This window comes from Salmo salar, chromosome 13, assembly GCF_965601325.2.
Source record: "Salmo salar chromosome 13, fSalSal1, whole genome shotgun sequence".
NCBI lineage: Eukaryota > Metazoa > Chordata > Actinopteri > Salmoniformes > Salmonidae > Salmo > Salmo salar.
Genome location: NC_138303.1, coordinates 22,780,469 through 22,852,557, shown reverse-complemented (window position 1 = coordinate 22,852,557; position 72,089 = coordinate 22,780,469). Strand labels below are relative to the sequence as shown.

At 44.5% G+C, this 72,089-nt stretch overlaps 2 protein-coding genes and 1 long non-coding RNA gene across 7 annotated transcripts; 2 read left to right on the top strand and 1 right to left on the bottom strand.

Moving 5' to 3' along the window:
* Positions 1-27,603: 27,603 nt before the first annotated feature.
* On the bottom strand, positions 27,604-32,246 carry LOC106566665 (intermediate filament protein ON3). Its single transcript, XM_014134906.3, has 9 exons — positions 31,897-32,246; positions 31,167-31,375; positions 30,911-30,971; positions 30,444-30,539; positions 30,153-30,317; positions 29,911-30,036; positions 29,127-29,347; positions 28,930-28,976; positions 27,604-28,685 (listed from the first exon to the last, which is right to left on the bottom strand). The coding sequence occupies exons 1-9, from the start codon at positions 32,158-32,160 to the stop codon at positions 28,588-28,590; spliced, it is 1,287 nt and encodes a 428-aa protein (XP_013990381.3). The 5' UTR covers positions 32,161-32,246; the 3' UTR covers positions 27,604-28,587.
* A 1,417-nt stretch (positions 32,247-33,663) lies between these two features.
* Positions 33,664-37,066, top strand: LOC106566681 (uncharacterized). Of its 2 annotated transcripts, XR_006758454.2 has the most exons (5): positions 33,664-33,796; positions 34,114-34,191; positions 34,521-34,583; positions 34,693-34,801; positions 34,918-37,066. It is a non-coding gene; the product is annotated as an uncharacterized LOC106566681 (long non-coding RNA). The 2 variants fall into 2 exon arrangements; XR_001319924.3 differs by having other exon boundaries at positions 34,693-37,066.
* A 14,322-nt stretch (positions 37,067-51,388) lies between these two features.
* Positions 51,389-63,160, top strand: abtb1 (ankyrin repeat and BTB domain containing 1). Of its 4 annotated transcripts, XR_014379993.1 has the most exons (13): positions 51,389-51,496; positions 53,858-53,920; positions 54,023-54,078; positions 57,470-57,614; positions 57,818-57,977; positions 58,353-58,398; positions 58,827-58,943; positions 59,042-59,154; positions 59,397-59,495; positions 59,636-59,803; positions 59,899-60,099; positions 60,179-62,662; positions 62,745-63,160. XR_014379993.1 is itself a non-coding variant. In XM_014134909.3 (12 exons), exons 1-12 carry the CDS (start codon positions 51,486-51,488, stop codon positions 60,383-60,385), a joined length of 1,386 nt encoding a protein of 461 aa, XP_013990384.3. In that variant the 5' UTR covers positions 51,389-51,485; the 3' UTR covers positions 60,386-63,160. The 4 variants fall into 4 exon arrangements, 3 of the variants coding, with proteins under 3 accessions (XP_013990384.3, XP_013990383.1, XP_013990385.1); XM_014134909.3 differs by having other exon boundaries at positions 60,179-63,160; XM_014134908.3 differs by lacking the exon at positions 51,389-51,496 and adding an exon at positions 52,954-53,216 and having other exon boundaries at positions 60,179-63,160.
* The last annotated feature ends 8,929 nt before the right edge of the window (positions 63,161-72,089 follow it).

Genomic DNA, 72,089 nt, shown 5'->3' with positions numbered 1-72,089 from the left:
TTCTCATGATCATTGCAACTCCACGAGGTGAGATCTTGCATGGAGCCCCAGGCCGAGGGATATTGACAGTTCTTTTGTGTTTCTTCCATTTGCGAATAGTTGCACAAAATGTTGTCACCTTCTCACCAAGCTGCTTGGCGATGGTCTTGTAGCCCATTCCAGCCTTGTGTAGGTCTACAATCTTGTCCCTGACATCCTTGGAGAGCTCTTTGGTCTTGGCCATGGTGGAGAGTTTGGAATCTGATTGATTGATTGCTTCTGTGGACAGGTGTCTTTTTTACAGGTAACAAATCAAATTTATTTATATTGCCCTTCTTACATCAGCTGATATCTCAAAGTGCTGTACAGAAACCCAGCCTAAAACCCCAAACAGCAAGCAATGCAGGTGTAGAAGCACGGTGGCTAGGAAAAACTCCCTAGAAAGGCCAAAACCTAGAGAGGAACCAGGCTATGAGGGGTGGCCAGTCCTCTTCTGGCTTTGCCGGGTGGAGATAACAGCACATGGCCAAGATGTTCAAATGTTCGTAAATGACCAGCATGGTCAAATAATAATAATCATAGTAGTTGTCGAGGGTGCAACAAGTCAGTAACACAAGAGTAAGTGTCAGTTGGCTTTTTCATAGCCGATCTTTGAGAGTATCTCTACCGCGCCTGCTGTCTCTAGAGAGTTGAAAACAACAGGTCTGGGACAGGTAGCACATCCGGTGAACAGGTCAGGGTTCCATAACCGCAGGCAGAACAGTTGGAACTGGAGCAGCAGCACGGCCAGGTGGACTGGGGACAGCAAGGAGTAATCAAGCCAGGTAGTCCTGAGGAATGGTCCTAGGGCTCAGGTCCTCCGAGAGAAAGAAAGAGAGAATTAGAGAGAGCATATTTAAATTCACACAGGACGCCGGAAAAGACAAGAGAAATACTCCAGATGTGACAGACTGACACTAGCCCCCTGACACATAAACTACTGCAGCATAAATACTGGAGGCTGAGACAGGAGGGGTCAGGATAAACTGTGGCCCCATCCGATGAAACCCCCGGACAGGGCCAAACAGGTAGGATATAACCCCACCCACTTTGCCAAAGCACAGCCCCCACACCATTGGAGGGATATCTCCAACCACCAACTTACCATCCCGAGACAAGGCCGAGTATAGCCAACAAAGATCTCCGCCACGGCACAACCCAAGGGGGGGCGCCAACCCAGACAGGAAGACCACGTCAGTGACTCAACCCACTCAAGTGATACACCCCTCCCAGGGACGGCATGGAAGAACACCAGTAAGCCAGTGACTCAGCCCCTGTAATAGGGGTAGAGGCAGAGAATCCCAGTGGAGAGAGGGGGAACCGGCCAGGCAGAGACAGCAAGGGCGGTTCGTTGCTCCAACCTTTCCGTTCACCTTCACACCCCTGGGCCAGACTACACTTAATCATAGGACCTACTGAAGAGATGTGTCTTCAGTAAAGACTTAAAGGTTGAGACTGAGTCTGCGTCTCTCACATGGGTAGGCAGACTATTCCATAAAAATTGAGCTCTATAGGAGAAAGCCCTGCCTCCAGCCGTTTGCTTAGAAATTCTAAGGACAATTAGGAGGCCCGCGTCTTGTGACCGTAGCGTACGTGTAGGTATGTACGGCAGGACCAAATCGGAAAGATAGGAAGGAGCAAGCCCATGTAATGCTTTGTAGGTTAGCAGTAAAACCTTGAAATCAGCCCTTGCCTTAACAGGAAGCCAGTGTAGAGAGGCTAGCACTGGAGTAGTATGATCAAATTTGTTGGTTCTAGTCAGGATTCTAGCAGCCGTATTTAGCACTAACTGAAGTTTATTTAGTGCTTTATCCGGGTAGCCGGAAAGTAGAGCATTGCAGTAGTCCAACCTAGAAGTAACAAAGGCATGAATTAATTTTCTGCGTCATTTTTGGACAGAAAGTTTCTGATTTTTGCAATGTTATGTAGATGGAAAAAAGCTGTCCTTGAAACAGTCTTGATATGTTCTTCAAAAGAGAGATCAGGGTCCTTCACAGTTTTATTTGAGACGACTGTACAACCATCCAGATTAATTGTCAGATTCAACAGAAGATCTCTTTGTTTCTTGGGACCTAGAACAAGCATCTCTGTTTTGTCCGAGTTTAAAAGTAGAAAGTTTGCAGCCATCCACTTCCTTGTCTGAGACACAGGCTTCTAGCGAGGACAATTTTGGGGCTTCACCATGTTTCATTGAAATGTACAGCTGTGTGTCATCCGCATAGCAGTGAAATTTAACATTATGTTTTCGAATGACATCCCCAAGAGGTAAAATATATAGTGAAAACAATAGTGGTCCTAAAACGGAACCTTGAGGAACACCGAAATTTACAGTTGATTTGTCAGTGGACAAACCATTCACAGAGACAAACTGATATATTTTCGACAGATAAGATCTAAACCAGGCCAGGACTTGTCCATGTAGACCAATTTGGGTTTCCAATCTCTCCAAAAGAATGTGGTGATCGATGGTATCAAAAGCAGCACTAAGATCTAGGAGCACGAGGACAGATGCAGAGCCTCGGTCTGACGTCATTAAAAGGTCATTTACCACCTTCACAAGTGCAATCTCAGGGCTATGATGGGGTCTAAAACCAGACTGAAGCGTTTCGTATACATTGTTTGTCTTCAGGAAGGCAGTGAGTTGCTGCGCAACAGGTTTTCTAAAATCTTTGAGAGGAATGGAAGATTCGATATAGGCCGATAGTTTTTTATAATTTCTGGGTCAAGATTTGGCTTTTTCAAGAGAGGCTTTATTACTGCCACTTTTAGTGAGTTTGGTACACATCCGGTGGATAGAGAGCCGTTTATTATGTTCAACATAGGAGGGCCAAGCACAGAAAGCAGCTCTTTCAGTAGTTTAGTTGGAATAGGGTCCAGTATGCAGCTTGAAGGTTTAGAGGCCATGATTATTTTCATCATTGTGTCAAGAGATATAGTTCTAAAACAATTTAGTGTCTCCCTTGATCCTAGTTGTGCAGACTCAGGACAACGGAGCTTTGGAGGAATACGCAGATTTAAAGAGGAGTCCGTAATTTGCTTTCTAATGATCATGATCTTTTCCTCAAAGAAGTTCATGAATTTATTACTGCTGAAGTGAAAGCCATCCTCTCTTGGGGAATGCTGCTTTTTAGTTAGCTTTGCGACAGTATCAAAAATAAATTTCGGATTGTTCTTATTTTCCTCAATTAAGTTGGAAAAATAGGATGATCGAGCAGCAGTGAGGGCTCTTCGATACTGCACGGTACTGTCTTTCCAAGCTAGTCGATAGACTTCCAGTGTGGCGCCATTTCCGTTCCAATTTTCTGGAAGCTTGCTTCAGAGCTCGTGTATTTTCTGTATACCAGGGAGCTAGTTTCTTATGACAAATGTTTTTAGGGGTGCAACTGCATCTAGGGTATTGCGCAAGGTTAAATTGAGTTCCTCAGTTAGGTGGTTCACAGATTTTTGTCCTCTGACGTCCTTGGGCAGGCAGAGGGAGTCTGGAAGGGCATCAAGGAATCTTTGGGTTGTCTGAGAATTTATAGCATGACTTTTAATGCTCCTTGGTTGGGGTCTGAGCAGATTATTTGTTGCGATTGCAAACGTAATAAAATGGTGGTCCGATAATCCAGGATTATGAGGAAAAACATTAAGATCCACAACATTTATTCCATGGGACAAAACTAGGTCCAGAGTATGACGGTGGCAGTGAGTAGGTCCAGAGACATGTTGGACAAAACCCACTGAGTCGATGATGGCTCCGAAAGCCTTTTGTAGTGGGTCTGTGGACTTTTCCATGTGAATATTAAAGTCACCAAAAATTTGAATATTATCTGCTATGACTACAAGGTCCGATAGGAATTCAGGGAACTCAGTGAGGAACGCTGCATATGGCCCAGGAGGCCTGTAAACAGTAGCTATAAAAAGTGATTGAGTAGGCTGCATAGATTTCATGACTAGAAGCTCAAAAGACAAATGTATTTTTTTTTTGTAAATTGAAATTTGCTATCGTAAATGTTAGCAACACCTCCGCCTTTGCGGGATGCGTGGGGATATGGTCACTAGTGTAACCAGGGGGTGAGGCCTCATTTAACACAGTAAATTCATCAGGCTTAAGCCATGTTTCAGTCAGCCAATCATATCAAGATTATGATCAGTGATTAGTTCATTGACTATAACTGCCTTTGAAGTGAGGGATCTAACATTAAGTAGCCCTATTTTGAGATGTGAGGTATCACAATCTCTTTCAATAATGGCAGGGATGGAGGAGGTCTTTATACTAGTGAGATTGCTAAGGCGAACACCGCCATCTTTAATTTTGCCCAACCTAGGTCGAGGCACAGACACGGTCTCAATGGGGATAGCTGAGCTGACTACACTGACTGTGCTTGTGGCAGACTCCACTAAGCTGGCAGGCTGGCTAACAGCCTGCTGCCTGGCCTGCACCCTATCTCATTGTGGAGCTAGAGGAGTTAGAGCCCTGTCTATGTTCTAATACTGCGGGCAATGGAGTCGCCAATGACTAGGGTTTTCAATTTGTCAGAACTAATGGTGGGAGGCTTCGGCGTCTCAGACCCCATAACGGGAGGAGCAGAGACCAGAGAAGTCTCGGCCTCCGACTCGCTTAATGGGGAGAACCGATTGAAAGTTTCTGTCGGCTGAATAAACGATACCGGATGAGCATTCCTACAGCGTTTCCCTCCAGAAGCCATGAGAAAGTTGTCCGGCTGCGGGGACCGTGCGAGGGGGTTTATACTAACGTTACTATCTGTACTTACTGGTGGCACAGACGCTGTTTCATCCTTTCCTACACTGAAATTGCCCTTGCCTAACGATTGCGTCTGAAGCTGGGCTTGCAGCACAGCTATCCTCGCCGTAAGGCGATCGTTCTCCTGTATATTCTGAGTACAACGACTACAATTAGAAGGCATCATGTTAATGTTACTACTTAGCTTCGGCTGTTTGAAGTCCTGACGAACCATGCCCAGATAAAACCTCCGGGGTGAAAAAGTTGAATGAAAAAAGTTGAGTGAGGGGAAAAACTAAAAATATACGGTAATCAAAAAGTAAAAACTGTGAAGTAGTCAGGTAGCAAAGTAAGATTGGCAACAAAACGCACAGCAGCACGTAAACACTCCCTTTAAGAGTGTGCTCCTAATCTCAGCTCGTTACCTGTATAAAAGACACCTGGGAGCCAGAAATCTTTCTGATTGAGAGGGGATCAAATACTTATTTCCCTCATTAAAATGCAAATCAATTTATAACATTTTTGACATGCGTTTTTCTGGATATTTTTGTTGTTATTCTGTCTCTCACTGTTCAAATAAACCTACCATTAAAATTATAGACTGATCCTTTCTTTGTCAGTGGGCAAACGTACAAAATCAGCAGGGGATCAAATACTTTTCCCCCCCACTGTATGTCATGGAGGACAGAAACATGCAGCTCTGCCCCTCACTGAAGACCACTACTGAATTGGGGTTGGTCAGATATTGTGGTAGTACATACATTTTTCACAGGTTATGGTTAGGCATTATATTCCATGTCAGACTCTTCAATGCCAGTTTTCTCAACATCTTAGACCCCAAAGGTTGTTAATTAACTCTTTTTAAGCTCATAGCCACAGCTTAATGGGTTACAACTGAGAATTTGGGCTGAAAGCCACAACCGAGTGTATTACAACTGACAATTTCTCACTAAATATGGCCTCTTATACAGATCGCAGGTTAGGGTATATATTCCATGTCAGACTCTTCAATGCCACTTATCTCAACATATAAGACCCCAAAGGTTGCCAGGTCAAGCTGTTTCTCGTACATACATTAAAATGGACATTTAAACAGAGTAATTGGAAAAATAGGATGATGCAAAAACATACAAAAGAAATGTGTAGTCTTGAGTGAATAGCATAAATCCCACTTTTGTATGTGCAATAGGTTATAAAAAGTATCAACAATTTAAAGTGACCTTATGGTGAGCGCGAGCAATGTAATGATGAAGTGAGACGAGACGTTTGGATTATTATTTACATTCTTTAATTCAAGTTATCTCTGTACACATACAATGGCTTGAAAAAACAACCCCAATATAAATGAAGAAAAAGATCCAAAGGGGAATGTTAGTTGGTTGTCTACACGGTGAAACAAATCCACATTTGTTTTTGTATTCACACACATCTATTTCCTGCTCTTATGCAAGATGAACTCTTTACATCTTCAATGGTCTTAATAATAACTTAAATGGATTACGTTTTGATAAAAGCCAGGCTGAAACTCTCCCCCAAAAGAGTCTTTATCAACAGGATCATATTGCCCCTTTCAGGTTAGAATGAGGTTTAAACATCAAGGAGGCAAACTGTGGGTTAACTGAGACCTGCATGTAAATCCATCTCTCGTGAGGTATTAGCTACAATATCCGCTGTACAGAAACTATTCCACAATGGGTGGTACCACATACACATAGTTCTGCAATAGACTCTTCATCCTATAAAAACACCTGTTGCCAGTCAACATGCATGAGGACCTGTCTAATCTAATTTAGTCTGCCTGACCTCTGATCATGCAGGTAACATCAGTGGACCAATCATCTATATGTTTTCAAGGGGGAAGGATAATGATGATAAAAAAAACATCTACAGAAATATAGACATTTAAAAAAGCAGACATTTTTTTCAAGCATGAGTAAAAACACTGTCCAAGCTCTGTCCCACTCCCAAAATAATATCACCCAGGAATACACTGGGTACACACGACACAGCTCATTCAGCTCTCCTCTCCTTTCTACTCTCTTCATGTATCAAGGACATTCATTCTTTGCCATTCAGTCTCATCTAGCCTTGGTATAGAATAACTGATAACTAGCCTTAGGAAATCATTGGGGAAAGAAGTCACACTTCCAGTTTGCACAAATCTTTATTTGACTTGCTGTAATACAGAGATAAAGACCGTATAAAAGGCTTACATTCAATCTAACACTGTCTTCATTGTGTCTTAATTGAAAATGAAACCAGTCTTCCTTTATTCCCCATTTCAATAAGGAAAGAGCAATGCCAGTATTAATGGCCAGCAGGCTCAGACAATATCCATAATGACTATAGAGAAAGTACTAACACTTCAAGACCCTATGGTCAGATAGCATTTCATAAAGACATCATGCTAAGTAATGGAATCCAAATTTCTGGGTATGTGGGGAGAAAGAGGCCAGGTGGGATGAGGCTAGGCACATCCATGTGTCAGGCCAGGGGGTCCTCAGTTGCAGCCCAAGAGCCTCAGGCCCTCGGGAACGGGAGACAAAGAAAAGATTAGTGTTAGTGAGAGCATGGCTAAGACCATAGTACACCACTTGCACTGAGGGTAGAGAATAATCAATAGAGTTGCTGTGATACTCTGCTACTCGGAACCCTACTAATCCATCACGACTGGTCTATCGACGTCACTGCACGCGGAGGCTAAAACAGACTTTCCTCCGTCGAGACGTCCCTCTAAGGCCCTTCTGCTAGCTTGCTAGCCCCGGCCTGCTAGCTGTCTGAATCACCGTGTCTCCAACCAGCCCAACCCCTCACTGGGCCCCTATGATCACCCGGCTACGCATGCCTCTCCCTAATATTAATATGCCTTGTCCATTACTGTCCTGGTTAGTGATTGTCTTATTTCACTGTAGAGCCTCTAGCCCTGCTCAATATGCCTTAACCAACCATTTAGTTCCATCTCCCACATATGCGGTGACATCACCTGGTTTAAACGTCTCGAGACAAAAATCTCTCTCATCATTACTCAATGCCTAGGTTTACCTCCAATGTACTCACATCCTACCATACCTTTGTCTGTACATTATGCCTTGACTCTATTCTATCGCGCCCAGAAACCTGCTCCTTTTACTCTCTGTTCCGAACGTACTAGACGACCAGTTCTGATAGACTTTAGCCGTACCCTTACCCTACTCCTCCTCTGTTCCTCTGGTGATGTAGAGGTTAATCCAGGCCCTGCAGTGCCTAGCTCCACTCCTACTCCCCAGGTGCTCTCATTTGTTGACTTCTGTAACCGTAAAAGCCTTGGTTTCATGCATGTTAACATTAGAAGCCTCCTCCCTAAGTTTGTTTTATTCACTGCTTTAGCACACTCTGCCAACCCGGATGTCCTAGCCGTGTCTGAATCCTGGCTTAGGAAGACCACCAAAAACCATGGGAATTCCATCCCTAACTATAACATTTACCAACAAGATAGAACTGCCAAAGGGGGCGGTGTTGCAATCTACTGCAGAGATAGCCTGCAGAGTTCTGTCTTACTATCCAGGTCTGTACCCAAACAATTCGAGCTTCTACTTTTAAAAATCCACGTTTCCAGAAACAAGTCTCTCACCATTGCCGCTTACTATAAACCACCCTCTGCCCCCAGCTGTGCCCTGGACACCATATGGGAATTGATTGCCCCTCATTTATCTTCAGAGCTCATCCTGCTAGGGACATGCTTAACACCCCAGCCATCCTACAATCTAAGCTTGATGCCCTCAATCTCACACAAATTATCAATAAACCCACCAGGTACAACCCCAAATCCGTAAACACAGGCACCCTCATAGATATCATCTTAACCAACTTGCCCTCCAAATACACCTCTGCTGTTTTCAACTAAGATCTCAGCGATCACTGCCTCATTGCCTGCATCCGTAATGGGTCTGCGGTCAAATGACCACCCCTCATCACTGTCAAACGCTCCCTAAAACTCTTCAGCGAGCAGGCCTTTCTAATCGACCTGGCCCGGGTATGCTGGAAGGATATTGCCCTCATCCCGTCAGTAGAGGATGCCTGGTTATTCTTTAAAAGTGCCTTCCTCACCATCTTAAATAAGCATGCCCCATTCAAAACATTTTGAACCAGGAACAGATATAGCCCTTGGTTCTCTCCAGACCTAACTGCCCTTGACAAGCACAAAAACATCCTGTGGCGTTCTGCATTAGCATCGAATAGCCCCCTTGATATGCAACTTTTCAGGGAAGTTAGGAACCAATATACACAGGCAGTGAGGAAAGCAAAGGCTAGCTTTTTCAAGCAGAAATTTGCATCCTGTAGCACAAACTCAAAAAAGTTCCTGGACACTGTGAAGTCCATGGAGAATAAGAGCACCTCCTCACAGCTGCCCACTGCACTGAGGCTAGGAAACAATGTCACCACCGATAAATCCACTATAATTGAGAATTTCAATAAGCATTTTTCTACGGCTGGCCATGCTTTCCACCTGGCTACCCCTACCCCGATCAACAGCCCTCCACCCCCCACAGCAACTCGCCCAAGCCTCCCCCATTTATCCTTCAGCCAAATCCAGATAGCTGATGTTCTGAAAGAGCTGCAAAATTTGGACCCCTACAAATAAGCCGGGCTAGACAATCTGGACCCTCTCTTTCTAAAATGATCTGTCTAAATTGTTGCAACCCCTATTACTAGCCTGTTCAACCTCTCCTTCGTATCGTCTGAGATTCCCAAAGATTGGAAAGCTGCCGCGGTCATCCCCCCTCTTCAAAGGGGGTGACACTCTAGACCCAAACTGCTACAGACCTATATCTATCCTACCCTGCCTTTCTAAGGTCTTCGAAAGCCATGTTAACAAACAGATTACCAACCATTTCGAATCCCACCGTACCTTCTCCGCTATGCAATCTGGTTTCAGATCATGGGTGCACCACAGCCACACTCAAGGTCCTCAACGATATCATAACCGCCATCGACAGGAGACATTACTTTGCAGCCGTGTTCATCGACCTGGCCAAGGTTTTCGACTCTGTCAATCACCACATTCTTATCGGCAGACTCAACAGCCTTGGTTTCTCAAATGATTGCCTCGCCTGGTTCACCAACTACTTCTCTGATGGAGTTCAGTCTGTCAAATCGGAGGGCCTGTTGTCCGGACCTCTGGCAGTGTCTATGGGGGTGCCACAGGGTACAATTCTTGGGCCGACTCTCTTCTCTGTATACATCAATGATGTCACTCTTGCTGCTGGTGATTCTCTGATCCAACTCTACGCAGACGAAACCATGCTGTATACCTCTGGCCCTTCTTTGGACACTGCGTTAACTAACCTCCAGACGAGCTTCAATGCCATACAACTCTCCTTCCGTGGCCTCCAACTGCTCTTAAATGCAAGTAAAACTAAATGCATGCTCTTCAATCGATTGCTGCCCGCAATTGCCCGCCCCTCCAGCATCACTACTCTGGACGGTTCTGACTTAGAATATGTGGACAACTACAAATACCTAGGTGTCTGGTTAGACTGTAAACTCTCCCTTCAGACTCCAATCCAAAATTAAATCTAGAATCGGCTTCCTATTTCGCAACAAAGCATCCTTCACTCATGCTGCCAAACATACCCTCGTAAAACTGACCATCCTACCGATCCTCGACTTCGGCGATGTCATTTACAAAATAGCCTCAAACTCTACTCAACAAATTGGATGCAGTCTATTACAGTGCCATCCATTTTGTCACCCAAACCCCATATACTACCCACCACTGCGACCTGTACACTCTTGTTGGCTGGCCCTCGCTTCATACTCATCGCCAAACCCACTGGCTCCAGGTCATCTACAAGTCTCTGCTAGGTAAAGCCCCGCCTTATCTCAGCTCACTGGTCACCATAGCAGCACCCACCCGTAGCACGCACTCCAGCAGGTAAATTTCACTGGTCAACCCCAAAGCCAATTCTTCCTTTAGCCGCCTTTCCTTCCAGTTCTCTGCTGCCAATGACTGGAACGAACTGCAAAAATCACTGAAGCTGGAGACTCATATCTCCCTCACTAGCTTTAAGAACCAGCTGTCAGAGCAGCTCACAGTTCACTGCAACTGTACATAGCCCATCTGTAAATAGCCCATCCAACTACCTCATCCCCATACTGTATTTATTTATTTATTTATTTATTTATTTATTTATTTATTTATTTATTTATCTTGCTCCTTTGCACCCCAGTATCTCTACTTGCACATTCATCTTCTGTACATCTACCATTCCAGTGTTTAATTGCTATATTGTAATTACTCGCCACCATGGCCTATTTATTGCCTTACCTCCCTTATCCTACCTCATTTGCACATACTGTATGTAGACTTTTTCTATTGTATTATTGACTGTATGTTTGTTTATTCCATGTGTAACTCTGTGTTGTTGTATGTGTCGAACTGCTTTGCTTTATCTTGGTCATGTCGCAGTTGCAAATGAGAACTTGTTCTCAACTAGCCTACCTGGTTAAATTAAGGTGGAATAAAATAAAAAAATACTGTAGGCCTACTTTTGTTACATTTCTGAGTCAATTTGGGTAACATTCAATGTCCTGCGTTTGTAATAAGCATGACAGACAGCATTGTAAATAAAGAGATGTGCAGAAAGATAATCTGGCAGAAAAATTAGAACGTTATATCATAAGGTGAGAACCAGATGATCCCAATAATTGAGGTAGCCTAACGATGCCCCCCGTCTGGTATGTTTTATTGCGAACTGTCTGGTACTCGTTTCCCTGTTTACTACTCAAAGATATTTTACTTATTAAGTCAAAGACGAAATTAACTGCAATACACTGGTCTCAAATATATTAACTAGGTTACACAGAACTACGGCGGACCTAGTGTAAAATGAGAGGCTTTATACTGTATATTTATAGAGTTAAAAAAACCGTGTCCCAGTGCAAAATGCCTAGCTCTGCCCACTGGGTCGTAGCTTACAGGAAACTTTTTAAAAAAAGGGTCCAATCCTTTAAGAGGTTTTAAGAGACCAAGGTGGTGGTTTGTTTACATGTAGTAAAACAAATGCTAGCGCTGACACCTTGTGGTGCTAATGTTGAACTGCATATTAATTACACTGGGATGATACTGTACATTACATGAAGCAAACAAATTGCAACTTTATTTCAAGCAGCAAGAATTTTGAATTTAAATCAAATTAATGTTAAAATATTCCTTTCTGCACACCCTCTTGATAGTGATATTTGGTTCTGACTTAGAATATGTGGACAACTACAAATACCTAGGTTTCTGGTTAGACTTTAAACTCTCCTTCCAGACTCGCATGAAACATCTCCAATCCAAAGTTAAATCTAGGAATTGGCTTCCTATTTCGCAACAAAGCATCTTTCACTCATGCTGCCAAACATACCCTCGTAAAACTGACCATCCTACCGATCCTCGACTTCGGCGACATCATTTACAGAATAGCCTCCAATACCCTACTCAATAAATTGGATGCAGTCTATCACAGTGCCATCCGTTTTGTCACCAGAGCTCCATATGCTACCCACCACTGCGACCTGTACGCTCTTGTTGGCTGGCCCTCGCTTCATACTCGTCGCCAAACCCACTGGCTCCAGGTTATCTACAAGACCCTGCTAGGTAAAGTTCCCCCTTATCTCAGCTCGCTGGTCACCATAGCAGCACCCACCTGTAGCACGCGCTCCAGCAGGTATATCTCTCTGGTCACCCCCAAAGCCAATTCCTCCTTCGGCCGCCTTTCCTTCCAGTTCTCTGCTGCCAATGACTGGAACGAACTACAAAACCTGGAAACCCTTATCTTCCTCACTAGCTTTAAGCACCAGCAGTCAGAGCAGCTCACAGATTACTGCACCTGTACATAGCCCATCTATAATTTAGCCAAAACAACTACCTCTTCCCCTACTGTATATATTTATTTTGCTCCTTTGCACCCCATTATTTCTATTTCTACTTTGCACTTTCTTCCATTGCAAATCTACCATTCCAGTGTTTTACTTGCTATATTGTATTTACTTCACCAACATGGCCTTTTTTGCCTTTACCTCCCTTATCTCACCTCATTTGCTCACTTTGTATATAGACTTATTTTTCTACTATATTATTGACTGTATGTTTGTTTTACTCCATGTGTAACTCTGTGTTGTTGTATGTGTCGAACTGCTTTGCTTTATCTTGGCCAGGTCGCAATTGTAAATGAGAACTTCTTCTCAACTTTTCTACCTGGTTAAATAAAGCTGAAGTAAAAGCTCATCATTAAGCTCGAGGCCCTGGGTCTGAACCCCGCCCTGTGCAACTGGGTCCTGGACTTCCTGATGGGCCGCCCTCAGGTTGTGAAGGTAGGAAACATCATTCCACTCCGCTGATCCACAACATTCGTGCCCCGCAATGGTGCTGTTCAGCCCCCTCCTGTACTCCCTGTTCAAGCACGCCTCCAACTCAATCATCAAGTTTGCAGACGACACAACAGTAGCAGGCTTGATTACCAACGATGACGAGACAGCCTACAGGGAGGAGGTGAGGGCTCTGGGAGTGTGGTGCATGGAAAACAACCTCACACTCAACATCAACAAAACAAAGTGTTACATCTGCTCCTGTCACGCCCTCTACTGCTCATCTTGTGTCTCCTTGATCTGCTGCCACTCTCCCAGTAGTCTCTCCCTGTGTGTGTGTGTGGTGTGTGTGTGTGTGTGTGTGTGTGTGTGTGTGTGTGTGTGTGTGGGCGGAGACAGGTGTGCTGGAGTCAGAGCAGATCCCCACCAGCCGAAACCTGTTCCATAATCAAGACCAGTACAAATACTCAGCCCTGCCACTTCCACGCGGCCAGATCGTAATCTCTGCTCGTTCTGCCCGCTCTGACTGTGGTTCCTGTCTCCAGTCCCATGTCTCATCATCCTATTACTCTGTCCTGGATTCCCCACTCTACTGCTTCCTTGGATTCCCCTCCGGAGCTGCTTACCCTGCTCTAACCCCTCTCGCTCCAGCCTCAGCCTCCACACCTGGTTTATAGCAATTCACCCAAGCTTCCCCTGACTTGCACTCCATCTTCCCCATGTTTCAATAAATACCTTGGTTACTTCATCCCAGTCTCCTCATCTGAGTCTGCTCTTGGGTTCCCCTGTTCCACTTCGCGTAACAGTATGATCTGGCCAAAGAGATGAACCCAGCAGATTCAGATCCTTTCCACCAAACCCTCGCCGGTCAAGGCGCTCTGCTTGAGCAACATGACCAAGTCCTGAAAACCCTTCTGGAGCACATCAAGGAGTTTTCACAGAATTTGTCTGACCTACAGGGCCAAACCTTTTCCCAGAGCTCATAACCAGTCCCATGTCCTTCTTCTCTGCCCCGGGAGCCATTTGTTCTGACTCCCGAGCGTTACGATGGCAACCTCAAAGCTTGCAGAGCATCTTTGGTACAATGTTCACTAGTATTTGAGTAACAGCCCTACTCTTATGCTAGCGAACAGGCCAAGATTTCCTTTCTGATAGGCTGCCTCCGTGGAGCAGCCTTTTCCAGGGCCATGGCGGTGTGGGAGAGACAGTCCCCCATCTGCTTCTTCTACTCCAGATTCACGGAGGAGATGAAGAAAGTCTTCAACCACCCGGTCTGCGGTAAGGATCCTGCGAAACGACTCCTGTCCCTCCGTCAAGGCCCCCATTCAGGGAGCATTCTAGAATGTGCTCACTGAGACCCTCAAGGATGAGTTGGTGTCCAGGGATGAGCCTGATGGACTTGATGAACTCATCTCTCTCGCCATCCGCATCAACAACCATCTCCGTGAGCGTCGGAGGGAGAGGGTAGGGAGGATTGCGTGCCCCATAACATCTGCTTCAGTGCCTTATCCTCCTTCTCCAGCTGCATCCTAGCCCAGGCTCTTCCAGATCCTGAACCGATACAGCTCGGCCGGGCCCATCTCTCTCCAGAGGAGAGGCAATGGCGAATCGGCGCTAGGAGCTATCTATTCTGTGGCCCACATGGTCGCTTTTTCTCCGTGTTCCCTGCGTCCAGCAAAAGTGGGGGCTCGGCAGTAGTGAAGGATATACAGTCGTGGCCAAAAGTTTTGAGAATGACACAAATATTAATTTTCACTAAGTCTGCTGCCTCAGTGTCTTTAGATATTTTTGTTAGATGTTACTATGGAATACTGAAGCAGAATTACAAGCATTTCATAAGTGTCAAAGGCTTTTAGACACAATTACATGAAGTTGATGCAGAGAGTCAATATTTTCAGTGTTGACCCGTCTTTCTCAAGACCTCTGCATTCCACCCTGGCATGCTGTCAATTAACTTCTGGGCCACATCCTGACTGATGGCAGCCCATTCTTGCATAATCAATGCTTGGAGTTTGTCAGAATTTGTGGGTTTTTGTTTGTCCACCTGCCTCTTGAGGATTGACCACAAGTTCTCAATGGGATTAAGGTCTGAGGAGTTTCCTGGCCATGGACCCAAAATATTGATGTTTTGTTCCCCGAGCCACTTAGTTATCACTTTTGCCTTATGGCAAGGTGCTCCATCATGCTGGAAAAGGCATTGTTCATCACCAAACTGTTCCTGGATGGTTGGGATCCTTTGCTCTCAAAGGATGTGTTGGTACCATTCTTTATTCATGGCTGTGTTCTTAGGCAAAATTGTGAGTGAGCCCACTTCCTTGGCTGAGAAGCAACCCCACACATGAATGGTCTCATGATGCTTTACTGTTGGCATGACACAGGACTGATGGTAGCGCTCACCTTGTCTTCTCCGGACAAGCTTTTTTCCGGATGCCCCAAACAATCGGAAAGGGGATTCATCAGAGAAAATGACTTTACCCCAGTCCTCAGCAGTTCAATCCCTGTACCTTTTGCAGAATATCAGTCTGTCCCTGATGTTTTTCCTAGAGAGAAGTGGCTTCTTTGCTGCCCTTCTTAACACCAGGCCATCCTCCAAAAGTCTTTGCCTCACTGTGCGTGCAGATGCACTCACACTTGACTGCTGCCATTCCTGAGCAAGCTCTGTACTGGTGGTGCCCCGATCCCACAGCTGAATCAACTTTAGGAGACGGTCCTGGCGCTTGCTGGACTTCTTGGGCACCCTGAAGCCTTCTTCACAACAATTGAACCGCTCTACTTGAAGTTCTTGATGATCCGATAAATGGTTGATTTAGGTGCAATCTTACTGGCAGCAATATCCTTGCCTTTGAAGCCCTTTTTGTGCAAAGCAATGGTGATGGCATGTGTTTCTTTGCAGGTAACCATGTTTGACAGAAGAAGAACAATGATTCCAAGCACCACCCTCCTTTTGAAACTTCCAGTCTGTTATTCGAACTCAATCAGCATGACAGAGTGATTTCCAGCCTTGTCCTTGTCAACACTCACACCTGTGTTAACGAGAGAATCACGGACATGATGTAAGCTGGTCCTTTTGTGGCAGCGCTAAAATGCAGTGGAAATATTTTTGGGGGATTCAGTTCATTTGCATGGCAAAGAGGGACTTTGCAATTAATTGCAATTCATCTGATCAGTCTTCATAACATTCTGGAGTATATGCCAACTGCCATCATACAAACGGAGGCAGCAGACTTTGTGAAAATGAATATTTGTGTCATTCTCAACACTTTTGGCCACGACTGTACTGTTGAGCTAAATCGCCTGCCCATCTTCCCCCAAATCCCTGCTTGAAGGCAACCTTGTGTGGCAGAGCCAGGCTTTTCCTCTGTCTGTTTTAATCGATTTGGGCGTCGACGAGAGCTTCCTGGACCGAGGTGTCGTTATCCAGTTGGGCCTGGACACTGTCTCTCTCGATTCACCCCTCAATACCAACGCTCTCAATGGACAGCTCCTCGCCCGTGTCTTTGAGAGAACCGTCCCTGTCATACTGCGTCTCTCTGAAAATCACCAGGAAAAGATTAGTTTCCACATACTCGACTGTCCTTACTCTCCCCTGGTTCTTGGCCATCCATGGTTAAAGCTACACAACCCACAGGTTGACTTGACCGCCGGAAAGGTAACCACTTGGAGTTCATTTTGTCACTCTAATTGTCTACATTCTGCCCTTCCCCCTGCCTTGTCTGTGCCCCAGTTCATTCCAGAACCTCCGGACTTGTCATCAGTTCCTCCCGAGTATCACGATCTAGCTCCTGTGTTCAGCAAGCACCATGCCCTGTCGCTGCAGCCTCATCGGCCGAACGACTGCGCCATTGACCTCCAGCCTGGAGCTCCTCTCCCCAGTAGCTGGTTGTTTAACATATATCAGTAGACATATCAGTGTGGATGACGGATCACCACCTCAAGCTGAACCTCGGCAAGACGGAGCTGCTCTTCCTCCCGGGGAAGGACTGCCCGTTCCATGATCTCGCCATCACGGTTGACAACTCCCTTGTGTCCTCCTCCCAGAGTGCTAAGAACCTTGGCGTGATCCTGGACAACACCCTGTCGTTCTCCACTAACATCAAGGCGGTGACCCGATCCTGTAGGTTCATGCTCTACAACATTCGCAGAGTACGACCCTGCCTCACACAGGAAGCGGCGCAGGTCCTAATCCAGGCACTTGTCATCTCCCGTCTGGATTACTGCAACTCGCTGTTGGCTGGGCTCCCTGCCTGTGCCATTAAACCCCTACAACTCATCCAGAACGCCGCAGCCCGTCTGGTGTTCAACCTTCCCAAGTTCTCTCACGTCACCCCGCTCCTCCGCTCTCTCCACTGGCTTCCAGTTGAAGCTCGCATCCGCTACAAGACCATGGTGATTGCCTACGGAGCTGTGAAGGGAACGGCACCTCCATACCTTCAGGCTCTGATCAGGCCCTACACCCAAACAAGGGCACTGCGTTCATCCACCTCTGGCCTGCTGGCCCCCCTACCTCTGAGGAAGCACAGTTCCCGCTCAGCCCAGTCAAAACTGTTCGCTGCTCTGGCACCCCAATGGTGGAACAAGCTCCCTCACGACGCCAGGACAGCGGAGTCAATCACCACCTTCCGGAGACACCTGAAACCCCACCTCTTTTAGGAATACCTAGGATAGGATAAAGTAATCCTTCTAACCCCCCCCCCCCTTAAAAGATTTAGATGCACTATTGTAAAGTGGTTGTTCCACTGGATATCATAAGGTGAATGCACCAATTTGTAAGTCGCTCTGGATAAGAGCGTCTGCTAAATGACTTAAATGTAAATGTAAATGTTTAACCTCTCTTGCCCTGAGCAAGAGGCTATGGAGAGGTACATCCAGGATTCTCTGGCTGCAGGACTTATCAAGCCATCTACCTCTCCGGTGGGTGCTGGGGTTTTTTTTTGTGAAGAAGAAGGATGGGTCACTGAGGCCATGCATAGACTTCCGTGGGCTGAATAATATCCAAGTTAAGAACAAGTATCCCTTGCCACATATCAGCTCTGCTTTTCCCCCCCTCCATGGTACCACAGTGTTTACCAAACTCGACCTCCGGAATGCCTACCACCTTGTCTGCATAAGAGAGTGCGTTCAACAGTCCACAAGATCACTTTGAGTATTTGGTCATATCTTGGTCTTACTAACGCCCCTGCTGTTTTCCAGAACCTAGTCAATGATGCGCTGAGGGATGTGATTGGATGCTTCGTTTTTGTCTATTTAGATGACATCCTGACTTTTTTCCAAGGACCCTGAGGCTCACCAGCAACACGTTCGCCAAGTTCTTCAATGGCTGTTGGAGAATAAGCTTTTTGTTAAAGCTGAAAAATGTGAGTTCCATGCTGCCTCAGTGTCTTTCCTGGGTTAAATTATTGCACAGGTACAGTTACCTATGGACCCCGCCAAGGTCATGGCAGTCACAGAGTGGCCTGCGCCCTCCAACCTGAAGCAGCTACAGCGTTTCCTGGGGTTTGCAATTTTTATAGATGTTTCATCCGCAACTACAGCCGTCTGGCAGCACCGCTCACCACTCTCACCTCCACCTCCACTCCGTTCCACTGGACACCTGAGGCAGAGGCAGCATTCCTGGAACTCAGCATTCCTGGAACTCTATATCAAAAAACAGCTTTTTACATTAGCATGTGATGTTCAGAACTAGCATACCCACCGAAAACTTCCGGTGAATCTACTAAATTACTCATGATAAACGTTGACAAAATACATAACAATTATTTTAAGAATTATAGATACAGAACTCCTTTATGCAATTGCGGTGTCACATTTTAAAATAGCTTTTCGACGAAAGCACATTTTGCAATATTATGAGTACACAGCTCGGCCATCTCGGCTAGCTAATTTGACACCCACCAAGTTTGGGACAACCTAAACTCAGAATTACTATTAGAAAAATTGGAATACCTTTGCTGTTCTTCGTCAGAATGCACTCCCAGGACTTCTACTTCAATAACAAATGTTGTTTTGGTTCCAAATAATCCATAGTTATATCAAAATACCTCCGTGTGTCATCATGATCTCTGTTGGAATCGTCAGTCCTTCTGTTGGAGAGTTCATCCGAGTGTGTCTCTCTCTCTCTCTCTGCTTCCCTGAAGATCCAAGTCTTTCATGGTTAGAATGAATACTTCAGAGTACCATTCAGAAATGTTCTCATAGAATAGATGTTTTGACGGTTGTCGGGCTTCGCATCCCAGGTTGACATAATTTCTAGCTACAGACTAGTTATTATTATCTAAGATTTGCTCTTATTCTGTAGGGATCGATAGTCCCAGAATTGAACCAATTCCAGTCATGTAGCCAATGCTCCACGTGGTATGGTTAGGAATTCAATAACTATTCGCACTCACGCTGTGGGTTTGCTAAGTCTAAACTCAAACCTTTGCCCCCTCAGCTGACCGAGGTACGTGTGGTCTAAAGAGGATGTCCTCAGGAGGGGATTTTATTCGTAACAATAGAAAAGGCGGGTCTATGATGCCAGATCATGTCTGTGCTCACGGGGGCGGGCCAATGACTTAGTTCAACCTCAAAGGGAATACAATTCTTTCACATTAAAGGTTTAACATCATATTACATCATTTCACAAATAGTTTCATCTTTACTCATTCATTTTATACAAGAATTAGATGCAAACCCCATAATTGAGAAATGTACATATTCAGAGAGGTAGTTATGTGTGTTTCCTGTCCTCTCTGAGGTCACCAAATGAAACACATTTGTCATACCTGTCCCTTAAGTGTCCATGGACCATTCCCACCTTCTCACAAGTGGACATTATGTATCAAATCACCATTGTGGGGATTTAGGAGTTCGCCATGTGAAATCCTATGTTCTCTCTATGTGTCTCTTTCTGCATGGCCAGGGGGAGAGAGTCTCCGCAAGGAATTTATGACCTGACATAGAGCCTGGGTGTAGGAGAGAGAGGGAGAGAGGGGGATGCCACGATCTATACCCAGGAAGGGCCACGTCATGACACTACATTAAGCACTACACAATCGAGGGATACTACATTGTGTTGTATAGTATTCTTCAGTATACTACAAAACTGTAGTATCCCTCGATCATGTAAAGTACTTACTATAGAATTTTGTAGTATACTGTAGAATACTATATCAAGTAGGGCCTACTACAGTATGTCCGTAAAATAAACTAGTGTCCACAAAAACACCACAGTTTTACTATCGTTATACTACAGCATTTAAATTGCATATACCCCACCCATTCCTATCCCTCATATTACAATTTGTGCCATCCATGAGTAAGAAACGTACATACCAAGTATAGACCATATATTGTGTTCCCTAGAGCTTATAGAAAGTAAGTGCTGAACTATCTGTTCAGATGCCAGCCCTACCTACAGGTTATTGAAAATGTGCTCTTTTATTATTTCTTCAAGAACGAAGTCCCCACTTTCTATGCCAAAGATAATAAAACAAAATATCATAGTGAATACCACAGTAATGTCTGCAGAAATACTACAGTAATTACAATAATATATACTATCGTTTTTTTTTACTATAGTAATACTGCAGTATTTATACAATAGTAAACTGTTAAAACAACAATATACTAGTCATGTCTGCAAAAACACTACAGAAAATACGACAGTATACTACCGTCATGTCCACACAAACACTACAGCAGATACTACAGTATTTTTTCATGTGTGCACACACTGTTTGTTTCATGGCTCTATCCGGTATAACAAAATGCTTAGCTTCTGTGATGAGAACTGAAGTATGACATTCTGTTGTTGTAGTGTCCCTCATTGGCCAGTAGATGTTTGTAATGGTCTATATACAGTCTATGATAATGGTCCTCGGGATGAATACAATTTATTTTTTATTTTACCTTTATTTAACTAGGCAAGTCACTTAAGGACAAATTCTTATTTTCAATGATGGCCTAGGAACAGGGGGTTAGCTGCCTTGTTCAGGAGTAGAACGGCATATTTTTACCTTGTCAGCTCGGGGATTTGATCTTGCAACCTTTCGGTTACTAGTCCAACGCTCAAACCACTAGCATACCTACCGCCCCATTATCTTCAGTTCATGGGCACTTTAAGTACAATATGGAGCTGGGTATTCATGGCTCTGCTAAAAGTTTATTAGAGGGCAATGGAGAGTGAGAGAGGCTGTATATGAGCATACAAAGTAGTATTCAAACTTAACTCAGCATCAGAGTTCTGATGACGACGAAATGTCTGTCTTTTATGATTTACCTGCTAAGCACAGGTGGTTGGTGGCACCTTAATTGGGGAGGACTGGCTTATAGTAATGGCTGGAATGGAATGAATGGAATGGTATCAAACTCATCAAACAAAAGGTTTCCATGGGTTTGATACCATTCCATTCACTCTATTCCAGCCATTATTATGAGCTGTCCTCCCCTCAGCAGCCTCCTATGCTGCTGAAGTTGTATTGAAAATACCATATCTCATGATTGCATCAAAGCAAACCCTCAGAAGTAAACTACAAGTCTGATACTTGTGTTCATACACTACAAAACCAAAGTATGTGGACACCTACTCGTCAAACATCTCATTCCAAAATCATGGGCATTAATATGGAGTTGGTCTTTCCACTAGATGTTGGAACATTGCTGCAGGACTTGTTTCCATTCAGCCACAATAGCATTAGTGAGGTCGGGCACTGGTGTTAGTCGATTAGGCCTGGCTCGCAGTCGGTGTTCCAATTCATCCCAAAGGTGTTCGATGGGGTTGAGGTCAGGGCTCTGTGCAGGCTAGTCAAGTTCTTCCACCGATCTGGACAAACCATTTCTGTATGGACCTCGCTTTGTGCACGGAGGCTTTGTATGATGCAAAAACAGAAAAAGGCCTACCCCAGGCAGCGAAGAGCCATTTCCAGGTCTTGGTTGGCTCGCTCACTCCAACTGGTTGTTGGGCTGGGGGTGGAACCCGGAGGACAGGCTGGCTGACGACCCAATGAGTGTGCAGAACGCCTTCCAGAAACGGGACGAGAACTGAGGACCCCGGTCGGAGACCATGTCCACGGGCAGTCCATGGATCTGGAAGACATGCTGCAGCATGAGCTGGGCCGTCTCTTTGGCAGAGGGTAGCTTGGGGAGAGGAATGAAGTGAGCGGCTTTGGAAACCCTATCCACTACTGTCAAGATGGCGGTGTTGCCATCAGATGGGGGGAGACCCGTGACAAGGTCCAGGGCTATGTGAGACCAGGGACAGTGAGGGACAGGCAGAGTTTGAAAGAGATTAGCTAGAGCTTGCCGAGGAGTCTTGTTCTGACCACAGACCATGCATGCGGCGACGAACTCGGAGACGTCAGGAATCATGGTAGGCCACCAAAAGCGTTGTCTCACAAAGGCCAGGGTCCATCGGGAGCCCGGATGGCAGACAAGCCTGGAGGAGTGGGCCCTCTCTCTAGGACCAAGGAGCGGACCGTGTCAAGAACAAACTTTTGGTTATCTGCCCCCCCCCCCCCCCTCCCCCCTCCCCCATGCTTGGTGGTGCAGGGATATTCCAGGTTCTTGTGGTCGGTCCACACAATGAACGTATGTTCCGCCCCCTCCAGCCAGTGCCTCCACTCCTCCAATGCCATCTTCACCGTGAGAAGCTCATGATTCCCCACATCGTAGTTCCTCTCCGTGGCATTGAGGTGATGGGAGAAGAAGGCGCAGGGGTGTAACTTGAGGTCCTGGGCAGAACGCTGGGACATGACAGCCCCCACTCTGACTTCCAAAGTATCGGCCTCCATCACGAACTGGCAGGACAGGTCAGGATGAACCAAGATGGGAGCTGTGGTGAAATGGTGTTTGAGATCCCAGAACGCCCGATCAACAGCTGGGAACCATGTGAACAGATCCTTGGGAGAGGTGAGTGCAGACAGTGGGGAAGCCAGGGTGTTGTAACCCCGGATAAAGCGGCGATAAAAGTTGGCGAATCCCAGGAAACTTTGCACCATGGACGTAGGCTGGGGCCAATCCGTTCTGTGAGCTTGTGTGGGTTACCACTTAGCGGCTGAGCCGTTGTTGCTCCTAGACGTTTCCACTTCACAATAACAGTACTTACAGTTGACCGTGTCAGCTCTAGCAGGGCAGACATTTGACAAACTGACTTGTTGGAAAGGTGGCATCCTATGACGGTGCCACATTGAAAGTCACTGAGCTTTTCAGTAAGGCCATTCTACTGCCAATGTGTGTCTATGGAGATTGCATGGCTGTGTGTGTGTGATTTTATACACCTGTCAGCAACGGATGTGGCTGAAATAGCCAAATCCACTAATTCGAAGGGGTGTCCACATACTTTTGTATATATAGTGTACAATCACAGCCATTTACACACAAAGTAACATATAGGTTGAGTCATCACATACCACAACGAGACAGGTAAGTGTATGATTCAGAAAAACAATAGGGTGTTAGCGACAATGCATCTAAGATAAAATATTTCTGCACTTCCTGAAAACAACATTCCATTCATCAAGAGGTGGAAGGAGGGAGAGGGCTAGAGTGGGCGGGGTTAATCTGTCAAGCACTGTCAATAATTATCATCATCTATCCCAGTAAAGGCTTTTTGCTCTTCATATCAAATAGCTTCGTTGGGTAGGGTCCAGTCGTCTTGTGTCTAGACTCCAGACTGTAGTTGTAGCCTATAACTAAGACCCTGAGTTTATCTGTTTTGGTTAGCCTGATGCTGGCATGACTGCCTATTATACTCTTTTCTACACAACAGATGTATGTCGTGGGGCTGAAGGTAGCCTAGTGATTAGAGCGTTGGGGCAGTAACTGAAAGGTAGCTGGATCGAATCCCTGAGCTGACAAGGTAAAAATCTGTCGTTCTGCCCTTCAACAAGGAAGTTAACCCACTGTTCCCCAGTAGGCTGTCATTGTAAATATGAATTTGTTCTTAACTGACTTTCCTAGTTAGAAAAATAAATAATTATTATTTGAATTTGCTGTTATTTGCACCAAGTGAATAAGCCCATGTCTGTTCTACACAAGTCATTGATATCTGAATGTGCTGTTATATAAGCCCACTCTCGCCTGCCCCATTACCACAATTTCCTTTGGTTATACCTACAAACCCAGTTGTCTTTCGCTTATTGTTCCAAATTATACACAAGAAAACTATTATGAAAACATAAACTTGTTTTGTTTTGTTCTCTCTTTCTCTCTCTTCTCACTCTCTCTCTCATTGTCTGGTTTCAGGTCTGCTGAGTGTGAAAATGTGTATTTGTATTTATTATGGACACCATTAGCTGCTGCCATTACAATACATTCACAGATTTCACAACACACTGTGTACCCTAATCCACCACTACCACATATTTACAGTACAAAATACATGTGTACGTGTGTGTATAGTGTGTATATTATCGTGTGTGTGTATGCATGTGTCTGTGCCTATGTTTGTTTTGCTTCACAGTCCCCGCTGTTCGATAAGGTGTATTTTTATCTGTTTTTTTTAATCGAATTTTACTGCTTGCATCAGTTACTTGATGTGGAATAGAGTTTCATGTAGTCCTGGCTCTATTTAGTACTGTGCGCCTCCCATAGTCTGTTCTGGACTTGGGGACTGTGAAGAAACCTCTTGTGGCATGTCTTGTGGGGTATGCATGGGTGTCCGAGCTGTGCGCCAGTAGTTGAAACAGACAGCTTGTTGCATTCAACATGTCAATACCTCTCATAAAAACATGTAGTGATGAAGTCAATCTCTCCTCCACTTTGAGCCAGGAGAGATTGACATGCATATTATTAATATTAGCTCAATGTGTACATCCAAACGGCCAGCCATGCTGCCCTGTTCTGAGCCAATTGCAATTTTCCCTTTTTGTGGCACCTGACAACACGACTGAACAGTAGTCCAGGTGCAACAAAACTAGGGCCTGGTGGACCTGCCTTGTTGATAGTGCTGTTAAGAAGGTAGAGCAGCACTTTATTAGGGGCATACTTCTCCCCATTTTAGCTACTGTTGTATCATATGTTTTGACCATGACCGTTTACAATCCAGGGTTATTCCAAGCAGTTTAGTCACCTCAACTTGCTCAACTTCCACATTATTTATTACAAGATATAATTGAGGTTTAGGGTTTAGTGAATTATTTGTCCCAAATACAATACTTTGAGATTTAGAAATATTTAGGACTAACTTATTCCTTGCGACCCACTCTGAAACAAACTGCAACTCTTTGTTAAATGTTGCAGTCATTTCAGTCGGTTTAGTAGCTGACATGTATAGTGTTGAGTCATCTGCATATACAGACACACTGGCTTTACTCAAAGGCAGTGGCATGTCATTAGTAAAGATTGGAAAAAGTAATGGGCCTAGACAGCTGCCCTGGGGAATTCCTGATTCTACCTGGATTATGTTCGAGAGGCTTCCATTAAGAACACCCTCTGTGTTCTGTTAGACAGGTAATTCTTTATCCAAAATATAGCAGAGGGCGTAAAGCCATAACACATAGGTTCTTCCAGCAGCAGACTATGATCGATAATGTTAAAAGCCGCACTGAAGTCTAACAAAACAGCCCCCACAATCTTTTTATCATCAATTTCTCTCAGCCAATCATCAGTCAATTGTGTTAGTGTGTGCTTGTTGAATGTCCTTCCATATAAGCATGCTGAAAGTTTGTTGTCAATTTGTTTACTTTAAAATAGCATTGTATATGGTCAAACACCATTTTTTCCAAAAGTTTACTAAGGGTTGGTAACATGCTGATTGGTCGTCTATTTGAGCCTGTAAAGGGGGCTTTACTATTCTTAGGTAGCGGAATGACTTTTGCTTCCCTCCAAGCCTGGGGGCACCGGCTTTCTAGTAGGCTTAAATTGATAATATGGCAAATAGGAGTGGCAATATCGTCTGCTATTATCCTCAGAAATATTCCATCCAAGTTGTCAGATCCCGGTGGCTTGTCATTGTTGACAGACAACAATATTTTTTTCACCTCTTCCACACTCAAAATTCTAAATTACAATGCTTGTCTTTCATAATTTGAAATGCTTCAAACTGTTTGCTCGTCATTACACACCACTGACCAACAAATATTCTTTACATCAACAACATAGGAATCATTACAAAATGTATTGTATGACCTCTTATACACTATATTAGGCCCAGCCTTTGGAACTTTGGTTTTCCTAGATATGGCTACTATATAGTGATCACTATATCCGATGGCTCTGGATACTGCTTTCAAGCTAATTTCTGCAGCATTAGTAAAGATGTGATCAATACACATTGATGATTTCATTCCTGTGCTGTTTGTAACTACCCTGGTAGGTTGACTGATAACCTGAACCAGATTGTAGGCACTGGTTACAGTTTGAAGTTTTTTATTGAGTAGGCAGCTTGATGAAAGCCAGTCAATATTTAAATCACCCAGAAAATATACCTCTCTGTTGATATCACATACATTATCAAGCATTTCTGACATGTTATCCAGATACTGACTGTTAACACTTGGTGGTCTATAGCAGCTTCCCCCCAGAATGGGCTTTAGGTGAGGCAGATGAACCTGTAGCCATATTACTTCAACAGTATTTAACATGAGATCCTCTCTAATCTTTACAGGAATGTGGTTGTGAATATAAACAGCAACACCTCCACCATTGGCATTTCTATCTTTTCTGTAAATTTTATAACCTTGTTTTGCTACCACTCTATCATCAAAGGTATTATCTAGTAGAAAGAGGAGGAAGGGAAGCGCTACTAAGGTACACAATAGTAAATGTTGGTAGACAGAAGGTGCTCTTTGGTAAAAGGGGTGAGTTGGTCAGGAGGACCAAGGCACTCTTCATATAATTGATTAAAAGGCCTTTATTAGTATGGCATGTTATTATTATCTAAGTGAGTTTCAGAGATATGAAAGCATGAATGTCATCTGTTACTAGCAAATTATTGATTTCATCAACCTTGTTTCTTAAGCTACATATGTTAATGTGGGCTATTTTGAGCACTTTTCGTCTGGGATGCTTACTTATTTTATTGCTTTACTGGGAAGCTTAGCAGAAGTAGATATGCTCATGTTATTTATGTTAGTGCAGGGTGAGCTGCACACAGTGGACTTCCTCCTAGGGCACACCGGCTCAATGTTAATTGTATAAAGCTGGTTCATAGGTACATGATTAATGCATACAATAGCTGTACAATCAGCAGACATTCAGGACAGTTAGAGGGACATAAATTAGGTTACTTACATTGTGTCAACCAACACCCCTGGTGTAATATACATTTGCTGAAGCATTATGACAACTCTGCGTCACACAATGATAGGGATTAACTGAGCTGGGCTTGGGTCATTGGGTCATCTCAACGCAGCCTTATAATGCTGTGAAAGGATCCAGGAACTCAAATGATTTGGGTGGATCCCATCCTCCTCATAGGAAGGTATTGTCATGATAACTATCACACAACATCTGGTACTTTGTGGAGGTTGGAATGAAGAGAATGTAGAAAATGCGGATGTGTAGTCTAGTCATTAATCTGTCAGAAGTGAAAGATGAGTCAAACGATTGCATGTGATCCCCATTATGAGTCTTTATTTGTGTCTGAACATCTTGGTACATGATATTGCATCATTAAACCGTTTTAATAGAAGTAAAAAAACAGATTTTAGGCTAATCTTATACTGGGAAACAAGCTCAATGCAGTTTATAGTACAGCATAACAAATAAATAACAAGTGGTTCTGTGAGGTCTGGTTGACAGATAATTTCTTTGATGTAGTATGATGAAGTGTATATATAAGGGATAATCAACGAGGGGATCTATGCGTTCTATGGAAAATAATTAACGACGCGGTGTGTTCCACTACGTTCTAGCAAAGTGCAACTGACCTCACACAGAGTTGTATTAGTTCCCAGAGAACGCAAAGAGCACAACGTTGATTATCCATTTTATACCATGACTATAGTTTAACATAATTGCCACTAGAAATTATTTCATTTGCGGTAGAAATATTTTCAACATCCACTGGAGTAGCTAGCAAGTTTACTAGATAGCTACAGTAGTTGCCGTGGTAACCAAACAAACAGCCTTGCTAGTTTAGCTAACTAAATCATTAGTCCTAGCTTGCCATTATGAAAATCGAATTCAACAATGGCAATAGTGTTTTCAATTCGACTTTGCTTTCAAAAGCAACTCAAACATAGAACATGTAAGAATTAACTATAGCCATTGAATTCTACCGTGCATATATACCATGCGTTATAGGAAAACAGTGCACGTTCTAGAATGCCCTTCAAGCCAATCAAAAACAAGTATTCAACAATGCCATGGTATAAAGTAACAGTAACACTTTACTTGATGCAAATTCTTATGAAGTGTTATTGTCTTATAAATATTCATATTAAGGTATATACCTAGAGTCTCATAATGCTCTATGACTGCCTCTATAGGCTGCTATGAATGTGTTATGAGTGCCATGGATTGTTATGAAAACTGTAGCCCCTTCAGAAAATGACCTCTCTGAGTCATGTTGTGTCTCAGCAACATGTTGTTTTTCAGTGGTACGATCTGGATGAGTCGGAGGTTTCCACCATTTTGATGAAGACAGCAGAAGATCGGGTGGGCTGCTGGTAGCTGGTCTCCGGCATGGTGTCTGGGGGGAAAAGAGGAGGATGCGGGTTGTTATTACAAAGGCTATTGTCTCCATCAAGATTCCATTATCCCTCTTCCTGCCAATCACCACACCTGTTTTCGATCCCTAAATCCTATCAATAGTATGAGCCTTCGTAAAACAAGGTTCGAAGGTAAAGGAATGTGAGAGGAGAATAAGAATGCTAACTTTAGAGATAATAGTTCTGTCAGGGGCTTCTAGTAGTTTAGGGTGAAAGATAACTTACAACAAGGCTTTGTGGTAGAAATGTTGGTGATTGATTGTTGTCCAAATCTGTGGACGGAAGAGGAAGAGACAATAAAAATATCATACAGCTATACACACACTTCATTTTCTCTGCATCATGGATTTCGGAAGCTGTCTATGCAGAGGAGCTGGTCATAGTGGAACTTTGAGTCCCTCAGAGTTTCATCATCTCCTTACTTGGTCTCCTCGCCCTCCAGCAGTTTCCTGTAGGTGGAAATCTCGATGTCCAAGGCCAGCTTGACGTTCATCAGGTCCTGGTACTCCCTGATCTGGCAGGCCATGTCCTGCTTGGCTCTCTGCATAGCTACCTCCAGGTCCTTGATTAGAGCCCTGGCATTCTTTACGACAATCTCCCCATGTTCCTCTGCCTCTGTTATCTGGCTCTCCAGGTTGGCCTTCTATAGTGTTAAGGGGGGAAATGAATCAGAAGACATTTGGAACAGAAAAAATAAGCGTGGTTTTCTTCACGCTGTTATCATGGGTCATTTTTACAGTCATTAGGTTTTCATTATAGCCCAGAATACATTATTGTACACATAACGTAGGCCTATGTAGTTCAGGTATGCATAAACACTGTGTCATCATCTGTCGTCCATTTGTGCAGGTGTAATTATACCCAGTGAGCTGAGACATGTGCTGCCATCCGGCATATGACTTAATTGCTCCATTCTAAAATGTGTCTTTGTCCTCCGAGACAAAGACAAAGATATACTGGTATTTTAGCCTGAGAGTGTAACATTGTTTTTGCGATCAACAATGCCACATTGGTGCTGTGCCAGACCGAAGATAACGATAAGTTGGCCAAATCAGAAATCAGTCTGGCACCAAGCCTTGACATACAGTACAGTACTCCTCAATTGTAAGGTGGTGTTCTATCCAGTCTGACACTATAGTCTATGATTAAAACAGTCTTCAATTATAAAATGGTTTATTACTCCTTCCAGTCAGGTGCGGTGCTCACCTGTCCCTTGACAGCCAGGATCTCATTCTGTAAGCGGCTGATGAGTCGGTTCAGCTCAGCGATCTCAGCCTTGGTGTTGCGCAGCTCCTCTGCAGCCTGGCCAGCCTGGCCGGCCAAACTGTCAACCTGATGTGGGCAGAGACGACAGGTTTATTTTATGAATTATTGTTTGACCTGCTGTACTGCTCCCTTAGGCATGAACGCTTAAGATTTCCTCATTCTCTAACCCCTGACCTCCTCACCTTGGTCTTGTACCAGCTCTCGGTCTGCTCCCGACTGCGAGCAGCGATGTCTTCGTACTGGGCCTTGACGTCAGCTATGATCTGGTTCATGTCCAGGCCCCGGGAGTTGTCCATCTGAACCACCACAGAGGTGTCCTTCACGTCAGACTGCAGCTCACCCAGCTCCTGTCATGAAAGAAACAATGTCATTTCTGTAATCTCTATAGTGCTAAATACCGTGTCTCTATGGTATTGGCATCTTTGACTATAGGGGCATCAAAAATATATATGTGTGATTTAGCACTGCCTTACCTGATCGTACAAGACCTTCAAGAAGTTGACGTCATCTTCCAGCCCAGCCAACCTGTCCTCCAGATCCACCTTGGACAGGTAACCAGCATCCACATCCTACAGAACAGCAGAAGACAGTCAACAGCTGTAACACTGAGAAACATGCCTACCCGATGCAGCCTCACATAAAACAAGTCATAGCCCCTTTTTACCTGTTCATATGGGGATGTTTGCAGTACTGACTCTTGTTTACGTAGCTAGTTGTAGCTACATCTTTCAAACCATGGAAAATACTCAAGCTTTACTGAACATAAAAGGCACATTTGTAATACACCTTTGATGATTCGCCTATTTTCCCTAACTATTATTAATCTTCGACCTACGGCAGATGAGTTAGATTAGATCAGAATGGGACTCTGGCTACACTTTATCTATACAATACATTTCTGAGACTATTCTTCACTGAATGTTATCATTCAGTTGCGTACCTTTTTCAACACGACAAAGTCATTCTCTGCTGTGTTCCTCTTGCTGATCTCATCTTCATACCTGGAACAAGCCAAAGCAATAGAATAGAGTTAGGGTCTCTATAACAGGGGAGACCAACTCTGGCCCCGAAGAGCTGCATTATGCAGGCTTTTGTCACAGCCCAGCATGCATGTCTTGCATGACAACAAACATGACAGAGGAATTGGCTAACGCACAAACAGATCTCCAACCAGACTAACGTCACTGTGTTCTTACTTTGATTTGAAGTCCTCCACATTATGGTGCATGTTCCTGTTCTCCATATCCAACCGGTCATTGTCATTGTTGATCTGGTCCAGCTGTCTCTGCAGGTTGTTGATGTAGGTCTGGAACATGGGTTCCATGTCGGAGGGGCCAGTTGTTTGGTCCTGCATCAGCTTCCACTTGGTCTCTAGCATTTTGTTCTGCTGCTCCAGGTGTCGCACCTGTGACACACACATACACACATACATATGAATAATTGATTTGTTATTATAGATGTTTGGAGTCCTCAGTCCACACGTCATGTTTGGCACACATGCAGGCAGGCAGGCACACACGCAGGCACGTACACACACACACACACACACACACACACACACACACACACACACACAAACGTTGAAACAGTGCCCAGAGGGAGAGGTGCTTCTACGGTTAAACACTCCAAGAGGAGGAAACAATGTCTTAAACCTGTTATTGACTTTACTAGATTGGTTCTACTAATTATTATGTAGATTGGAGTGTCATTACCATCATCACAACCATATTCCTGGGCTCTTACGTTATTAAGGTGATGTGATGCAATCCACCGAACTCCTCATTTTTTATGCTTTTCATACATTTTCTGGATTTACCACAATAACTCTTTAATATTTTTTCCAGTATTTTTCACATGAGTTGAACATTCACACAAACAAAAGACAAAAAACAGCAAGCGGCAAAAAACACTCTATTTATACTGTACCTTATCGATAAAAGTGGCAAAGCGATTGTTGAGACCCTTGATCTGGTTCATCTCGTGGGTGCGGACAGCCTGGATTTTGGGGTCGATATCCAGGTTGATGGGTGCCAGCAGGCCTTGGTTGATGGTCACGGCCGTGATGGAGCCTCCCATGTAGAGGCCACTGCTGCTGGTCCTGGGGCCGTTTCTGGAGCCCAAGGACATGCTGCTGAAGTCCCTCATGTAATTAGGGCTTGTCCCAGTGCAATTCTTTGTCCTTATACTCATGGTTCCGTTGTGTGAATGTATTACAGCTGGGATGATTGCAGACTGAGGCTGGAGTTGCTGAGCTGTGTTACCGTTAACAAATGAATCCCCTTATATAGAAGGGAGAGGGTAGGGCCAGGGTAGCCTGTGTCTGTGTGTGGGTGTATGTATGTGTGTGGGCGTGAAAGAGGTGGTGAAGGTATGTCACTTCTCAATGTGGAAGAACCAGTCAGATGCATACTGTACATACCTACTTTAAGCTTGTACCTGGATACCTGTTCTTCTGACTTGCTTTAGGGAACCAAGACTTGTGGTTTTACCTCTACCACATGGTCAACAAACACCTTAGAGGGAATGTGATGTGCTGTATCAGCCAGCCTTTAGGACTTCATTTTTTAATAACAAGACATTACACTGGCCTTTATATTTAACTTAATATTTTCTCTTTAACTACTGGTGGCCATCTAAAAGAGGTAACGATTTGTGTCTTTCATGTTCTCCAAGTCAGCTTGTCCAGTTATGGGAGTTGTGTTCCAGTTATGAGAGTATGTGACAGTTAGCCAGCATCTCACCTCTTTGGGTTCTTTATTCCTTTATTTACAAAATTAAAGTAATTGATTGACCAGAAAGTCCGTCCCCTGGTGTTGCAGGTCTTAAACAGCCCTATAGGACTGTATTTGAAGGATTGCAAATGGTGTTGGTATAAAATTGTGACCCTAGAGGCCAGCATACAAATAAAGTAGTAACAATAGGAATGGTACATTGCCAGACAGCTTTGTTGTGAGTAGAACTTCAAATCCAAACCATATCCCAAAATTGGTAAAAAGTATAACTGACCTTAAATTTGTGTTCACAAGCAACGTTATCTTTCTCCAAAAGATTAGAAACTTGACATGTAAATAATTAAAGCCAAAACAAGACTTTGCATATCAAAACTTGGACCACAGCACAAAAGATTCAGGTAAAACTGGTCAATCAAATGCTATCGAGAACCTTGAAGGGTACTTGGGCTGTCCCTTTTTGGTTCCAGGTAGAACCCTTTTGGGTTCAATATAGAACCATTTCCACAGAAGGATCTACATGGAACCCAGAATGGTTCACCTGGAAACCAAAAAGGTTTCCAGGTGAACCAAAAAAACCTGGAAAAAAACCTGGAACCAAAAAGGGTTCTCCTATGGGGACAGCCGAAGAACCATTTTGGAACCCTTTTTTCTAAGAGTGTACATAAGACCTACAAAACTACACGTTTTGAATCAACATTGCCTGCTTGTGACACATACGGTGCTGTCTCTAGTAGACAAATGGGCAGCTCTGAGGTCGAATGTAAACAACAAACTGGTCTGTCAGCCTGCAGGCAGACACTTGTATTCACTGTCATTCAGCTGTGACTACAATGATGATTATGGGTTGGCCTTCCCCATCTAATGGGTGACTACAGTGTACTGTCAGGTGGCTGTCAGGTGGTTGTCAGGTTTGCCCAGGTGTGAAGGCAGATTAAGCAATCATCACAGTTCCACAGATAGAGTAACAGAGATATAACTGGATTGTCTACAACCAACCGGGTGGTTTGGTTTTGAGCACTGCTCTCATTTGATACTTGAACTGTAGCAGTGTGAGACTGATTATCCTATCTCTATTATCTACACATCTCATATAGGTGAGTCGATGAGGATGTTTGCAATGTTATTTATATGTGTGTGTATAGGGGGACCTGCATGCGTGTGTGCGTGTGTGCGTGTGTGCGTGTGTGCGTGTGTGCGTGTGTGTGTGTGTGTGTGTGTGTGTGTGTGAGAGAGAGAGGGAGAGATTGGATTGCATGATTTTGCCCAATTAAAAATGACAAATACCTCTCACACTGGACATTTTTAATAAGAATTTCCTAACTATTTCATCAGTTACAGTTAACTCACTAACGTGTTGTAAATATATGCCTTGTAAATGTCTAACACTTAGGTTCTCTCTCTGTCTGAGGAGTTATGAAGGTTGCATCCTTTAACATCAGGAGATTTGGACTGAATAAAATTCTGATCCAGATGCCCAACACCTGTTAAGGTAAAACATTTGTGTGTCACATCCATCTAAACTATGCTGTGTGCCAAAATAGGAGTCAAATGCATTCATACCTGACAAGGTTCTGTAAATGGAGAAAATATCAAACACATTATTTCGTTTTTTGACAACAAAAAATATTTATAGAGCCATTTCAATGAATCTGTTGGCAGTATTCTTACTATAAGAAGACTTTAGTCGTCATTTGGAATTATTATTGTAAGGCTCAACCGCAGTAGTGGAATAAGCCACAGCTCAAGGAGTGGCTTTCTTACAACACATGTTTAGTTACAATCATACAATACCATAATGTGTTTTATCTTGGCTGACAGCTGATTTCCTCATGACTACAGAAGAAAACAAGATATATACACATGATAGCTGCTTGAAAGGCTGTAAGTCACCAAAACATAAAGGGAGATCCCACTCCCACTAAATACCTACAGGGTTCACACCAGCTGGGTCTATAAGTTAAGCAGTAACTCCTCTTTCTCTGTTTTGTAGATTGTGTCTCGTTATGACGTTATAGTGGTTCTGGAGGTGGTGGATGTGAGGGGGATATCTGCTATCTGCTTCCCGAGAGAGTTAAACTGGTGACATTGCTGTTTATCAGGTTTATATTCAACCTCACCTTTCCTATTGAGTTGAATATATGATGGCACAGAACACTTTAAGAACACCTCACTTTCTCTGTTACTCAATAACTTTGAGTTACTTTAATCCCCTCAGCCTCCATGTATACTGTACCACAGAGTCAACACAACAGATCACTACGCCTGGAAACTCAGCATCCGCTTGGGAACGACTAGATATAAGGAATAGTTCCTGTTACTTTACAGGTAATGATTATACACTGCTCAAAAAAATAAAGGGAACACTAAAATAACACATCCTAGATCTGAATGAAAGAAATAATCTTATTAAATAAATTTTTCTTTACATAGTTGAATGTGCTGACAACAAAATCACACAAAAATAATCAATGGAAATCCAATTTATCAACCCACGGAGGTCTGGATTTGGAGTCACACTCAATTAAAGTGGAAAACCACACTACAGGCTGATCCAACTTTGATGTAATGTCCTTAAAACAAGTCAAAATGAGGCTCAGTAGTGTATGTGGCCTCCACGTGCCTGTATGACCTCCCTACAATGCCTGGGCATGCTCCTGATGAGGTGGCGGATGGTCTCCTGAGGGATCTCCTCCCAGACCTGGACTAAATCATCCGCCAACTCCTGGACAGTCTGTGGTGCAACGTGGCCTTGGTGGATGGAGCGAGACATGATGTCCCAGATGTGCTCAATTGGATTCAGGTCTGGGGAACGGGCGGGCCAGTCCATAGCATCAATGCCTTCCTCTTGCAGGAACTGCTGACACACTCCAGCCACATGAGGTCTAGCGTTGTCTTGCATTAGGAGGAACCCAGGGCCAACCGCGCCAGCATATGGTCTCACAAGGGGTCTAAGGATCTCATCTCGGTACCTAATGGCAGTCAGGCTACCTCTGGCGAGCACATGGAGGGCTGTGCTGCCCCCCCAAAAAATGCCACCCACCACCATGACTGACCCACCGCCAAACCGGTCATGCTGGACGATGTTGCAGGCAGCAGAACGTACTCCACGGCATCTCCAGACTCTGTCACGTCTGTCACGTGCTCAGTGTGAACCTGCTTTCATCTGTGAAGAGCACAGGGCGCCAGTGGCGAATTTGCCAATCTTGGTGTTCTCTGGCAAATGCCAAACGTCCTGCACGGTGTTGGGCTGTAAGCACAACCCCCACCTGTGGACGTCAGGCCCTCATACCACCCTCATGGAGTCTGTTTCTGACCGTTTGAGCAGACACATGCACATTTGTGGCCTGCTGGAGGTCATTTTGCAGGGCTCTGGCAGTGCTTCTCCTGCTCCTCCTTGCACAAAGGCGGAGGTAGCGGTCCTGCTGCTGGGTTGTCGCCCTCCTACGGCCTCCTGATGTACTGGCCTGTCTCCTGGTAGCGCCACCATGTTCTGGACACTACGCTGACAGACACAGCAAACCTTCTTGCCACAGCTCACATTGATGTGCCATCCTGGATGAGCTGCACTACCTGAGCCACTTGTGTGGGTTGTAGACTCCGTCTCATGCTACCACTAGAGTGAAAGCACCGCCAGCATTCAAAAGTGAGCAAAACATCAGCCAGGAAGCATAGGAACTGAGAAGTGGTCTGTGGTCACCACCTGCTGAACCACTCCTTTATTGGGGGTGTCTTGCTTATTGCCTATAATTTCCACCTGTTGTCTATTCCATTTGCACAACAGCATGTGAAATGTATTGTCAATCAGTGTTGCTTCCTAAGTGGACAGTTTGATTTCACAGAAGTGTGATTGACTTGGAGTTACATTGTGTTGTTTAAGTGTTCCCTTTATTTTTTTGAGCAGTGTACTTTTTTTTTATAACCAATACTAGTTTTGTCATAATGTCATATGATTCATGGTAACATTATGACTGAAAATGTAACATCACTTTTTGCTGGTCATATTGTAAGAGATGATCTGGTTGACTGCTACTAGTTTGAAGACAACCAAGTCGATGATATTGATGCTTTCGCCAGAGAGCCATATATTCTGCACTTTAGGCCTCGCAGTACAGGTTGGTCACACTTTTAACCTGTTGTTGAGACATTCACACAACATTAGATATACAGTAAAACAATAAACTCAGGTTGATTTCTCAATGGGGATTCACCATTTTATCATGATTGGCCTGCACGTTCGCCTCAGGTAGTTTGTTGTTTCGTTTCCATGTTTTATCACTGTTACATTGAATTATGTTGAAAAGAAGTCTATGCACACCAAGGTACTATCATCTTCTTTAGGCATGTATAAAATAATTTGAATAGAAGTGCCCAGAATCTGGCTGAATTATTTGATAAACCAAACTGTTGATTTACATACTGTATTTGTAGTGCTGAAGGACCTGGTTATGATCCCCGTCCACAACAAGCCTAATGACTCAGAGAGAGAGCTGGGTGAGCTCTTTGTTAGGATCACCACTTTATTTTAAGAATGTGAAATGTCAAAATAATAGTAGAGAGAATTACTTATTTCAGCTTTTATTTCTTTCATCACATTCCCAGTGATTCAGAATTTACATAGTATTTGGTAGCATTGTCTTTAAATTGTTTAACTTGGGTCAAACGTTTTGGGTAGCCTTCCACAAGCTTCCTACAATAAGTTGAGTGAATTTTGGCCCATTCCTTCTGACAGAGCTGGTGTAACTGAGTCAGGTTTGCAGGCCTCCTTGCTCGCACACACTTTTTCAGTTCTGCCCACACATTTTCTATGGGATTGAGGTCAGGGCTTTGTGATGGTCACTCCAATACCTTGACACTGTTGTCCTTAAGCCATTTTGCCACAACTTTGGAAGTATGCTTGGGGTCATTGTCCATTTGGAAGACTCATTTGCGACCAAGCTTTAACTTCCTGACTGATGTCTTGAGATGTTGCTTTAATATATCCACATAATTTTCCTACCTCATGATGCCATCTATTTTGTTAAGTGCACCAGTCCCTCCTACAGCAAAGCACCCCCACAACATGATGCTGCCACCCCCGGCTTCACGGTTGGGATGGTGTTCTTCGGCTTGCAAGCCTCCCCCTTTTTCCTCCAAACATAACGATGGTCATTATGGCCAAACAGTTCTATTTTTGGTTCATCAGACCAGAGGACATTTCTCCAAAAAGTACGGTCTTTGTCCCCATGTGTAGTTGCAAACTGTAGTCTGTCATTTTTGTGGTGGTTTTGGAGCAGTGGCTTCTTCCTTGCTGAGCGGTGTTTCAGATTATGTCAATATAGGACTCGTTTTACTGTGGATATAGATACTTTTGTACCTGTTTCCTCCAGCATCGTCACAAGGTCCTTTGCTGTTGTTCTGGGATTGATATGCACTTTTCGCACCAAAGTACGTTAATCTCTAGGAGACAGAACGCGTCTCCTTCCTGAGCGGTATGATGGCTGTGTGGTCCCATGGTGTTTATACTTGCATACTATTGTTTGTACAGATGAACGTGGTACCTTCAGGCATTTGGAAATTGCACCCAAGGATGAACTAGACTTGTGGAGGTCTACATTTTTTTTCTGAGGTCTTGGCTGATTTCCTTTGATTTTCCCATGATGTCAAGCAAAGAGGCACTGAGTTTGAAGGTAGGCCTTGAAATACATCCACAGGTACACCTCCAATTGACTCAAAGGATGTCAATTAGCCTCTCAGAAGCTTCTAAAGCCATGACATAATTTTCTGGAATTTTCCAAGATGTTTAAAGGCACAGTCATCTTTGTGTATTGTAAACTCCTGACCCACTGGAATTGTGATACAGTGAATTATAAATGAAATAATCTATCTGTAAACAATTGTTGGAAAAATTACTTGCGTCATGCACAAAGTAGATGTCCTAACAAACTTGCCAAAACTATAGTTTGTTAACAAGAAATTGGTGGAGTGGTTGAAAAACGAGTTTTAATGACTCCAACCTAAGTGTATGTAAACTTCCGACTTCAACTGTATGTTGTCTTAGGTCTCTCTTTATGTAGTGTTGTGGTGTCTCTCTTGTCGTGATGTGTGTTTTGTCCTATATTTTTATTTTATTTTTTATTTTTAATCCCAGCCCCTGTCCCCGCAGGAGGTCTTTTGCCTTTTGGTAGGCTGTCATTGTAGATATGAATTTGTTCTTAACTGACTTGCCTAGTTAAATAAAGGTTAAATAAATAAAATGAAATAAAAAATGTATTGTGTCATTTTGGAGTCACCCAATACATGCTAACCTATTGTAGATAAGAATATAATATGTTTCTAAACACTTCTACATTAATGTGGATGCTACCATGATTACGGATAATCCGGATAATCCTTCCACATTAATGTAGACGTTTAGAAACATATTATATTCTTATTTACAATAAAAGTGACTCCAAAATGACACAATACATTATTTACCATTCATTTATATTTTGCCCAAAATAGTCTGAAACACAACCAAAACAAAGAGCAAATGCATCCAACAAATGTGTAGTCACAAGCTTGATGAAATCATTGCTTGCTATGAATATGGGACCAAACACTTACCTTTTTACTACTTTCATCCAGAGCGAAAATGTTTGCACTCACTACTGTAAGTCGATCTGTACATGAGCGCCTGCTAAATGCCTAAATGTTAAATTATAGTTTTCACATTAGGCAATACACTTAAATACCCAACAAATTTGACAGAATCTATAATTTCCATAATATCTATATAATGTGTAATCGAAGGTGTGCTCAATGAAGACATCCTCTACAATCATTCATGCAAAAAACATTTTATTTTTCATATATAATTGCCACATTGATGTACTGTCTAATCAAATTTAAGAAATTAAATCAATGAAAATAAAACATAACGTTTATCACGTATTAATTTGCATCAAGCCTATCTTGAGCCTTTGGCCATATATTCTCATCCACGTCACAGTGAATGTCCTCATTGTTCATGCACCGTGGGAAAAACCTTGACATTAGTCTGCATTGATGTCGTCATATGCCTCATCCATGGCCAGAAGGAGGGCGGCACGCTCATGGGGATGGCGATTGTACACCTTCCAACTCCATGCTGAAAACAAATCCTCAATAGGGTTGAGAAGAGGAGTGTATGGGGGCAGGTATAGGGTCATGAATTGGAGATGGGCCCAAGTTCATGCCTGAAACACCTCTGCATGGTGGAACCTGACATTGTCCCACACAATGACATAGGTAACCCCTTCACCTTGATAGGCCTGCTCAATTTAATTGAGAAACACATTGTGTGCAGCGTTGTAGGATCCAAATAATGGCCTATGTCCTACCACACCATCTTTGGAAATAGCTGCGCACATGGAGATGTTTCCCCTACGTTGGACGGTCGCCCGTTGGCCGATGAGGTTCCGCCCACGGCGCCGAGTTTTGGCCAGGTTAAAGCCTGCTTCATCAACAAAGATATATTTGTGATGGTTCACAGCAGCATCAGGCACCATCACCCTCTAAAGATATATTTTGGTTAGTTATTTTTACAGTATAGTTCCAATATGATATTGTGAAGTAGCATGTGCATCAAATAGTAACAGTAATACAGTAAATAGTGCTGTACCTGAACATACTCGGCCCTCAGTTGTTTTACTCGGTTGTTGTTTCTCTCAAAAGACACCAGGTAACTGTGTATCATAGATACCTGGTGCCTCTTCAAAAGGTGGGCGATTGTTGGAAGGCTGATGAATGCCACATTGGCAAAGGTCTCATCGTTCTCCTCAATGACCTGCTTTATTTCGAACAGCCATATGTCATTCCTGACCCTCACCATTTCCACTGCCCACTCCTGCTGGTCGGTCAGCACACGTCCATATCCACCATCCATGGGGTCTTCTGTCAATTCTGAGGGTAGAACAGAGGACACTGTCAATAGATCATGCTGTAACATGTTTTGTGAATTTACCTGCATTACAATGTGTCATTTACTGTAAATGTAATGATAAAGCATAGTGCATATCCTGCAGACTTACTGGTTTTCTTGGCGAAATGTTCTCATGATCAAATTGACAGTTTATCTTTTCAGATTGGGGTGTACTAATCTGGCAGCCACTTTCATGATGGCCCGTACTTCATTAGACACAACAGTTCCCTGCCGTCTACCTCCCTCTATCTGATGTCCACTTTCTTGATGGGGCCCATACCCACCTCTCTGACGGGCCCCTTGTCCATGAGCTCTTTGATTTCTTCCTCTCCCTTGCTGTCTATCCTGCTCCATGTTAAAAGAAATTGCAAGTGTTCACACACACCCTTTTATAAGATGACAAATTCTGGTTACCACTATGTGAAATTATTAACAATAATGACTAGTTATTATGTATGGTTATCATGTATCATACATGTTATTTAGATGTTTATACTTTACAAACACACATTTTATTTCTGCAGTTCTCAAAATCCATATATAGTAGACAAACCAGTTTAAAATCTGTAGGTTTACCTAACGGTTAAGTGATTAACCATTAGGCACAGTTGGATTAAGTGATGGTCAAATGTATTTACAAATGACAACAGAATTATTTGAAAAGGGTAGTGAGCATTGCAATGTAAAAGGCAATTGCTTTATATGAAAGGTTTTTCTAGATGAAACACTGATTAGGTTTGGTGAAAGATTTACTGTGTGATTTTGTGTGTTGTACTTAGTCAATTGAGAATGTGCTTAAAGTTTTGAAAAAACAGCCTCTTTGATGGTCTGTTTTGAGTTTTGTACGAAGAGCTGTGAAATTATACAACATTCAGTACTTATGTAAATAGTACCAAAGCAATAAAAAACATATATTTTTACTCTTTATTTTTATTTGTTATTCACTGAGTATTTATTCCTTGTGTCAATATTTTTTATGTAATGTTTTATCTTATCTTTAACTCTGCATTGTTGGAAATGGATACGTAAGTAAGCATTTCACTGTTAGTCTACACGTATATACAATTTGATTTGATTTGATAGGCAGGAATGTTGACAATCTTATGGTATTACAACTCATCGTATTACTCAACATCAAGCAAGGCAACCATAGCTGAGGTAAGGTATGGCGTACTAATAGTTTTATGCAACACTTCCAAAGGTCCTCGTGAAGTGTCGGTCGCTGTTGGCTGGGCTCCCTGCCTGTGCCATTAAACCCCTACAACTCATCCAGAACGCCGCAGCCCGTCTGGTGTTCAACCTTCCCAAGTTCTCTCACGTCACCCCGCTCCTCCGCTCTCTCCACTGGCTTCCAGTTGAAGCTCGCATCCGCTACAAGACCATGGTGATTGCCTACGGAGCTGTGAAGGGAACGGCACCTCCATACCTTCAGGCTCTGATCAGGCCCTACACCCAAACAAGGGCACTGCGTTCATCCACCTCTGGCCTGCTGGCCCCCCTACCTCTGAGGAAGCACAGTTCCCGCTCAGCCCAGTCAAAACTGTTCGCTGCTCTGGCACCCCAATGGTGGAACAAGCTCCCTCACGACGCCAGGACAGCGGAGTCAATCACCACCTTCCGGAGACACCTGAAACCCCACCTCTTTAAGGAATACCTAGGATAGGATAAAGTAATCATTCTAACCCCCCCCCCCCCCCCCCCTTAAAGATTTAGATGCACTATTGTAAAGTGGTTGTTCCACTGGATATCATAAGGTGAATGCACCAATTTGTAAGTCGCTCTGGATAAGAGCGTCTGCTAAATGACTTAAATGTAAATGTAAATGTAAGTGCTAATGCTTGGAATTTCAGAGCTTTGCCTGCAAGATCCTTGTTTTTAACAGCTTGACAACTGAGCATGTATTTTTGTCAAAGTCACATCCTTACTTTAAAGGCCCAGTGCAGTCAAAAACGTGATTTACCTGTGTTTTATATATGCAGTGCCTTCAAAAAGAATTCACACCCCTTGACTTTTTCCACATTTTGTTGTGTTACAGCCTGAATTTAAAATGGATGAAATTGAGATTGGCACGGCGGTCTAAGGCACTACAACGCAGTGCTAGAGGCGTCACTACAGATCCTAGTTCGAACCATGGCTGACTTCGGTCGCCAGCTGTATGGTGTTTCCTCCGACACATTGGTGTGGCTGGCTTCTGTAAGCGATCAGTCTGTCAAGAAGCAGTGTGGCTTGGTGGGGTCGTGTTTCAGAGGAAACATGGCTCTCGACCTTCACCTCTCGTGAGTCCGTACGGGAGTTGGAGCGATGGGACAAGACTGTAACTACCAGTTGGATATCACAAAATTGGGGAGAAAAGGGGTGAAAATATCACAAAACAAATGTAAAAAATATATATTTTTTTTTAAGAATAATGGGCAAATATTGTACAATCCAGGTGTGCCAAGCTCTTAGAGACTTACCCAGAAAGACTCACAGCTGTAATTGCTGCCAAAGTTAATTATAATATTTACTGACTCAGGGGGGTTGAATACTCATCTAATCAAGATATATTTGTGTTTTATTTTCCAACCCAAAAAGTTTTTGTATATAAAAAAAATCCACTTTTTGTTTTTGTATATGTAAAAAAATCCACTACACATTCTGTGTAGATTGTTCTCAAAAAAATGATAATTATATCAATTTTAAATCCCACTTTGTAGCACAACAAAAAGTGGAAAAGTCAAGAGGTGTGAATACTTTCTGAAGGTGCTGTATTTCGACACTTTGAGGTTGGAATAATACTGTGAAATTGAGAAAATTATGATAATGCTGTTTTAGTGTAAGTGCAGTTTGAAAAGGCCACCTGAAATTTCAGCCTGTTTTGGTGGGAGGGAGTTTTGGCCTGTCTGGTGACATCACCAGGCGGTATAAGTCAATAAACCAATAACAAAAAGTTTCAGACCTCTCTGCCAATAACAGGTAGTTTTCAGGTTACAGATCCTCCCATTTGGCTCATTCAAATAAGCCCCTCACTTGGATCACTCCCAGACAGTCCTAGCAAAACTCTTGCTTGAGAAATGTATCTTTGCTAAGAAGTCTATTCCTCCAGTGAACATGCATGAGGGCTTATATTTTGATGTGTTGGAACTGAAGAAGATGATCCTCCTGTTGTAATGGGAAAAAAACAATCTGGAGATCAAGCTGCTGAAACAGAATCTTGCTGTGTTTGGGCTATATGAAGGAGGAACAAATATAATGTTTCTTATTGTTGTTTGTTACTGAATGTTTTCCTTTTTTGGTATTATTAGCCTACATGACAGACATCATTTCTGAATTGTGTCTATTCATGTATAGTCAGCTGCAAGCTTATTTCTTCGTTTGTCTATATTTAAGATTTTTTGGTAATTTGATACATTGTCCAATACACATCTTGAAAATAAAAATGTTATAAAACATGGTGAAACATACGAGTCTGTTTTATCTATGACTAGGCCTACCTGCATTTTTATATTCAAGCATTCAGAGTATGAGGAAGTGAGAAAAGCGATCATAGGGACACCAAGTGGTCAATTTAGCCAGTCTATTAAACCACAGAGTTTCTAAACCCAGATGCGTAACATCGCGAGACTTCCAGGAATGCTTGCGAACCAGACTCGGCAAACCCACTGGGCAGACCAGGCCAGGGTTTGGGGTTTGAGAGGTCACCGTTCGAGGGAATCACCTTTGTCAAGTCGGTGACCATCCTTGGAATTGTAACAGATGTGATTAAATTGAGTCCACAAAGTGTCTTACTGTATGGTAACTGATTCCATGTCAGCATCGCTTCAGACTGTAGTGTATTTATTTCATTCTCAACCTTTATGTTGCTTTTGTCAGTAATCATGTAAATAACAGTGTACAGAAAAGTGTTAGACTATACAGTTCACATAAGTTACTGGGTAAACAATATGAAAAGGATTAGACTATATGTACATCAGTTCACATAAGTTACTGGGTAAACAATGTGCCAACAATATGCCAAGCAACATAACGCACTTGGTATTGACCCCATGACTGGTGTCCGGGGTATTTGCTCATTAAGTGACAGTTTTCCGGATACAGAGTAAGCCTCTAAAATTGCCAGTGTAGAAATCCCCTAAAATAACGACCCATCACTAGATCACGTGCAGTGAGAGAAGAGAAAAATTCTTCCTTAGGGATGGATTGAAATTTGCAGAACGGATACCTGGAGGAGAATGGAGGCTGATACTTTTTAAATTTCAGCCATGAGGAGGATTTAGCATTTTAAAATCTAGTCCAGGGGAGGGTCATGTAATTTGTAATTGATGACATTTCAATATTTCTCAGTGTTTTTGAATTAGTTGCTTATTAAGCTATATATCGATGTGCATCTCTGATTCAGGCTGGGTGCACAATATCAACTGCACCTGTAGAGTATTTAGTGTGGTCTCAATCAAATGATCCATAGCCTATAGTCTATGAAATGCATGTTCGGTGAATCACAGAGCAAAGTTATATTTCTAAGACAGCTGCTGAGATGGTGTAAATACAACTGGGCTGCATAACACATTGCAATGGATATTCCAACCCTGAGCCCGACCTGCTCTTCTCTTGCTGAGCAAAAACGTTTTTGTATGCTGTCTAACCAATGGCTGTGCTGTGTAGGCATAAGGCAACAGTTCAGGAGGAGGGTAAAAGGCTTTTTTTATTAGACTTAGTCCAAAAAAATCTTGCGTGCGTACTAGCCTATAGCCTATGTTCTGTTCAGTTTGAGAAGGAGAGTGCGAAGATGAGGAGGACCGGAGGGTCAACTTTGATAGCTTGCTACTACTATAATTGATTTTTATTAAAAATAATATGTTTCTTGCCCATGATGTATTTAGCAGGGTTATTGACCTCACAATAAGCCTGATTCAAGTAACTTTCATTGTGGTGCTGAAACTTGAAGCAGCAGCTGCAGCACAATCAATCAGAAATCAACAGCTCATGGTGATGAAAGAAGGCAAATTCAAGTAGGCATAATTCATTTAAAACGTTTTCATTTTAATTACACTTTATGTGTCACGAATCCCACCGAAGGTGGCTCCCCTGCCTGCTCGGGCGGCGCTCGGCGGTCGTCGTCACCGACCTACTAGCCGCCGCTGATCCTTTTTTCCTTTTCGTTTGGTTTGTCTTATTGGTTGCACCTGTTCCTCATTTGTCTTTTGATTTTGGTTATTTAAGCCTGGTTAGCCCGCCCAGTGTTGTGCGGGATTATTTAGCGTCAGGTTGTGTTTTGTATTTGGATGTGCTGGCGATCTACTACTGTTCTATTTTCATGCATGCTGTGCACCTGTTGTTTGGGCACTTTGCATTTTTCACGCCCGTTGTGTTGGCGTCTATCGTGTTGTGTTTTTATTGAATAAACACACAGTTCCTTACCTCTGCTCTCTGCGCCTGACTCCTACCACCACTCCTAGCAACGACTGACAGAATCCCGCACCAGCTATGGAGTCAGCAGGAGCAGCCTCCCCTCCTCTCCCATCGATGGAGGAACGGGTCCTTCACCATACCACCATCCTCCACCGAATCGGCTCAGCGATGGAGCAGATGATGGAGAGGATGGACCGATGGGAGAGGAGTGGCCTCCCTACCGCATCCCCAGCACCAACTCCTCCTCCACCATCTACCCCTCCACCGACGTCCGGACCCGGAGCCCTACGCCTGGCTCTCCCCAGGGAGTACGATGGAGCGGCGGCGGGGTGCCAGGGGTTCCTGCTACAGTTGGATTTGTACCTGGCTACCGTTCATCCAGCTCCCTCCGGAGAGGAGAGCGTAAGCGTCCTCGTCTCCTGCTTAACGGGACGTGCCCTGCAGTGGGCCAACGCAGTGTGGTACGGCCCAGACTCGGCAAGGGATCACTACCCTGAGTTCACCCGCCGGTTCCGGGCCGTGTTCGACCACCCAGCAGAAGGCCGGGCGGCGGGTGAACGGCTGTTCCACCTGCGTCAGGAGACGAGGAGCGCACAGGACTTTGCTCTGGAGTTCCGGACCTTGGCTGCTGGAGCGGGGTGGAACGACAGGGCCCTGATGGACCACTATCGGTGTAGCCTCCGGGAGGACGTCCGCCGTGAGCTAGCCTGTCGGGACACTACCCTGTCGCTAGACGAACTAATCGACATGTCCATTCGTCTTGACAATCTGCTGGCTGCGCGCGGGCGTCCAGACGGGGCCCTGTTGGTTCCACCTCCAGGTCCTCCAGCTCCCATTCCTATGGAGCTAGGGGGGGCCGCGTCCAGGGGAACCGGAGGAGGAGGCTCCCCTTGTATCCAGTGTGGTCGGAGAGGACACACTACCGACAGGTGCTGGGGGAGCTCCTCTGGGAATCGGGATGGCAGGCGGAGCACTCCTCGTCCATCTCAGGTGAGTAAGCACCAACCTCACCCAGAGCTCCCTGTTGGTCACATGTTCGTTTTAGTAACTTTCCCCTTGTTTTCTCCCTCTTTCCAGCATAAGGCGCTAGTCGATTCAGGCGCAGCTGGAAACTTTATGGATCGTGGGCTCGCATTAAGGCTAGGGATTCCCCTGGTGTCATTGGACCAACCTTTCCCCGTGCACTCCTTAGATAGCAGACCATTAGGGTCAGGACTGGTCAGGGAGGCCACGGTGCCACTGGACATGGTAACGCAGGGGGATCATGGGGAACGGATTACTCTCTTCCTCATTGATTCTCCTGCGTTTCCGGTGGTGCTGGGGATTCCCTGGCTGGCCAATCACAATCCCAATATTTCGTGGAGACAGGGGGCTCTCAGAGGGTGGTCAGAGGAGTGCTCAGGCAGGTGTAAGGGAGTTTCCATCGGTGCGACGACGGTGGAGAGTCCAGACCAGGTTTCCACTGTGCGCATTCCCTCAGAATATGCCGATTTGGCTATCGCCTTCTGTAAAAAGAGGGCGACCCGATTACCACCTCATCGACGAGGGGATTGCGTGATAAATCTCCAGGTAAACGCTGCACTTCCCAGGAGTCACGTGTACCCATTGTCACAGGAGGAGACGTTGGCTATGGAAACATATGTCACGGAATCTCTGAGACAGGGGTATATTCGGCCCTCCATGTCACCCGTCTCCTCGAGTTTATTTTTTGTGAAGAAAAAGGATGGAGGGTTGCGTCCGTGCATTGATTATCGAGGTCTAAATTCCATCACAGTAGGGTTCAGTTACCCACTACCTCTCATCGCTACGGCGGTGGAATCATTTCACGGCGCACGTTTTTTCACGAAACTGGACCTCAGGAGCGCGTACAATCTGGTGAGTATCCGGGGAGGAGACGAGTGGAAAACCGCATTTAGTACCACATCGGGCCACTATGAGTACCTCGTCATGCCGTACGGGTTAAAGAATGCTCCAGCCGTCTTTCAATCCTTTGTTGACGAGATTCTCAGGGACCTGCACGGACAGGGGGTGGTGGTGTATATTGACGACATCTTGATTTATTCCGCCACCCGCGCCGCGCATGTCTCCCTGGTGCGCAAGGTGCTTGAGCGACTGCTGGAGAATGACCTGTACGTCAAGGCTGAGAAATGTGAGTTTTTCAAACGAGCCGTTTCCTTCCTGGGGTATCGCATTTCCACCTCGGGGGTGGTGATGGAGGATGACCGCGTTAAAGCCGTGCGTAATTGGCCGACTCCGACCACGGTAAAGGAGGTGCAGCGGTTTTTAGGGTTTGCCAATTACTACCGGAGGTTTATCCGGGGCTTTGGTCAAGTTGCTGCTCCCATTACCTCACTGCTGAAGGGGGGTCTGGCGCGCTTGCGCTGGTCAGCAGAGGCGAACAGAGCGTTCAGTCGCCTGAAGGAGCTGTTTACCGTCGCTCCAGTGCTGGCTCATCCGGATCCCTCTTTGGCATTCATAGTGGAGGTGGACGCGTCCGAGACTGGGGTGGGGGCCGTGCTATCACAGCGCTCGGGCACGCCACCCAAACTCCGCCCGTGCGCTTTCTTCTCTAGGAAGCTAGGGCCGGCGGAGCAGAACTATGATGTGGGGGACAGGGAGTTGTTAGCTGTGGTCAAGGCTCTGAAGGTGTGGAGACATTGGCTTGAGGGGGCAAAGCACCCTTTCCTCATCTGGACTGACCACCGTAACCTCGAGTACATCCGGGCAGCTAGGAGACTGAATTCGCGTCAGGCCAGGTGGGCCATGTTCTTTACCCGTTTCCGGTTCCCCATCTCTTATCGGCCAGGTTCACTGAACACGAAGGCCGACGCACTGTCCCGCCTATATGACACCGAGGAGAGGGCCATCGATCCGGCTCCCATTCTTCCGGCGTCGTGTTTGGTAGCTCCGGTGGTATGGGAGTTGGATGCGGAGATCGAGCGGGCGTTAAGGTCGGAACCTGCACCATCGCAGTGTCCGACAGGTGTTCAGTACGTACCGCTTGGTCTCCGTGATCGATTGATTCGATGGGCCCATAATCTCCCCTCTTCGGGTCACCCTGGGATCGAGAGGACAGTGCGGAACCTGAGGGGGAAGTACTGGTGGCCCACCTTGGGTAAGGACGTGCGGTTTTATGTTTCCTCCTGCTCGGTGTGCGCTCAGAGCAAGGCTCCTCGACACCTGCCTAGAGGGAAATTACACCCCCTTCCCGTTCCACAGCGGCCGTGGTCACACTTATCAGTGGACTTCCTCACTGACCTTCCCGTATCACAGGGGAACACCACTATCCTGGTCGTTGTGGATCGGTTCTCGAAGTCCTGTCGTCTCATCCTGTTGCCCGGTCTCCCTACGGCTCTGCAGACTGCGGAGGCCCTGTTTACCCATGTCTTCCGGCACTATGGGGTGCCCGAGGACATCGTTTCTGATCGGGGTCCCCAGTTCACGTCCAGAGTTTGGAGGGCGTTCATGGAACGTTTGGGGGTCTCGGTCAGCCTGACCTCGGGTTTCCACCCCGAGAGTAATGGGCAGGTGGAGAGGGTGAACCAAGAGGTGGGTAGGTTTCTAAGGACGTATTGCCAGGACCGGCCCAGAGAATGGGCGAGATACGTGCCATGGGCAGAAATAGCCCAGAATTCTCTACGGCACTCATCAACCAACATGTCACCGTTCCAGTGCATGTTGGGCTACCAGCCGGTCCTGGCTCCATGGCACCAGAGCCAGACCGAGGCTCCTGCGGTGGAGGATTGGGTGCAGCGCTCGAAGGACACCTGGAGAGCCGTCAAAGACGCACTTACAAAGGCGAGTGGACGGCAGAAGAAGAGCGCTGACCAGCACCGCAGTGAGACCCCTGTGTTTGCACCAGGGGATCGAGTCTGGCTCTCGGCTAGAAACCTGCCCCTCCGCTTGCCCTGCCGGAAGCTGGGCCCGCAGTGTGTAGGGCCGTTTAAAGTCCTGAGGAGGATAAACGAGGTGTGTTACCGGTTACAACTTCCATCTTACTACCGTATTAACCCCTCGTTTCATGTGTCTCTCCTCAGGCCGGTGGTGGCTGGTCCCATGCAGGAAGGTGAGGTGCTGGAGGTTCCTCCCCCCCCCGCTGGACATTGGGGGGTCCCCGGCGTATAAAATACACGCCATTCTGGACTCCAGACTTCGGGGGCGGGGCCTACAGTACCTCGTCGACTGGGAGGGGTACGGCGCGGAGGAGAGGTGCTGGGTACCCAGGAGGGACATTTTGGACCCTCCACTACTGAGGGAGTTCCACCGCCTTCATGGGGATCGCCCTGCGCCTCGTCCTCCGGGTCGCCCTCGAGGTCGGTGGCTTTCCTTTTCGTTTGGTTTGTCTTATTGGTTGCACCTGTTCCTCATTTGTCTTTTGATTTTGGTTATTTAAGCCTGGTTAGCCCGCCCAGTGTTGTGCGGGATTATTTAGCGTCAGGTTGTGTTTTGTATTTGGATGTGCTGGCGATCTACTACTGTTCTATTTTCATGCATGCTGTGCACCTGTTGTTTGGGCACTTTGCATTTTTCACGCCCGTTGTGTTGGCGTCTATCGTGTTGTGTTTTTATTGAATAAACACACAGTTCCTTACCTCTGCTCTCTGCGCCTGACTCCTACCACCACTCCTAGCAACGACTGACATTATGTTGGAGCCTATTTCTTCCTATTAAAGAAATAAGAGGTAGGCCTACCTGTTTGACAGATGAAATTAGGCTAAAGGCTGCTATATCCATAGATTTGTCAGTCAATCTCTCCACCCACCATGCACTCTTTAATTAAACAGCCTACCTCAGTGTCAGTGAAGGCCTGTCAAGTTAAAACCAAGACTTGAATTGAGGGGTATGAGAAGGTATGCCATAGGCCTCGCTTTATTAAAGAAAATGGCAAACAGCACAGGCCTACTCGTTGTTAGCTTAAGGTGTTTAAGAAAATAAAACTGATCCGAAATATAAAGTGATCTATATGTCCGCGATGTTTTATGCTAAAAAACAGCTGTAAAAAACCCGGGAAAGACGTGACACCGATGCATATGGGAATATCATTGTTTAGTTTCTTTGAGATTCAAAGGCTGAGCTACAACCTCCTATTGCCGAGGAGACAACAACTAGACTTTGCTTAGGAAGTAATCTAATTTTGTCACTATCCATTGATTAAGATATTCACTTTCTGTTTAATAGAAGATGTATACACCCAGACATCTTTTATGGAAACACTTGTGACCTTATCTCGTTATTACGCGTTATAACTCCAACCTCGTGACAAACTCAAAAACAACTTTATATCAAGGAGTGACTTTTATATGTATTGGTCTGCACATGCGCAGTTTGGCGAGACGACCGTTAGACCCGATGGCGTGTTTCTGCGCATGAGCTTAGCTAGGCAAAGTCGCCATGACATCGACTACAAGCATGATCGGAATATCTATTGGGGAAGCAGTTTCTGCCTATCTTCATACTGTGCTGTCTTTGATAAAATGGTGTCACGGTGGGTGCCATAAATTACCCTAACCAGAAAGCTCGTTCGAGGGGAGCACTTTTGTCAAGTCGGTGACGCCTTTCAAAGTGTGTTGCATTATGGTTAGAAACATTGTCCGACTTGCGACTACATGTTGACTGCATGATCTTTACAAAAATCATGTGACCAAAGGTCATGCAGTTTTTGACGAAGTCGCCTTACAGTCGCTTCTCACCAACTGCACCATGCAGCCATCACCTGCATTGTGTGAGGCAGTATTTGCCAACTAATCATTAGGGTGTTTTTGTTTGACCCACGTGGCCAAAGACGTGACAGAAACAGGAATCGGCTTTGACGCAATTCTAAAGCTACAAACGAAAGTGATATTTGAGACCTCTCTCCAACCAATTCATTGTACACACATTATGTTTTCAGTTTGTGAGTGTGTAACATGTGGGTATAGAAAAGTTTGAGACATTTATACAGAAAAACGTTTATAGGCAATTGCAGCTATGTTGATCTGAGCCTTATTGTTGGAAAACCATTACAGTGTACGACTTTCGGCTGTCACAGATGCACCTCCCCGACTTCACTCGCAACATTTTGTCTACAGTCGGCTTCATTAGGCTTACTGCTTGAACACACCCAGATACTTTTTCATCACCCGGATAGTTAGGGTAAGGACGGCTCATAATAATGGCTGTAACGGGGCAAATGGAATTGCATTATACACATGGAAACCATTCCGCTCCAGCCATTACCACAAGCCAGTCCTGCCCAATTAAGGTGCCGCAACCTCCTATGGGTAAGGATCACTGAGGTATAATAAAAACTGAGTCCAAGATGTCCGCCCGTTGTTTTCAACGTAATCTACTCACGTTCGCATACCGAATCATGGACCATCTATATCCGGGTTGCATCCGGTTTATACTGACCAACTTGCAAATCGGAACTAGGAAATTTTGACATTTACGACTAACTGGTTGTAGTTATACACCTGCCATGTTCAATCAGTTAGCAAGTCGAACATTTCAGAGTTTTCTAGTTCCGACTATCATATTAACATGGCAACGGAGCAGCACCATCAGCAACAACATCATCCAAAAACATGGCAGACATTTGATGAATATAAAATGTTAATATCTTCTGCTGTGAGTAATGGGGGGGGACGGCCTCTGCGACAATTATTTGAATAATTCAATGGATGTTTTGTGGACCAAGGTGATGACTAAAGTGTTTTATTAGGAAGGAATTTTCTAATCTGCCTTCTCTATGAGGCCGTGTATGGAAATAGGCTTTATGGGCCGTGTCAGTTAAACTGCAGTACCGAAATAAAACTGTAGGAGCAGACGAAACTGTGCTTCTTAACGAACTCTGGCCCCTTGGTAAGGATTATGAGTGTGATATTAATCTGATCCTAGACCCGTGGTTTAGTCAACCTATCAGAGAAGAGGGCATCAACAAAATACGGAAGTAAATGTCATCTCGCTCCACCTTCTCTGGTCATGTGACTATATAAACCGCAAAAAAAACACTGGTGATCGAAAAATAAGTCTGTAAATAGTTGCACTGCAAGAAAGAACTTGCTAGCAAGATAAATTGTTTACACTTTACAGGAAATTATAACTGGATCCACACCTGTCTAACAGGCAGGCCGTTTCAATGCATTACAGAGAACCGAAAACGCTGCGGAGATGGACGCGTACGATTTGTTTACAAGTTGCAGAAAGGGCGACATTTCCAGAGTTAGGTAAATGGAGTCTGTGGAATAGAAATGCGTAGTTCGCAGCAGCGGGATGAGGATATCTAGCTTGTTTAGCTATAAACAAAGACAACCTTGTGGTCAGTAGTAGTGTTACAAATATTTAGCAAATTTGTCAGTGAGCTAACGTTAGTGCCTATGTTAGCATACGCTATGCTATTTGCGTTGGTCTGTTGAAGTCTGGTCCTTTGAAGTCATGTCGGTGGCGATATTGTGTTTGTGTGTTTTGGTATTACTAGGTTCAATTTATGTGCATGACAGTAGGTTTAGCTAGAAACTACATACAACTCTTGTTTATTCTGCGCACATATCTGGCAACTTCCAACCTGGAAACTTTTCATCTTGACCGATATGCAAATTTTAAGTAGGTTGCTTTCCAAACTCTTCTCCTATCTATTAGTGAAGAGTGCAATAAAAAACACTATTCCTCTAAAGTGGGCTATATGGTGTTAACTTATGTTAAATCAAACAACGTAGTTTGTCAGTCTAGAATTTGGAATACAGTTAGGATTGTACTGTTTGTGTGGAATGTGAACATGTGGAGACCAGCATTAAGATGAAGACAGGTTATTGTAGAAACTGTCTTAACTGCCTGTATTGGCCTATTGACCTTCCATTTTCCTGTCAAGGTATCTTGTTGAACAGAGAGACGTGGACCTCAATGTAAGAGACAAATGGGACAGCACCCCGTTGTAAGTACGGAGTTAATATTGCAGAATGTAGCCTGGACACAATATGTTTGACAAGATCATTGTTAAGAATGTAATGTAACTTAACAATGTATTCTTCCACAGGTACTATTCTTGCCTCTGTGGCCATGAGGAGCTGGTCCAGTACCTGTTGGCTAATGGTAAAGCTGGAATTTGCCCCAAGAGTCAAAGCACATTTACATGGTTTAAAAACAGGGTTGGGGGGGGGGGGGGGGGGGTTTGTTACATTACAGCCTTATTCTAAGATGGATTGTTTTCCCCCGTCAATCTACACACAATACCCCATGTTGAGGAAGCGAAAACAGGTTTAGACATTTTTTTAAATGGATTAAACTGAATATAGCATTTACATAAGTATTCAGACCCTTTACTCAGTACTTTGAAGCACCTTTGATTGTGATTACAGCCTCGAGTCTTCTTGGGTATGTCGCTACAACCTTGGCACAACTGTATTTGGGGAGTTTCTCCCATTCTTCTCTGCAGATTATCTCAACCTCTGTCAGGTTGGATGGGGAGCGTCGCTGCACAGCCATTAAGGTCTCTCCTGAGATGTTGGATTGGGTTCAAGTCCGGGCTCTGGCTGGGCCACTCAAGGACATTCAGAGACTTGTCCCAAAGCCACTCCTGCATTGTCTTGGCTGTGTGCTTAGGGTCGTTGTCCTGTTGGAAGGTGAACCTTTTCCCCAGTCTGAGGTCCTGAGCGCTCTGGATCAGGTTTTCTTCAAGGATCTCTCTGTACTTTGCTCCGTTCATCTTTCCCTTGATCCTTACTAGTCTCCCAATCCCTGCCGCTGAAAACATCCCCACCACATGATGCTGCCACCTCCATACTAAACCGTAAAGATGGTGCCAGGTTTCCTCCAGACATGACGCTTGGCATTAAGGCCAAAGAGTTAATCTTGGTTTCATCAGACCAGAGAATATTGTTTCTCATTGTCAGAGAGTCCTTTAGGTGCCTTTTGGCAAACTCCAAGTGGGCTGTCATGTGCCTTTTACTGAGGAGTGGCTTCCGTCTGGTCACTCTACCATAAAGGCATGATTGGTGGAGTGCTGCGGAGATGGTTGTCCTTCTGGAAGGTTCTCCCATCTCCACAGAGGAACTCTTGAGCTCTGTCAGTGTTCTTGGTCACCTCCCTGACCAAGGCCATTTATTATTTAACTAGGCAAGTCGGTTAAGAATACATTTTTATTTTTATTGACAGCCAAGGAACAGTGGGTTGACTGCCTTGTTCAGGGGAAGAACGACAGATTTGGACCTTGTCAGCTCGGGGATTTGATCTTGCAACCTTTCGGTTACTAGTCCAATGCTCTAACCACTAGGCTACCTGCTCCCCCAATTGCTCAGTTTGGCCAGGCGGCCAGCTCTAGGAATAGTCTTGGTGGTTCCAAAGTTCTTCCATTTAAGAATGATGGAGGCCACTGTGTTCTTCGGGACCTTCAATGCTGCAGAAATATTTTGGTACACTTCCCCACATCTGTGCCTTGACACAGTCCTGTCTCGGCGTTCTACAGACAATTCCTTCAACCTCATGGCTTGGTTTTTGCTCTGACATGCACTGTCCACTGTGGGACCTTATATAGACAGGTGTGTGCCTTTCCAAATCATGTCCAATCAATTGAATTTACCACAGGTGGACTCCAATCAAGTTCTAGGAACATCTCAAGGATGATCAAGGGGAACAGGATGCACCCGAGCTCAATCTCATAGCAAACAGTCTGAATACTTATGTAAATAAGGTACACTGATCAAAAAAATAAAGGGAACACTTAAACAACACAATGTAACTCCAAGTCAATCACACTTCTGTGAAATCAAACTGTCCACTTAGGAAGCAACACTGATTGACAATAAATTTCACATGCTGTTGTGCAAATGGAATAGACAACAGGTGGAAATTATAGGCAATTAGCAAGACACCCCCAATAAAGGAGTGGTTCTGCAGGTGGGGACCACAGACCACTTCTCAGTTCCTATGCTTCCTGGCTGATGTTTTGGTCACTTTTAAATGCTGGCGGTGCTTTCACTCTAGTGGTAGCATGAGACGGAGTCTACAACCCACACAAGTGGCTCAGGTAGTGCAGCTCATCCAGGATGGCACATCAATGCGAGCTGTGGCAAGAAGGTTTGCTGTGTCTGTCAGCGTAGTGTCAAGAGCATGAAGGCGCTACCAGGAGACAGGCCAGTACATCAGGAGACATGGAGGAGGCCGTAGGAGGGCAACAACCCAGCAGCAGGACCGCTACCTCCGCCTTTGTGCAAGGAGGAGCAGGAGAAGCACTGCCAGAGCCCTGCAAAATGACCTCCAGCAGGCCACAAATGTGCATGTGTCTGCTCAAACGGTCAGAAACAGACTCCATGAGGGTGGTATGAGGGCCCGACGTCCACAGGTGGGGGTTGTGCTTACAGCCCAACACCGTGCAGGACGTTTGGCATTTGCCAGAGAACACCAAGATTGGCAAATTCGCCACTGGCACCCTGTGCTCTTCACAGATGAAAGCAGGTTCACACTGAGCACGTGACAGACGTGACAGAGTCTGGAGACGCCGTGGAGAACGTTCTGCTGCCTGCAACATCCTCCAGCGTGACCGGTTTGGCGGTGGGTCAGTCATGGTGTGGGGTGGCATTTCTTTGGGGGGCCGCACAGCCCTCCATGTGATCGCCAGAGGTAGCCTGACTGCCATTAGGTACCGAGATGAGATCCTCAGACCCCTTGTGAGACCATATGCTGGTGCGGTTGGCCCTGGGTTCCTCCTAATGCAAGACAATGCTAGACCTCATGTGGCTGGAGTGTGTCAGCAGTTCCTGCAAGAGGAAGGCATTGATGCTATAGACTGGCCCGCCCGTTCCCCAGACCTGAATCCAATTGAGCACATCTGGGACATCATGTCTCGCTCCATCCATGGATGCTTTAGTCCAGGTCTGGGAGGAGATCCCTCAGGAGACCATCCGCCACCTCATCAGGAGCATGCCCAGGTGTTTTAGGGAGGTCATACAGGCATGTGGAGGCCACACACACACACTACTGAGCCTCATTTTGATTTGTTTTAAGGACATTACATCAAAGTTGGATCAGCCTGTAGTGTGGTTTTCCACTTTAATTTTGAGTGTGACTCCAAATCCAGACCTCCATGGGTTGATAAATTGGATTTCCATTGATTATTTTTGTGTGATTTTTGTTGTCAGCACATTCAACTATGTAAAGAAAAATGTATTTAATAAGATTATTTCTTTCATTCAGATCTAGGATGTGTTGTTTAAGCGTTCCCTTTCTTTTTTCGGGCAGTATATTTCAGTTTTCTTATTTTTAATACATTTGCATAAAAATCTGTTTTTTGCTTTGTCATTATGGGGTATTGGGTGTAGAGTGATGAGGAAAAGCAATTATTTAATCCATTTTAAAATAAGGCTGTAAAGTAAGAAAATGTGGAAAAAGTCAAGGGGTCTGAATACTTTCCAAGTGCATCCTTATCCTATATGCAATTAATTGTCTTGGAGGTGACCTGTACACTGTTTTCCATTTGGGCTTTCAGGAGCAAAGTGTGAAGCCAACACATTTGATGGAGAGCGATGCATGTATGGCTCTCTGAGTGACTCCATCCGACGTCTCCTAAAAGAGTACAAGTGCATCACAGCCCAAGCCATGCAGAGGGACTATTATGACCACTTCCTTCTCACGTAAGGCGCTGTAACGCTACAATGCATCTTAACTGCATCATAATGTTTTATAGCCGTTAGCGTTGTGTTTTCCTCATTCGGTGTTGCCTGTACTTCTGTTTGTCTGCTTATATTATACAGATGCAGTGAAACTCTAACATCAACACTCATTTGGCCCTGCTTTCTCCCTGTCCTCCCCTTCTGTCTGTGCTGTCTGTATCTAGGTTACTGGAGCAGGGCCAGTATAGTGACGTCAAGTTCCTGGTTCACGGTGAGACATTTCAGGCTCACCGCTGTGTGCTGAGCGCTCGCTCAGAGTACTTCACAGCCATGTTTGAAACCAAATGGAAAGGAAAGAACTTGATCCCCCTCAAACACCCTTTGGTAGGTGTTGTTACACCACATCTTTCAGATAGGAATGACAGCATTACGTTGGATTGGACCGGGGGGGTATACATTTTTGAGGTTATTGATATAAAATGTGTTTACTTTACTTTATAATATGCTGTTTATCTTGTTATTGTGTTAGGAGTCATTACAACAAGCACAATTGCAAACCATTTGATACAGGAATTATATGAAGTATGTACTAAAAAGATTGTTTCAGTAAGAATTTCTGTGGAAACAAACTCAATCAGGGCTGTATGCATAAATGCTACCAAAACATTCACTGGGCCAAAAGGGAATCTAAAGTAACAGTGTAAACACAGTAAAAGATCCATATGGATTAAGAAAAAACTTTTTTTCACCCTGTTTCAGATCAACCCAGCAGCCTTTGGTGCCATCCTGCAGTATTTTTACACTGGTGGGTTTCTATTGGTTGAGGCGTATAACTAGATGTATGAATGCAGAATTAGGCTAAGATCACAAATTAACATAATGGGAGTTGATATATCAGACATGTTGACATTTGAATTAAGATTAGGCAAACGTGCAGTATGTAAAATGGCATTTTGCAATTCAAAGATGTCTAAGTATGTCATAGTCATCCCAGTGATTGTAAAGGATGCCTGAGGGCTGCGTTCAAGCTCATCCTTGATTGATGACTGAAATGTATATTTTGATCCAGTCAGAAGATTAGAGTATTTTCAGTCTTTCTCTAAAGGTGATGGTGTGGCATCCATAAAGTCTAACATGACTGCATCATAAAGAGCCAGGATACACTGTCTTTCAAAGTTGTGTAGCCTACATTTAGTGTTACAAATCTATGAGCTAACCGGCTTTCGCTTCCAGGTCGTATGGACATTGATGTGAGCCACGTGGAGGACTGCAAGCGGCTGGCCAAACAGTGCAAAATGGGCGACCTTATTGATGAGTTGGAGAGCAAGTGTAAACAGGTGTATGAGTTTGGTAAGCTCCCTCTTCTTAAATCTCCTGAAATTAGGCCTACACGTTTACATTGTTACATGGTGTCTCACCTGTCTCTCTGTGTCTGCCTCCATGCATAGTCTCCAATAAGCCAGGGACCTGTGTAAAGGTTCTGACCCTGGAGCCTCACAGCTGTCAGCATCAGGAGGAGATGGCTCAACTGGCAGACTGTGCCCTCCCTGCTGAGCTAAAAGTAAGAACATTACAAACTAGCCTGGTCCCACATCGTTTGGGATTTAGCCAAGTCTTCTAACTATCATTGTTAGCATGGCAAGAATAGTCAGGTGTTGGCTAAAGCACGTACCAAACAGATGTGGGACCTGCTAATCATATTAAAGGTTGCCACTTACGATTATCCCTTGATGTAAATAAACCTTTTGTTCATAATAAGTGAACTGTCAAGGATCTTTGTCATTTTGTTTTGTTTTTCTGTAGGTGGGATTTGGCGAGCTTCCATTTGACAGAACTGACAACTTCCCTAGCTACCCTGACATTTGCTTCAGGGTTGAAGGTTATAACTTCCTGTGTCATAAGGTGTGCTCCACATACCTCTAACAAAGTACAAAGATGGATGAGTTAATCGTCAGGCTATGATTTTGGAAATAGTCATTATTTATGCATCTCCTCAGTTAATTATTACGGACTAACGAGTTGTCTTTATCCCCTCTGGACAGGCGTTTTTCTGTGGACGCAGTGACTATTTTAAGGCGCTGCTGCAGGACCACTTCAGTGAGGGAGAGATGATGCAGTCCCAGCCCAGCACCCCAGTCCTCACCATCCACAACATCTCCCACGAGATCTTTATCCGTCTCCTCTATTACGTCTACAGCGACGACACGGAGGTCAGTTCAGACAGAATTCCTGTAGTGATGATATTTCTATGAACTCACCAGTCTCTCTCCTAATGTATTGTACTACTCTCTCTGCCTGTGTCCAGCTGTCCCCAGAGAATGTGTTTGATGTGCTGTGTGTGGCTGATATGTACCTGCTCCCCGGGCTGAAGCGTCTATGTGGTAAGACGCTGGCCAAGATGCTGTGTGAGGATAACGTGTTGCACATGTGGAAGACAGCCAAGCTCTTCAGACTGTCTCGTCTGGAGGACCAGTGCACGGAGTACATGGCTAAGATCATAGAGAGGGTGAGTGTCTGTCATTATAGGCTGTGCAAGGATGGTCATTGCTGTGTCCCATCTGACCTCTGCCCCCTCTCCTCAACAGCTGGTAGAGCAGCCTGAGTTTGCTGACATGATCAAGGAGGATGCTGGGGCGGTGGAGGACCGGCACGAGACCGACTCCATCCCTCTGGTGGACGACATCCGCTTCCACATCACCAGCAACGTTCAGACCTTCAGTGCCATCGAGGAGGCCAACGTGAAGCTGGACGCCCTGGATCAGCTGCTCTCCACCATCGGTCTGGAATGCTAATGAGAAGGTGTGGTGGCGTGTTAGGGCTAGTACTGGCTAAGCTAGCTGCTAGCCACAACCAGTGGCAAGAAGGACTTGTATTGGGGGAGACATTAAATAGCTTTCACATTATACACAAAAAGAGTGTTTATTTCACCAGCAATGGCTTCAAATAGTTTAAATGCTTCTGGGCCTGACCAGGTGGTGGGCAAAGCACCTTTTTGCGAATAATGTGAAAGCTGATAATGCAACAATTTGTGTATTGGGTACATTCTAGTATTGACCTGGAATGTCAAAGACCGAAGTATGTAGGGACTGGAGTCGTCAAGTTGCTATTGAGTAGCTAGACAATGATAGGGTTGAGGATGATGATGCATTGGAATGAATGAAACACACAGATACAGAAGCCCATGTGATGAGGATGAAGAGTGAGGAATGGAGTGTGGACTCTGATTGTAATATATACTTTCGTTTGCGGTTTTATTTTGAAGTAATGTATTTTTCTTAGGACAAAACAGTTGGGGAATGACAAGTCATCTGACCACAAACATAGTAGCTCCAATATCACAGAAGATATTACAGTATGTCGACCTAAAAATGTAGCTTCGCATTTGTGTGAAAAATACCCAATTATGAAAATCTCTGTTTTTAAACAAAGAGACTCAGAGAAACAGCAAATATTTTACTCTTAGGATTAATTAGAATAATTATAGAATTCTGAGTGGCAGCAAAAAAAAATGTTTCCCCTAACATGGACATCACTATTCATTTATTTTTCCTTCAGATTTTCCTGACTGATATGAATTTGTTACACTATGGTTTAGCGGCTTGCTTTCCTTAAGAGGCAAGACATTTTGATAACTTTTCACCTTGTGCTAGTATATTGTAGGCCTAAATGCATGCTGATTACTCTTGTTGTGTATGCATGATTTATCTTTATAGAATGTAGCTTTTTATTTAGGTGTTAGGAGAGAGGAAACCATAGCTAGTTACATGGCTATGTTAAATATTGTTTAAATCCAAAAATAATGAAATTCAGCCTCATATGTCGCATATGACAATGTATTGAAACTTTTACTGTTAATCATGAGTAACGTAATGAATTTGTTTTTATGATTTAGTTTTGAGAATTATGGCTGGAGTCAAGTAAAGACCCAACAAGAGATCATTTACAAAATGTAAGTGTTTTTTTTATTTTTAGTTGGCAATAATTTAGAGAACTCATGACACAACTTGTAATCTACTTGATTTGATAACTAGATATTGAATTCTGTCAGTCACATTCATGCAGCAAATGCATTTAGCCTCAATTTGCATGCAGTATACAGTGTGGGGAAACCACAGTAAAAAGGAAGTGAGTATTTTCACATATAGCAGTCACAATGGATCCTCATTTCCTTAAAGCATACTTGCATGTACATGGACAAGCAGACAGACAACCAACCACAAGCAATACAGTGCAGTTTTGATTTATTTCTTTTGAGCTCAATCCCAATATCTCTTATCTTTAACTATGACATTCCACTGCTATGCATATGTCACTTTCAAAATACAAATGTATTTTTCATTGTCAACTTTACCACATCTGCTACTGGATAAACATAGGATTGTGCTGTAAATAACATACTAACCCCTGTACATGCTGAACCCACAAACACCTGTTATTTATTTGTGAAGCTTGTGTGATTTAACAGTTTCTTATGAGGACTGTTCTTTATGAGGATAACACACACTATGGTTAGTAATGACTTCCCATTATATGCACAAAGTAGGATCAATCATTTAGCTAGTCCGCTTTGACTAATATGTAAGGGATAATCATCGATGCCTTCTCTGGAAAATAATGAACAAAGTGGAAGGTGTGCAGCTGAGTTGCATTATTTTCCTGAGAACGCATAGAGCCCCGAGTTGATTATCCATTTTATATCATGGCTATAATTTAGCACATTTACTGCTAGAAATGTGTTAATTTGGAGGTAGAAATGTGTTCAACATCCACTTAGGTAGTTTCCTTGGTAACCAAACAAACTTGCTAGTTTAACTAACCAAACCATCAGTCGTAGTTTGCTATTATGAAAATCGAATTCAAAATGCCAATAATGCTTTCAATTCAACTTTTGCTTTCAAAAGTAGCTCAAACATAGCACATGTAAGAATTAGCTATAGCCATTGAATTATACCATGCAAATATACCATGTGCTATAGGGAAATGATGCATGTTCTAGAATGCCCTTCAAGTTAATCCAAAACAAGTATTCAACAATGCCATGGTATGATTAACCAATAAAGCCCGACGGGGTGTGGTATGTGACCAATATACCACGGTTTAGGGCTGTTCTTATGCATGATGCAACAAGGAGTGCCTGGATACAGCCCTTAGCCGTGGTATATTGGCCATATACCACAAACCCCTGAGGTGACTTGTTGCTATTATAAACTGGTTACAAACGTAATTAAAACAGTAAAACATTTTGTCATACCAGTGGTTTACGGTCTGATATACCACGGCTGTCAGCCAATCAGCATTCACAGCTCGAACCACCCGGATTACAATTGGATATAACTTGTTTTCTCTGGATGTTGACGTGATTGTGTGTTTGGTAGTAGGATGGTCCATGACAGTGCTTCCAATTTTATTTGATTTTTTTACTCCTGTATTTTGCTTTTATTTAAAACAGAAATGTTTTACCTTTGTCACATTGTTAGCAATATTGACTCCACATACATTTTTATTTTAAGTGAAATAATATATTATCGACAAAGCTGTAAGTACAATAAAAATGAAGAAAAAATGCATTTCCATTGGTGTTTTTGTCCTTTTTGAAAGTTACAAGTACATATTATTAAACACATTTTCCTTAAAGTCTAAAGATCTGGCCCGCAGGTGATTTTTATATGTTGGACATACAGTACATTCGGAAAGTATTCAGACCCCTTGACATTTTACACATTTTGTTATGTTACAGCCTTATTCTAAAATTGATTAAATTAAACATTTTCCTCAATCTACACACAATACCCCATGAGGACAAAGTGAAAAAAGAAATTTTTGCAAATGTATAAAAAAGGTAAAACATACCTTTTATTTACTTAAGTATTCAAACTCTTCGATATGAGACTCAAAATTGAGCTCAGGTGCATCCTGTTTCCATTAAGCATCCTTGATGTTTCGACAACCTGATTGGATTCACCTGTGGTAAATGTAAATAATTGGACATGATTTGGAAAGGCACACACCTGTCTATATAAGGTCCCACAGTTGACAATACATGTCAAAGCAAAAACCAAGCCATAAGGTCGAAGGACTTGTCCGTAGAACTCCGCGATAGCATTGTGTTGAGGCACAGATCTGGGGAAGGGTACCAAAAAATGTCTGCAGCATTTGAAGGTTCCCAAGAACACAGTTGCCTCCATGATTCTTAATTGGAAGACATTTGGAAACACCAAGACCCTTCCTAGAGCTGGCCGCCCAGCCAAACTGCTCATTCGGGGGAGAAGGGCCTTGGTCAGGGAGGTGACCAAGAACCCGATGGTCACTCTGACAGAGCTCCAGAGTTCCTCTGTGGAGATAAGAGAACCTTCCAGAAGGACAATCATCTCTGCAGCACTCCACCAATCAGGCCTTTATGGTAGAGGGGCCAGACAGAAGCCAAGCCCCTGGGAAAGCCATATGGAGTTTGCAAAAGGGCACATAAAGGACTTTCAGACCATGAGGAACAAGATTCTCTGGTCTGATGAAACCAAAATTGAATTATTTGGCCTGAATGCCTAGCATCACATCTGGAGGAAACCTGGCACCATCTCTACGGTGAAGCATGGTGGTGTCAGCATCATGCTGTGAGGATGTTATTCAGCGGCAGGGACTGGGAGACTAGTCAGGATGGAGAGAAAGATGAACGGGGAAAACTACAAAGAGATCCTTGATGAAAACCTGCTCCAGACCGCTCAGGAACTCAGGCTGGGGTGAAGGTTCACCTTCCAACAGGACAACGCAGAAGTGGCTTTGGGACAAGTCTGAATGTCCTTGAGTGGCCCAGACTTGAACCCGATTTAACATTTCTGGAGAGACCTGAAAATAGCTGTGCAGCAACGCTCCCATCCAACCTGACAGAGCTTGAGAGGATCTGCAGAGATGGGAGAAGCTCCCCAAATACAGGTGTGCCAAGCTTGTAGTGACATACCCAAAAAGACTCGAGGCTGTAATCCTTACCAAAGGTGCTTCAACAAAGTACTGAGTAAAGGGTCTGAATACTTATGTAAATGTGATATTTCAATTTTTTATTTGTAATACATTAGCAACATTTTTAATTTGGGAAATCTCCTAAAGTATTCCCATGTATAATAGAGAGATGTGATTGTAAACAAATATAAGAAAGGTTTTTAAATGATTGTTTTAGTGAAATATTATACCTGTTTGTGCTTTTTTGCAGTCAATTTGCAGTGTACAAATTATTTGTAATAATGTTCCGGCTGCCTGACCATCTGCTCAAGAATAGGTTGGCCCCCTGCTGAATCTATTAGTTGATTATCCCTGTTCTAGAAGATAGAGAATTAAGTGGAATATGAAGGCCTGGTCTGTCAATACTTTCCAACACCCTCAAGGTGGTGCCCTTTCTTCATTCAGATTGTCTCAGTTGCTCGTCTTAGATGGAGCCTTTAGGATAGAGTTGTTTGTCAATTGCCAAGACATATTTTTGGGGGGAGGAAAACAGTAATTTAGGGTAAACATACTGATCTAGCATCCTCATACAATAATGCAAACCATTTATCTTGTTACCAAGGCTCTATACTCCTGGCAATGTTTTCTCTCTGGGTGCACAGCCAGGGACTCTCATAGGGTTCTCTGTCTCCAACCCTCATTTTAATCCCAGTTTATCAGAAGCCCACAAAGGTGCGGAGAAGGTCAGGGGAAAGAGGGATGGTTGTGTGTGTGTGGTGGCATATCAAGGCCACTGTACCCCCTTCCCCCATTGTGTTTTGTGTGTGTGTGTGTTCACAAACGGATTGCCCTTGCCTGCAAGTCTCCAGTGTTCTGCCTCCCTTTGTGCATAATCATTCTCATTTGAAAGGGATGCAGAGCTATATGTCACCTTAATGGAGCTCAGTGGTGGCAAAGGTTTTCAGTGGTGGCAGACATAGAATAGGCCTAAGCGCAACAGGGAATAAGTTGTGGGCAAAGCTGTTGTAAAATGGGTTCAACCTAAAACTCAACCCATTAGCCAACAAAACCCTTGGCTGGGTTCCCACACATATTGAAAAGACAAAATAAACAATATAATTTGTTACTACCCCAGTGAGTTGTCTTCACAGAGGTTTTATAGTTGTTCCTTAGCAACTCAGGGGTTCTGGGTTTAGAGGTGATGGGAAAGTTCCACTTCGGAGACTTTTAGACGTATAATACTCTGTGACAAGTGAATGTTAACAAGGCTTTAGTGTACCAGGATTGCATAATGCTTTTGTTGTACGTATCAGCAAATTACATGACTCAACCTCAAGTATAGATCACAGTTACTCATACTGTTGCCCTGTGCAGCACTCAACTTTTCACCCATAGTCGCTCATGTTATTAATCAAGTGGTGAATTCTCTCTTTGTGTGTCATTTTGTGATGTGCCATTTGAAACCCTTGGTTTGTCGTTTTCTTTCTGAGAATAAGGAGGATCTTCGAACTGTAGTTTTGTTCAGGGGCTCTCATTTTCAGCAGGAGTGAAACAATTGCCATGGCAACAGGAGGAGAGAATGGGATGTCTGAAGGAGCAAGAACACGGGGACCTCAATAAAATGTCTGCATCATTGCCCTGATATTTCTTATTATAAAGATGATTACTTCTGTACAAATTCTCAGTTATACCAGCATATGTTCAATCCAGTGTGCTCCATGCCATTAAGCATAACAAAAAATCATATCATTGATAAACACAAACTGGAATATGTTCCGGGATTCTTCCGATGGCATTGAGGAGTACACCACATCAGTCACTGGCTTCATCAATAAGTGCATTGATGACGCCGTCCCCACAGTCACTGTACGTACATACCCTAACCAGAAGCCATTGATTACAGGCAACATCCGCATTGAGCTAAAGGGTAGCGCTGCCGCTTTCAAGGAGTGGGACTCTAACCCGGAAGCTTATAAGAAATCCCACTATGCCCTCCGATGAACCATCAAACAGGCAAAGCGTCAATACAGGACTAAGATCGAATCGTATTAGACCGGCTCCGATGATCGTCAGGTGTGGCGGGGCTTGCAAACTATTACAGACTACAAGGGAAGCACAGCCGCGAGTTGCCCAGTGACACGAGCCTACCAGATGATCTAAATTACTCGCTTCGAGGCAAGTAACACTGAAACATGCATGAGAGCATCAGCTGTTCCGGATGACTGTCAATACAGTTACATACGTAGGATTTGTAGTACACAAAGTGACTATGTCAAACAAACCGACCATCTGGATGAGCGTTTCAGACAGCGGGGTTACCCAGAGGAATGGCTGCATGACGTAAGGGAATGTTATAAAAATATGACCCATGATGACAGCCTCACGCCCAAACCTCCCCGCCCTCCTGACCAACGCATTCAATGCATCCTTCAGTACTCCCCACTTGGTAAACAGTTCAAGCACATCATTAAAAAACACTGGTACATCTTGAGTACTGATCCACAACTGGAAAAGACGTTTAAAGAACCCCCGTGGGTAGTCTTCAGACGCTCCCCCAGCATCAGTCAAATGGTGGTGAGGTCTGATCTTCCACCAGTGCCACACAGTACCTTTCTAGACAATGTGCCGTACGGTAACTATAGATGTGGCGGATGCACCCAGTAACTTCACAAACAAAAGCACAATGTTCAATCACCCTATTACGGGCAAGGCCATTAAGATTAAGGGCCTCATTACATATTCCACAAAAGAAAATGTGATATACCTTATCAAGTGTATTTGTGGTCTATGCTATGTAGGAAAAACTAAATGAGCTCTAAAAAAAAAAAGGATAGAACACAGGAATAATATCAGGACCCTTGACCAGAGAAGCCCTGTGGCTGCGCATTTTATGGAGGCTTGTCACAACATTAGCTCTTTGAGATACATTGGCATCAAACATGGTAAGACTCCTAGGAGGGGCGGAGATAATGATTATCTATTATTGAGAAGAGAATTGTATTGGATTCACCGTTTGTGTACCATGTCTCTTAGAGGTCTGAACCAAGAGTTTGAATATGTGACTTTACTTTGATTTGTCTTGCCTTTCAGGTTACCCACTTGGTCAATTTGTAAATATACAGTACTGTGCAAACATTTTAGGCAGGTGTGAAAAAATGCTTTAAAGTAAGAATGCTTTCAAAAATAGCCATGTTAATAGATTATATTCATCAATTAACTAAATGCAAAGTGAGTGAACAGAATCCAAATCTAAATCATATCCATATTTGGTGAGACCACCCTTGTCCTTCAAAACAGCATCAATTCTTCTAGGTACGCTTGCACAAAGTCAGGGATTTTGTAGGCATGTAGTCAGGTGTATGATAAAACAATTATACCACACAGGTGCTAATGATCAACAATTCAATATGTATGTTGAAACACAATCATTAACAGAAACAGCTGTGTAGGAGGAATACAACTGGGTGAGGAACAGCCAAACTCAGCTAACAAGGTGAGGTTGCTGAAGACAGTTTACTGTCAAAAGTCATACACCATGGCAAGACTGAGCACAGCAACAAGACACAAGGTAGTGTAAAATGGTAGTTATACTGCATCAGAAAGTTCTCTCCCAGGCAGACATTTCAAGGCAGACAGGGTTTTCCAGACGTGCTCTCCAAGCTCTTTTGAAGAAGCACAAAGAAACGGGCAACGTTGAGGACCGTAGACACAGTGGTTGACCAAGGAAACTTACTGCAGCAGATAAAAGACACATCATGCTTACTTCCATTTGCAATCGGAAGATGTCCGGCAGTGCCATACGCTTAGAATTGGCAGAAAACAGTGGGACTCTGGTGCACACATCTACTGTCTGGAGAAGTCTGGTCAGAAGTGGCCTTTATGGAAGACTTGCGGCCAAAAATCCATAACTCGGACGTGGAAACAAGACCAAGTGACTCAACTATGCACGAAAACACAGGAACTGGGGTGCAGAAAAATGTCAGCAGGTGCTCTGGACTGACGAGTAAAAATGTGAAATATTTGGCCGTAGCAGAAGGCAGTTTATTCGCCGAAGGACTGGAGACCAGTACACAAATGAGTGTCTGCAGGCAACAGTGAAGCATGGTGGATGATCCTTGCAAGTTTGGGGCTGCATTTCTGCAAATGGAGTTGTGAATTTGGTCATAATTAATCATCTCCTCAATGCTGAGAAGTACAAGCAGATACTTTTCCATCATGCAATACCATCAGGGAGGCATCTGATTGGCCCCAAATTTATTCTGCAGCATGACAACAACCCACGCATACAACAAAAGTCATTAAGTCCTGGAAGTGATGGTATAGCCCCCACAGAGCCCTGATCTCAACATCATCGAGTCTGTCTGGGATTATATGAAGAGAGAGAAGCACCTGAGGCTGCCTAAATCCACTGAAGAACTGTGGTTAGTTCTCCAAGATGTTTGGGCAAACCTACCTGCAGAGATCCTTCAAAGACTGTGTGCACGTGTATCTAGAATAATTTATGCTGCTTTGAAGGTCACACCAAATATCAAGGTCACACCAAATATAGATTTTTATTTTGTTCACTCACTTTGCATTTTGTTCATTGATAAACGTTAACTATTAACATGTCTATTTTTGAAAGCATTCTTACTTTACAGCATTTTTTCACAATTGCCCAAAACTTTTTCACAGTACTGTATATTATTTTCTGGAACCATTACATGCACCCATCTCATTGTTGTTGAATTATTAGAGATATACAAATGTTTTTTGCACCCACCACGCATCATGTCCGCAATGGTCATGTGAGGTGAAATGTTTATATTTTGGGATTTGAGCACTCAGTGTGTTTGACCTGACAAAGATCAGTTTCGGATCGAAACATTGTCAATAAAGTGGTGAATTGGGAGCTTTAACAGTGTGCGGGCCTTCTTGTTTTATACCGGACAACTGTGTGATCAAGATTTCCATAGCCGAAGTGAGAGTAAGACCTTTAAACAGGTCAACATTCACAAGTCCACAGGGACAGACGGATTACCAGGACGTGTACTCTGAGCATGCGCTGACCAACTGGCAAGTGTCTTCACTGACATTTTCAACCTCTTCCTGTCTGAGTCTGTAATACCAACATGTTTCAAGCAGTCCACCATAGTCCCTGTGCCGAAGAACACTAAGGTAACCTGCCTAAATGACTACTGACCCGTAGCAATCACGTCTGTAGCCATGAAGTGCTTTGAAAGGCTGGTCATGGCTCACATCAACACTATTATCCCAGAAACCCTAGACCCACTCCAATTTGCATACCACCCCAACAGATCCACAGATGATGCAATCTCTATTCCACTCCACACTGCCCTTTCCCACCTGGACAAAAGGAACACCTATGTGAGATTGCTATTCATAGACTACAGCTCAGCGTTCAACACCATAGTGCCCTCAAAGCTCATCAATAAGCTAAGGACCCTGCGACTTAACACCTTGTCACGTCCTGACCAGCAGAGGGTGTAATTGTGTTAGTCTTGGTCAGGATGTGGCAGGGGGTTTGTGTTTGTTAAATGTTGTGTGGGTGATTGGACTCCCAATTGAAGGCAGGTGTGTTGAGTTGCCTTTGATTGGGAGTCCTATACAGGAGTGTGTGTTTTTCTTTGGGGTTGTGGGTAGTTGTCCTTGCACTGCGTTGTATGTGCCTGCAAGACTGTTGCTGTCGTCTTTATTGTTTTTGTCCAGTGGATACTTTACTCCTTTTTTTTTTATTAAAAAACATGAGTATCCACATACCTGTTGCGCCTTGGTCCATTTTTGAAGACAGTTGTTACAGAACTACCCACCACCAAAGGACCAAGCAGCGGAAGAGGAGGAAGCCACAGGAGAACAGGGTGGATGAATGGACATGGAATGACGTCCTGGACGGCAAGGGAGTCTACACTTGGGAAGAGATCCTGGCCGGAAGGGATGGCCTCCCATGGGAACAGGTGGAGGCACTCAGGAGAGTGGAGGCAGCTGAACAGAGGAACCAATGCGAACGTTATGCTGGAACACGGCTGGCGAGGAAGCCGGAGAGGCACCCCCAATAATCTTTTTGGGGGGGGCACACGGGTAGTTTGGCCAGGCCAAGGAAGAGCCGTAAACCAGCTACCCGTGATTACAGGGAGGTGCGTATGAGGTGGAGGGTGCCATGTTACGCTGAGGTACGCACCATCTCGCCTATACGGACGCACAGGCCAGTCCGCCCTGTACCAGCGCCCCGCATGTGCCAGGGTGAGGTGAGCATCGAGCCAGAAGGGTTGATGCCAACCCTGCGCTCAAGACCGCCAGTGCGCCTCGACGGTCCGGTGTTTCCCGCTATACGCACTAGCATGGAGGTGCGTGTCTCCAGGCTGGCATGTCCAGTACCAGCCCCACACATCAGGCGTCTAGTGCGTCAGCCCAGCCTCGCCAGTCAAGAGTCGCCTGAGCTGCCCGCCAGTCAAGAGTCGCCTGAGCTGCCCGCCAGTCAAGAGTCGCCTGAGCTGCCCGCCAGTCAAGAGTCGCCTGAGCTGCCCGCCAGTCAAGAGTCGCCTGAGCTGCCCGCCAGTCAAGAGTCACCAGAGCTGCCAGAGTGGCCCGACTGCCCGGAGCTGCCAGAGTGGCCCGACTGCCCGGAGCTGCCAGAGTGGCCCGACTGCCCGGAGCTGTCAGAGTGGCCCGACTGTCCTCCGGCCCAGCCCGAGTGGCCTGCCTGTCCTCCGGCCCAGCCCGAGTGGCCCGCCTGTCCTCCGGCCCAGCCCGAGTGGCCCGCCTGTCCTCCTGTCCAGCCCGAGTGGCCCGCCTGTCCTCCGGCCCAGCCCGAGTGGCCCACATGTCTTCCGGCCCAGCCAGAGTGGCCCGCATGTCTTCCGGCCCAGCCAGAGTGGTCCGTCTGCCAGGGTCAGCCCGAGTGGCCCGTCTGCCCGGCGCAGCTATCGGCGCCACCGAAGTGGGCGACGCCGAGGGTGGAGCGAGGTCCACGTCCTGCACCTGAGCCACCTCCAGGATAGGTGGGTTGGGGAGGGAGGGTGTAGCACAGTGCCGTCGGTGACGGCAGCCACCCTCCCTTCCCTCCCTTATTGTTTATGGGTTATTGTTTATTGGTTTTGTTGGGGTATTGGGGATTGTTTTGTGTTTTCTTTTTTTCGGTGCATTCCAGGGTCTGCACCTTGAGGGGGGGGGGGGGGGGGGGTACTGTCACGTCCTGACCAGCAGAGGGCGTAATTGTGTTAGTCTCGGTCAGGATGTGGCAGGGGGTTTGTGTTTGTTAAATGTTGTGTGGGTGATTGGACTCCCAATTGAAGGCAGGTGTGTTGAGTTGCCTTTGATTGGGAGTCCTATATAGGAGTGTGTGTTTTTCTTTGGGGTTGTGGGTAGTTGTCCTTGCACTGCATTGTATGTGCCTGCAAGACTGTTGCTGTCGTCTTTATTGTTTTTGTCCAGTGGATACTTTACTCCTTTTTTTGAAATAAAAAAATGTGAGTATCCACATACCTGCTGCGCCTTGGTCCATTTTTTAAGACAGTTGTTACACACCTCCCTCTGCAACTGGATCCTGGATTTCCTGACGGGCAGCCC

Coding starts and splice junctions, on each gene's coding strand:
- LOC106566665 (XM_014134906.3), bottom strand. CDS start 32,160: ATGAGTATAAGGACAAAGAATTGCACTGGGACAAGCCCTAATTACATG. Junction 28,977..29,126: donor CTGGAGGGCGAGGAGACCAA/GTAAGGAGATGA, acceptor TTCCGTCCACAG/ATTTGGACAACAATCAATCA. Junction 28,686..28,929: donor TTCTACCACAAAGCCTTGTT/GTAAGTTATCTT, acceptor TTTTCCCCCCAG/ACACCATGCCGGAGACCAGC.
- abtb1 (XM_014134908.3), top strand. CDS start 53,161: ATGGACGCGTACGATTTGTTTACAAGTTGCAGAAAGGGCGACATTTCC. Junction 53,921..54,022: donor AAATGGGACAGCACCCCGTT/GTAAGTACGGAG, acceptor ATTCTTCCACAG/GTACTATTCTTGCCTCTGTG. Junction 58,399..58,826: donor CCTGCAGTATTTTTACACTG/GTGGGTTTCTAT, acceptor TTTCGCTTCCAG/GTCGTATGGACATTGATGTG.